The sequence below is a fragment of the Miscanthus floridulus genome, chromosome 9, assembly GCF_019320115.1.
Source record: "Miscanthus floridulus cultivar M001 chromosome 9, ASM1932011v1, whole genome shotgun sequence".
Classification (NCBI taxonomy): Eukaryota; Viridiplantae; Streptophyta; class Magnoliopsida; order Poales; family Poaceae; genus Miscanthus; species Miscanthus floridulus.
The window spans coordinates 45,237,160-45,309,248 of record NC_089588.1 but is presented as its reverse complement, the minus strand read 5'-3'; the positions used below and the strand labels follow the sequence as shown (position 1 = coordinate 45,309,248).

The 72,089-nt window shown below is 46.3% G+C and overlaps 1 protein-coding gene and 1 pseudogene across 1 annotated transcript; both read right to left on the bottom strand.

Annotated features, from left to right (window-relative positions):
- Nucleotides 1–23,745: 23,745 nt before the first annotated feature.
- LOC136479787 (putative serpin-Z6A) lies at nt 23,746–42,711 on the bottom strand. The gene is made up of 6 exons (XM_066477538.1): nt 42,301–42,711; nt 42,111–42,213; nt 34,855–35,261; nt 34,335–34,791; nt 23,980–24,203; nt 23,746–23,937 (listed from the first exon to the last, which is right to left on the bottom strand). The coding sequence occupies exons 1-6, from the start codon at nt 42,709–42,711 to the stop codon at nt 23,746–23,748; spliced, it is 1,794 nt and encodes a 597-aa protein (XP_066333635.1).
- Nucleotides 42,712–56,192: 13,481 nt separating this feature from the next.
- LOC136479786 (putative serpin-Z6A) lies at nt 56,193–67,265 on the bottom strand (annotated as a pseudogene).
- Nucleotides 67,266–72,089: the final 4,824 nt, after the last annotated feature.

Here is a 72,089-nt window from a genome sequence, read left to right as displayed (position 1 = left end):
CGCCTTGGTGGATTTCATGGAGTGACAAAAACCTAGGACGTCGGTACCACAGATGCTGCAGGGAAAATGTAACTCGATTTCTTTCTTGTTTATTCAGTTTTCCCAATGCAAAAGCTAAAATCGTGATGTACTTATAGTAAGTTGGTTTTTTTCGTAGTCCGACTTAGATTGCGAGTTCTATGAGCGGTATGATCCCCCATATGGAAAATTTCTAAAGACTTTGCTTTTGGATTTAAGTAACAAGATAAGGGATCTAAAGGAGGAGGCGAATGTTAGAACAAATGAAGACCTACAGGAGGTGGAACATATGCCATAGATTGAAGAAACGGCGAGGGTTCCAACGAAGATGAAGGAAGATTTGGTACCTTTGAGAAAGAAATGTGCTTGCTATTCTTATTTCACCTATTTTGTACTTACCTTAGTCGTGGGCATGTTCATTGGCAAGTTGCTTAGTTCATTGTAGTAGTTCCAAGTATCAATTGATGTGTCCGATAGAATTGTATCACTTTTGTAAAACTATTGTTGAACTAAATGCAACATGATTAACCTGGTGTTGAATTAAATGCATGAGAGAGGCATTCGAGTTCCCTGGACACTAGGTCCTGCTACAGGAGCGAACAATTTATTGAACTCTATATAGACTCCCATGGTCCTACCACACCTCCCTCCCATCCATTCCCCTCTCTGCTCCCTTTCTCTGCTTCACCCTGCTACCAGCGGATAGAAGGGAACCTCTCTCATGCTCTCTGCTACGTCACCTCCATCCTTGCCAACACACAAATCTTCAGTGCATGGTCAGCGCTTCTCTGCTTCTCCCGAATCTGTGGTAACTTCACTTGATTCCATCTTCCTTTGTATTGAATCGGACCTTTTTTGATGGACCCAAACTCAACTACAATACTGTTGTTCCCTCTATAGATGAAAATACATGTTCTTGTTTTGGAGTTTTTGGCCTTTTATTTTCGTGGAGTACAACTTGTGAGCCTTATTGTCCTAAGTATTGGTTCTTCAAATCAGTGCTTTGTGGACAAAGACGATGAGGTAGATGAAAGTGTACTAATGGATGTGGACATGGTAGTAGTAGTGAATGCTCATGATGACATGGAGGTTCACAACGATGCCATCGAGGTCGACCAGGATCTACAGGATCTTATGGAGATTGATTAATTATGGAACTAATTCTGGGCCTAATTATTATGTTTAGAACAAATTAGTAAGTGCATTATAGCTTTAGGCATGCTTGTTAGCTTTGTACTATCGCCCTACTTAGTAGCTATGAATGTTTGGAACTCAAGTTGGCTTCCTTTCAATCCGAGTAAAGGCATTGTGCTTTTCTAAGTGTGCAGATTGCCTTTCTTTCAATCCGAGTACATGCTAAACATTGAATCTGCTATCCAGCTGATACGTTCATCTTCCGGTGTTAACATCTTCGTAGGCCCTAATCTCCACCGACGGTATGTACTGCATTAGCCGCCACTTCTATCCGGCTATGATGGTACCATACATTCACCGCCGCTTCATTCCAAAATTTGCATTCCAGCGTGGGAGCCCTCTCACGCGGAATTAGGAAGTTTTGATGAAAATTTTCATTCCCATGGGTCATAAAAGTTACGCGGTGAGCCCATACCACCATCCTTTCTCGTCCTCATTGCTGCTGTTCCTCACCTCCGCACCTGGTCAACATTGCTCAACAGTGACACTAGCCATACTCACTGGCGTGCAAGCCACCAATCACCGGCAGGATAGCTCTTGCCTCGTGCCGGTGCACCTCACCGGCCTGCCCACACAGATCCACCAGCGACTGAGATGTTGTTGTCACTAGCATGGCCACTCATGCTCACCGTCGCTAGATCCAAAGGCAAGGGCAATAATTATTTACTTCCATCATTGACCGTTCTCCTCAAAACTCATCTACTTACTAATGTTGGTTGATACAATTGCATGGCAGGGCAGCCTCATCACTTCGGTGGGTGGTGTCTTGGCTCTTCTAGATGGAGGAGGCCCCCAATAGGAGGAACACAGTGGGAAGCCTCACAAACCATGTGCTTGTTGAGAACCTCCGCCGCCTCCCCGCTCGGTCCTTCTGCTACTACAAGTCTATCTATCGCTCCTGGAAGTGCGTCATCTCTGACCCCGACCACCGTAAGGAGCTTTCCTAGATTATTGCTGGCTTTCTCTTTGGTAGCTGGTGGAATGACAATCGCCACTTCACCAGCATCACCAGTGAATGACACTCCTTGTCCTTCTTGCCCTCCCCCCTTGACAAAGTCCTAGTCTCAGATTGCTACGGCGGCCTCATCCTCTGCTGGTGTCTTGGGCCTAATAGACTACGTTGCTATGTTCTCTGCAATTCGACGACCGAGAAGTGGCTTGTACTATAGCATACCATCTATTTTGCTTGTGAGGCTCGCTTGGGTTTCGATCCAATAGTGTACTCGCACTTCCATGTGATTGAATGTGTGCAGGTGGAGGGTGCGTGCATAGGTGTGGAGATCTACTCATCTAAAATTGTAGCTTGGATCTTTAAGGAATCTAAATGGGGTGAGGGTATTGTACTATGTTCAAAATTGAGAAGTGTTTTTCATGATGTCTTATGCACATGCTTGAGTACTCTGTGATAGTTGTTGTGGATATGAAGGGAAAGACATGGAGGACAATTCCTAAACCACGTGGTGCTGAAATCTCCATCCATCAAACTTAGGGGTCGACGAGCAGTGGCTGGTCAACCACCCTATGCTATCTCTGTTCGACTAACAAGTGGGGTCCGTTGACCTCTAGGTCCCACGCGTCAGCTGCTGTAGCTTTAGGTTTTGTTTTATTCTTTTCCATAATTTTGTGCTAACTTTGGAAAATCATATCTAGAGCTAGGAGTGTCCAAATTGAGTGAACCAAAATTTGTTGGATTCCTCATGAAGTGTAGTATTTGATAAAAATATAAAATGCACTGTTTATGGTATTTTTGTAGGAGAATAAAATAGAGCTAGATAAATGCTTTTTGAATGTTTCCAATCTTGTAAAATGTATAACTTGAGCTAGGAAAGTGATAAAAATGTGATTCCAATTTTGTTGGTCTTCTCTTGTCATGTACTGCCTGGGAAAAATATTGGTTGCATAGTGATCTTGCTGGAAATAGGAGTTTGCTATTTATCTTAAATAAATGCTAGATTCTTGTGCTATTTTTCATGGTAAAAACATGTATCCAATGAGCATGAAATTTATTGCACAGTGTTCTTGTGCTATGATGAAGCTAAGAAAAATGTGAATTCTGTTGTTTGACACTTTTCAATAGGATTTCCTATTTATGCTACTTTAAGCCCTGCTTGCTTGTCATTTTTGTGTAAAATGTTGTACATGCTCAAATGCTATGAACTTTATACAGTAGCCTACTGGGGGCATGTGTAAGCTACTGTAATTTTATCAGAATTTATGGTGTACTTTTGATATATTTTCCTTATTTCACCTTGGTGTCTAAATAAATTAATAAAGGCATGAAAAGAATTTATTTAGGAATGGCCACTATATTTTCTAGTACTAATTTGATGTATGTTAACTGTTGGTAACATTGGTAGTGCTCAAAGTACCATTTGTGTATCTAGTGAAATATTATTTTCCCTAAAATTCACTTTTAGTGACTTTTCTAGACAGATTCTAGAGTTAAGCAAATTACATGGTGAAGATGAAGTTTGCTATGAATATTGTCTATAACAAAGTTGTAGATAACTCACTTATCTAGCACGTGTTTAATTTTCATGGCATTTAGCCAAATTATTTGTGAGTTATGACTGTTCAAAGTTGGTCTTTAGAACTAGTTGCTCTCTGGAATTTCTGGACCAGATTTGAAAAATATGACTGTTTAACCTTATTAACTTGGGAATTATGTGGAGATGATTAAAGATGAATTGAAGCTAACTTCATAAGCTTTCCAGATTGTCTTGTTGCATGTCTTTTGGGTCAGTATAACTCTAGTTATGAATTAAACTAGCAACTGTTGTCTGCAGTCCTGAATCTGTTGAATGCAGTAAAGGACTTGATTGTTTTATATGAGTTGATGTGATGATTTAGATGCTTAGGCTGATTAAGATAAGTTGTTAGCTGCAGGTGCTAGACCTCTTACTGAAGATGAACAACTTTACTTTAGGTTATTAGAGCTTGGTGAGTGTGTAGTTCTTGTTTTCAAGAAAAGATATGCACCTACTCAGTAAAGTAAATATTAATCTTGTGTCATCATGTCATTCATGTGTCCATTTACACATGGTTGTACTTTTCATCATCACCTTCCATCTCTTATGCATTTATGACTCTTATGCTGTGCATCTGCATGCAATAGGTGTTCCGAAGGGAGTCACTCTTTCAGAATTCGAACAAGAATCTCAGGAGGAGCAGCAGGCAGCCCAGGAACAGGAAGTCCAAGCGGAAGGAGGAGTCAACGTAGAAGATCTCCCTGAGTGTCCTGACCACCAACCTTCCTCATTCTTGAAAGGCAAGCCCTAGAGCATTATAAGCCTCCTATGTTTTTACAAATATCACTTGCGTCCTGTTTGTTTGATGCATTAGGTTATAAGAGTTGATTGGAACCACTTGATGCACATATTATCCTTGTCCAGATAAATATATCTTGAATCCTTGGTAGGTCCAGGATCGAATTGGTGCTTAGCCTTGCTTAGTTCGATAGAACTCAGGTGATTTCCTATCACCTAAAACATATAGGTACATAACTGATCACGGTTGGCTATAACTGCTATCGTGGAAATAACCATGTGTTGATGAATAAAAAGGAGACCGGGTGGGATTATGATAGAGAAGCATAAGGCATGGAGGTCTTGGTGCCTATCCTCATCTGTGTCGGTTAAGGACCGATTCGCTGTATGTCCTCATGTCATGTTGAACGCATACCTAGCACATAGTTGGCTGGATAAGTCGTTCCGACAGTGAAGCCGAGTAGCTCAATTCAGGCCGGGCCCTAGTAAGTGAAAGTGTGCACACTAGAGGCAGTAAGGATGTGCGGAAAGCCAATGGCGTGAGTCCAAGGGTGGGTTCGAGTCTCAAGCTTCCTGGAAGATTGGTAGAATCTCTAAGGGTGCGGCGCTGATCGGACCCGTGAAGTTGGTTCCTAAGTTGTACCAAAGGTGACCCGATGCGACCCCCGACGGGGGAAGCATGGGTTTGTGTTAGGAATAATTCCCCAGCTGGGTAGGAATCGATTCGAATCGCCGTCTCTCTCGGATAGTGAGAACTTGACTGAGCAACGGCAACGTAGAGTAACTTAATGGAAACTTGTTGGTTATGATGATGCTCAAATTATTCTTATAACCGGATATGGTTACTAATGCTTGTTAGCTTAATCAAGTGATTGCTCTAGTACAGGTGCTAATCTAGAGATGCTTAATTGAATAGGTATTCATATTGATGCTAAGTACTAAATCTTCAAGTTATGTTACTTAAGCTTTTATGCAAAATGTTGTCAAGCTAACTCCACCAATAAAGCCTTGCATACTCCTTGGTGTCATATTATTTCTGATTTATGATGGGTAAGTCTAGCTGAGTACATTCTCGTACTCAGGGTTTATTCCCTCTTGTTGCAGATGACATGATGTACCATGGGTATTGTAAGAACTGCCTTCATCCTGCCGTGGATGAGGACTAAACCATGGGGCATGGTACTCTGGAGTTACCCCTTCTGTTCTGCTTTTGCTGGAATGACCGTAGCACTGGCTTGTATTTGAACTATGTGTGGTGTTGATGTTAAACTACTTTGCTTCCACTATTTAAACTTGGTTTGTAATAACTATGTGAACTCCGATGTATGTGAGATATTTGTGAACTATGATGTAACATGTGACTGGTTATGTTGAATCATGTACGATCTTGGTTTGTATGTTGGTTTGTTTGAGATCCCTCGTGATTTCACCGGACTACCGGGTTTATATGGGCTCAAGTATGACGGTTTGATCGCTTCGGCGATTGCTATTGTGCTTGTGCTCTTATAAATTGGACGGTTCTCTTACATCCATGGTGCATTGGCTACCTATCTGAAGGAAGCTTTGCCTTGCAGCAGGAGTGCCACATAGGAGTAGCACAGCTACCTCGTTTTCGTTATGTAAGTCTATAGAGAGTAGTACCTTTATTCTGCAATCTATGTACCGCTTGTGTTAGTACATCAGTTCACACAGTTGTTATGTTAGCATTGATTGTTATTGTAAAAAGTACTCTTGTTTGTGGACATGATGTATGAATGTAACGATTATATCTGCATGGTGTGTGTTCAGTAAGCTATTAAGGCCCAATTAGTAAATATATTGTGAAACCAAATGCAATTATGTCACCGTCGGATATGCATTTAAGCGCCGTTGATTGTTTTGTCATCACCATGAGGGCATGTTCAAAAGAAAATGAAAGACAAGGCGGGAGGTCAAAACAAAAGAGCACCCTCGCAACATTCCCATGTGAGGGACTCCTAACCAAACCTCACCTTGCCTTTCAAAAGAAAACAAAAGACAAGGGGGAGGTCAAAACAAAAGAGCACCCTCGCAACATTCCACGCGAGGGACTCCTAACCAAACCTCACCTTGCCTTTCGAAAGAAAACAAAAGACAAGGCACAAGGTCAAAACAAAAGAGCACCCTCGCAACACTTCACGCAAGGGGGTCTAAATCAAACCTCACCTCCCCTTCAAAAGAAAAAAGAAGGGATAGGCGCGAGGTCAAAACAAAAGAGCACCCTCGCAACACTTCACACAAGGGGCTCCGAATCAAACCTCACATCCCCTTCAAAAGAAAAAGAAGGGACAGGCGCGAGGTCTAAACAAAAGAGCACCCTCACAACACTTCATGTAAGGGACTCTGAATCAAACATCACCTCCCCTTCAAAAGAAAAAGAAGGGACAAGCACGAGGTCAAAACAAAAGAGCACCCTCACAACACTTCACGCAAGGGGCTCTGAGTCAAACCTCACCTCCCCTTCAAAAGAAAAAGAAGGGACAGGCGCGAGGCCAAAACAAAGGACCACCCTCGCAACCTTTCACGTGAGGGGCTATCAACTAAACCCCACCTTGTCTTCTCAAATAAGAAGGAAGATAAGGCGTGAGGTCTAACGAGGGACTTCGAAACAAACCTCACCCCTCCTACAGAAAGAATAAGAATGAGCAGGTGAAAGGTCAAAGCAAAGAGAGCACCCCCACAACAAAACCCGTGTGCTACCAAAACTACCCTAAAGTCACTCAACCGTCGTCCAATGCCAAAACCGCCAACAGTCTCCCCGCAAATCACAGCACCCTAATCAACGTCAACCCCATGACTGCACAAACATTAACGCCAGCAATCAAGGCATTAAATGCATCAAGCCAACTGTCAACCCCACCATCTCTGCATTAAAAGCACCATAGCTCCCCTACCCCTTCACCCACCCAATAAATAACCCCCAATCCCACGTCATCCATCCCACAACCACAGCGCTATCACAAACAACAACACCCAGAAACCCCCCTTTCAATCAGACCACTTAGCCAAAGCAAGAATGCTTTGCAAACACACCAACCCTCGACAAGACAAGTCTCTACGAAAAAGACCCCCACCACCAAAATACCACACATCATTGAGGGCACCATAAGAAGATATGTAAAGTGGGGGGCACACCGAGGGATCTTGCTCGCCCAACAGGGCGAAGCTTTCCCAAGGGCAAGGGCACTCAGGGGATACCATAAGAAGAAACATAACATCGTCCCCCCGAGTGCCACCACACCACTACCTTCAAGCAACCTAGGCGAGGGTCCGACGGTTGTTCCCACAAGGAACATGTCTGGCTTCACCAGACCCTCGACCAAACTAGGACGAGGCCCAAGCTCAAGCCTCCTCTCGACCAAATAAGAGCGGCATGCATGTCGCCCATCAAGGATCTGTCAGCGGTGCCTCGCTAATGAAGCTTTACGAACAGCAGGAACATGGCAAAGCTTGAGGAGAAACTCATGCTCCCCGTGTTCCGGCAGTTCTCGCTATGCGCATTCAAGCTCAAGGGATGGCATTACCTCCACAGCCGGGGCCTTCTTCTTCCTCAAGTAACCAAAACCTCCATCGAGCCAACAGCAAAGAGCTAAACGTGTGTAGGATCATCACCAATGCAACCTCTGCACCCACCAACAACACCAAAGGGCACGTATCAACATCGGCGAAGAGTACAACCCCCTGCATGTATCAATGTATCCTAGGGACAAAAGAAAGTGTAACCCTCGCATGTATCAATATACCCAACAAAAGTCTTATTTGAAAACTTATACTCTAGCATCAAATGACAAAACATAACCCTCGACTAAATAAAAAATCCAAACGGACCTCATGCAATGCCACATTCCAATCTCCTCTACCCTCGCCGACACATAATATGTCAACAAGATGCCAAGCCCCACTCATTTCAACACCCTCCATAGCAAACGATAAACATGTGAGCCCTGCAAAAGAAAAAAGTGGGTGTCGCTTCGACCAAGTCATTTCAAGCAATTGCGTGAGCCTCGCCAAAGAAAAAAAGGGGTCGTCGCTTCGACCAAGTCATTTCAAGCAATCATGCGAGCCTCGCCAAAGAAAAATGGGGATGTCACTTCGACTAAGTTGTTTCAAGCAATTGCGCGAGCCTCGCAAAAGAAAAGGGGGTGTCACTTCAACTATGCGTTAGCAAAAACAAGCGAGCCTCGCTAAAGAAAAAGGGAGCACCGCTTCGACCAAGTCGTAGAACAAATCGAGCGAACCTCACAGGAACAAAATAACATGGCGCAGAAGCCCAACCTCAGTCAAGCTCATGCAGTCTCATCAGTACAACAACAACCATCGCACTCCACGTCCACACCTTCTAAAAAAACACATAAGTAATTACATATTACAACACAATACAACAACAACCACAAACATTGCACCTCCTTCCCAACAGCCAACAAAAATACAACAGTCAAATAACATGGGCCTTACTACTCCACAACAAGAGGCCTCGCAAAGATACCAGAAGCAAGGTATTCGGCTAAGCAACCCTACGACGGTACTCCCAAATGCTAGGTGCATCTTCTTCAAAGCAGACATCGAAGCAAACCTCCTCGACCATCTCCGCCACCACCTCTTCAAGAAGACCTTCGGTAGCAGAGCCAACACCACCCTCACCCGCCCAGGAACCCCCGATGATATCCATAATGGAACCCGAACCACCCTCACCCGAGTCAAAGCCAACCAGCGGACCCTAGAGCAAGGGCCCCACCGTCACAATAGGCAATTCCCCAACAAGAACCCTCGCTCGATACATATACTGCCAATCCCTGTCGTCTATCTGAATCGGCTCTGGTTTAGGCACCCTCAACAAACCGTACTGCCCAAACGTTGTGTTCCCACGCCCGAGAACAAAACTTACCACATCATCCAAGCTCACCTAGTCAGATTCATATCCCAACCCCTTGTTACCAAAAATTTCTTGCCCCGCTCTATGCTCCGATAAGTCAGAGTTCTCCTAGAAAAGACGAGCGCACTGATTCTTAACATCATAAGAACGCACCTTCGCCCACCAAAAATTTTCAAAACCCAACCATGGCCGCCGAGCCCTCGCACGCTACCACAGTGCTCTAGAAACAAACACATCCTGATAATTCGTCATGAGCGAAACCATGTCCAAAACCTAGTGCGCAGGCCCTAGAGGAACCTACGCAACAAGGGCAACCGTCAGACCAACTATAACTTTTTACAACTACCAAGGTATCCAAGCCCAGCTCAACTGACCAAAATTCCCTACAGCCTACAACCTCCCTAATCCCACGCCTCAGACCTGATCCGATGGATTAGCAGAAGTATCTACGGGAGTAGTGCCAGCATCAACACCTTCGGCTGACTCTTGCCCACCATCGCCGGCACCCTCCAACGCATGAGCCTCTGCTGTACCCGATGCCTGCTGCGAGCCATGAGCACCCGAGGAATCCCCCAAGGCACTTGGTATAGACACCGCCTCAGTCTCGGAAGAACCACCACCAACGCTTGCATTAAGCTGCATAAAAAAATAACACAAAAAAAGAAGTCAACACAAACCAAATAACATGCACCCCCAACAAGCCTAAACACCCAGCAGACAAATACCTTCGCCCGAGTAGCAGCAGCCTTCTCAGTGGCAAGAACATGACCACCCTTCATCCAAAACCTAGAAACAAATCGCTTCGCGACGTTCTGGCAAGCTTCGTCAGACCGCCTGACCTCATCCACTGAGGGGAACCTATGCAGAGGACACCCCAAGGCAGGGATGTGGTTACAACCTGTGTGCTGGAAAGACCGAGCGCCACCAAGAGCCACGGCAAAAGCTCCAAAATCGCCAACATGCCTAATAATGGGAACCATCAAACCAACTTCGGCCCTGAGCCACTTAGCAAAAGCTCCCCGCATCTGCCTCTGGAAGAGCTCCGCTAGGGGCAGGCCCCGCCTCCGCCAAAACAGCGTCCAACGCCTCCTTCGTGGGCAACATGCAACCATAGAGATGCTCACTCATACGCTTCATACGCGCTTTCCCCTCAGCCACCTGCCCCTCAGCCTTTACCTTCGCCTCCTCCACTTCCCTCAGCTCCGACCGAAGGTAGAGATTACGGTTCATAATTTGCTACTACTCCTCCCAGCTCTTCTGCGAAGCCTCCTTCTCCTTTTCAGCCAATGCCTCTGCCTCCTCAAGCCTCTTTTTAAGCCACTGGTTCTCCTTGGTAATATGGACAACCGCAGCTTTCTCCGCCTTAATAACCTTCTCCTATCCAGCCAGCCGCTCACGCAACTCAGTCTCAATCGCATCACCCTTACGCTTCAGCACTCGAGGAGCAAGACGGACCGCAACGCGCTCACCTCAGCATCATCACCAAGATCCTCAAAATCCTCCCTCAGTCGTTTGGCCTCAGCCTCAGGAAGCCTCAGCATCATCACCAAGAACCACCGCTCCACCACATTAGACTCAAACCTACAGGAGCGGGGGTCGGGGCTAGTAAAAAGCTTCGTCCGCTTATCGTCCACGCCCAATTTGTTGTTCAAGTGGACTAGAGTCCCCCGACTAGCTTCGCCATATGGAGTGTTACCTCCGATCCAATCAATGTCCTCATCACTCCCCAACTCCTCTCCATCCACCAAAATATGAACACCTGGCCATCGGCGGCGTGAACTGCTGAAATTCCTGGCCGCCCCAGCAACCCCCTAACCTTTGATCCAAGTTGGACCCAACCTCCTCCTCAGCCGCATCCACCTCCACACCCAGAACCTCCGGAGAGTTAACTGTCGCATTATCATCAGCCTCCTCCTCCTTTGAGGACCCGCTTGTATCAGCAGAGCTCCCTTCGGCGCTGGAGCTCCCAGATAACTCATCACCATTATCAATGGAAGCCTCCCAAGTTGGAGCTTTCTCCCCTGCCTTAACATCGCCAACACTACCCTCATCCTCTTCCTCAGACTCCAACTAAATGAACATGGATCCAAGGCCAGCCATTTTCACGCTGCCATCTGCACCAACTTACCTGCAGGAACTTGCGGCGACACGAGCTACCTTCGCCGGTCGCTCTACCCCAACTTTAGAAGCAACAGAACTGCCGGCCTTGGCTCTCAACGCGTGTCTCTTCGCCGCAACTGCCCGGCCCCCACGAAGAACCTTCGACTTACCGCGGCCCCCTTCTCGGATCCATCTCCTTTCTTCCTTTTTTGGATGCGCCGACTTTACCAGCCCTAGCAGCAGCCGTGTCACCTTCCGAGTTTGGCCAATCCGGGTACACAACCCCGAGAAGGTCAAAAATCCGATTAACCCGACGACGGTCACCTAGCGAGGCACAAATCTGGCGGATCTCTGTGATGCCCAGATCACCAACTATATCCTGCACTGAGCGCTGGACATCCTCGTAAATCCACGCCACACCTTCATCACGGTTCACGACCTTGTTCATCACACAAGACCACCAGGACTCCACATCTATTATCGGGCATTTTAACCCTTTCCCCTCATATTTATCCCCGAGACGGCAAACCACGCTCCTCGCTAGCGCATAGCGGAACAACCCTCTCGCACATCATCTCTTCAAAAAGATCACGGGTACACAAATGGCAGCCCAACAAGCACAGCGCCTCAACAACCCCACAAGCAACCTCCGTCACCGCCCCGTCGGCAGCCTTGGTGACAAGCGAAGTCAACTCCCCACAAAACTCAGTACCAACACCCTTGCCAACTCCAAGTTTGCAATAAAACCAATACTTAAGCCAGGGCGAGGCCCACTTGTTCTTCTAAGCCTGCGCGGGCAAATTCGCGCCAGACCGGTAGCAGAATGTGTACACTCCAAACTGACAAACTGAAACCAAAGTTTCGCCCACTACCTTCCTCGGCTGATAATGAACTCTGTGTGTACGTAAGAAGGCATTAGCGTCAACCTTGACTGCCTAAGATCTGCACACGCCCATACAAACGCAGACAGCTTCGTAAACCAAGAGGGCGTCAACTGATGAAACTTCAACTCAAACCTCCGCATAACCTCCAATACAAAGTGAATAACAGGAATCCTCAAGCCAGCATAAAAAACTCCCGAAAAACAACAACCTCGTCATCACATGGCTGCGGTACTGTCTCACTTCCAGATGGCCTCGCTTCACCAGCCACAAACCACTTTCGCTTCGCATAAGTCTCCAGATCCTTCTTAGTGACAGGAGAGGCCCCAAAGTCAAAAGACTCAATCTCCGGTTTGGACACACTCTCCGAACCCTCGACCAACCTCGCAGTCTGCTTAGTACGAGCCATCACTGCAAAAAAGAGAGACAACAGCAAAAGCAAGATATCTACTCAGCCTCCGAAACAACGGAGCCCTCAAACAAATCTGCAACGAGCAGAACAACTCACCTGCAACCAATCCGAACCGAGCCCAACAAGCCTAATCAGCAAAGAAGACCTTCGCCAACTGCAACCCTCGTCAAGCACCAAACCTCTGCAGCAGCTGCAGCAATCAACAACAATCGAAACAGGAGAGAATGCACGCCACCTACAGCTCCTATTTATAGGCCCGAAATCCCCACCACGCGCCCGCCAAGGCCGGCGCCATCCCAAAAATTGAGGAACCAAACGCCGAAACATGTGAAAACGCGTCCCCACACACACCCAACGCGTAACTTAAAAATAAAAATACAAGCCGATCACCTCAGGCCCAACACCAGTGGCCAAAAGCAAACAGGCGTCGCTTCGGCTGAGAGGCCCACGAGCTCGAGCTCCACTCATCCCTCTCCAGATCTAATGCTGCTTCGTCCCCCTTGGTTGGACCAAACCCTCGAGGGGCTACTATTGGGGGGTCACCCTTGGCACGCCACCCCAGTCTGCTTTTGGCTAGAGGCGGAACCCTCGCCCACCCAGGCGGAGGTCCTCTCCGCCAAAGGAAATTCCCCATCAGGCTGTGATCGACTGACTCTTGCGGCGAAGGTATGTTCGATCATATATCCTTGCAGGGTATGGCGATGCTCGCGAGGCTGCCTCCGCGCCGCCCGATAGATGACGGAAGACAGAGCTCCCAAAGGACGGCGTCTGGCCGCGCTGTTTAAAGGGTGGTTGAAGCAGGGGCGTAGAATGACCAGCGTACCCCTGCATTCCTGCAGAGTAGTGCCTCGAGCGATAGGGGCAGGCTGTAATATTCGCCTTGCCTCCGGGTATGCCCTATAAATACCCGGTGGGTTGCGCTGTAATAGATGACGAATAATGACCATTTACTCCAAAATTTATTGCCTCATTTCTGTTACGTGACATGCTTTCACCTTCGCTCTCTCTTACCTGTGGGAAACCCTTGTCCTCCCCCGTGCTGGTCCCTAGCAAGGGTGGGAGGCCAGGTACAACCCCACATCCAACTAGCCAATGCATTTCACAAGTGTGAGAGAGCTTTGTCACTGTCCAATGTTAGACTTGCCACATTGTGGTCTTGTTCAATCATATTTTACGTATCTTACTGTTGGTAACATAAGAACCCCATTGATCAGACTTTGTAATGATATGAGGTAGTTTGAGATTGTGATAAGTATTTTGCAGTTTACAAATGCTTAACTATTTTGCGATTTCATAAGTTGCATGTTGAGTGAGTTTCCTTGGGTGGTATTTTTACTAGCTGTAGGTGGATGAGTATGGGCTTGCAGTAATAAAGTTAATTGTCTTCCAAGAGTCAAATGTGAAAATTGACTGATCTAGGGTTGTAGAAAATTAGTATCTATTCATTATTGTCACTTGGATAACTGGTTCTCTAAGTACTTTATTGTTTGTCTTCTTTGTCATGTTTGCTTCTAAACTACTTGATCTTTCATAGATCTTTGAGTGTAATCCTACCACAATCAAGAACTATGGCATTTGGCTCTATCGTTACCAGAGCAGGACATGTTACTGTTAGATTGATCTCCTGACCAATAAGCCCAACGGCCTATTGGGCCTTGGTCTCGCGCCCTGATCGGGGGCGCCCAACCCTACATGGTTGGTGGGCCCCCGTCGCACTGCGCTATATAAAGAGGTGGGGGCCGGCGGCTCAAAGTACGAGGTTCGCCGTGAGCCGCAAACCCCACCGACAAACCCTAATTCCGATCTCGAAGAGGGCGCGCAGCCAGCGACGGGAAGCCGCCACCGTCATCACCGTCATCCCATCGTCACTGCACTGCTACGTCCCGTCTACTCTGCATCGATGTCCGTGCAACCTCTACTCCAACCATCGCTGCCCGTGAGCAGACTTCACCGACGAAGCAGATGGAGGCCTCTGGATCCACTCCCTCTGGGATCTCAGGTTCGACACCTTCTCCTTCCTCTAGATAGCCTCCTAGGTCTACATCGTTACCGTTGTCTACTGCACTTTATCTCTACCCTCTAGACCGACTGCTAGACGATTCAAAGGTTCTTAACAATGGTACCAGAGCCTACTAGCACGTAGATCTAGATAGGGGTAGAGAAAGAATGAGATCACGATCTCGGATCGGATCTGAAAGAACCCTAACCCTAATCGACCGCTCGGTGACTGACTGAGAAAAAGAATGAACCGATTTCAAATCGGGGAAAAGTAAACAGTGGCCGTCTCAACCCTAACCCTAACTCTAATCGTCAAATCGGGCTAAAATCCGAACAAATGAATCAAAGAAAGGGGAAGAGGGTGGCTCGGTCACCTCGCCGTCGAGCACGCCGGCGCGCGGGGGGAAAAGGAAAGGAAAGGAACCGATTTCAAATCGGAAAACCAAACCCTAACCCTAAAAAGGAAGCCTACCTGGGCTTCTACCCACCGCCGGCAGCATCGCCACCGCGCGGATAGAAGACCGCGGCGTCGCTCCCGAACGGCGCGCGGGACAGGGCCGAGATCCACACTGCACCTCGCCAAGCGGTCACGGCAACAGGGCACCACCATGCGGCCCCTCGACGGCGGCGTGCTCAGCCTCGGGCGAGCACGCACGCCGGCGAGAGGGCGCTGGACGGTGCCGCCCTTCTTCTCCCTCGGCCACTGAGGACGGCTGCTGCTGCGGGTCTCTCCGAGCTGCGCTGCGGGGTGAGAGAGAAGGAGAGGAAGAGAATGAACCTAGGGTTCAGGGAGCGACGGCGTTCGCTGGTTTTGATCCAGCGACATTGAAGGCCAACCGTCCGATCGGAGCGAGCGGCTGAGATTAATTGGGCCAGCGCCGCAGCCCAGGCGGGAATGGGTGCGCGGCCGAATTCCCGGCCCAGGCCCAGGTTGCGGCCTGGGCGCGGGGGAGCGCTGGAGCGCGCGGCTGGGCCGCAAGCCGCTGGGCCGGGTGTGCTGGCTGGCGCGCGCGCGCGAGAAAAGGCCATGGGCCGAATTTTGGTGGGCCGCGCGTGTGCTGGCTGGGCCGAAATGGCCAAGTAAATAGTAAAGTAACAGTTTTTGTTTTTCTTATTTTCCAGAAAACAGTTTGATCAATTTGAATTGATTTTTATGATAATTTACTGTACAAAATTTATCTAACGATATTTTTTTGTTCAGTAAATAGTAAATTTGCTTCTGGAAAATAGGAAAAAAATTATTAAATGTTAAAGTTTCCGCTGCGTATTTAAAGATGTAATTTTCGTTATTAAATTCGAACCAACGGGAGAATTTAATTTTGAAAATGGATATGTTTTAAATTGATTATAATATTGTTGTTATTCTGACCAACGTTGATTAATGGCAATATTATAATGTTTTTGTTATACATTAATTCTATTTCTGCCCAACGGTGATGTAGAATTAGTGTAGAAAATAATTGTATGTTTTAATTTTGACCAACGTTAAACTAAGGCATGCAATTATTGTTGTAATTTCTGTTCTCACCCTATTTGAATTATGTTTTCAGGAGGATACAACTTGATGAGTTGTATCAAAGAGATCCCCACTCTAAAAGGTGATAACTATATTGAGTGGAAGAAAAAGATAGACCTGGCCTTTATCCTCGCTGAGGTGGACTGGGTTGTCACCACACCGTGCCCCAAAGAACCTGTGGCACCGGTGAGGGAGACAGATGAGACTGATACTGCATGGCAGAACAGAGAGCGGGATTTTGCTCCCGTAAAGATGTCCTATGACCTTGAGCATAGGAAATGGGTCACTGCCAACAAGAAGTGTCTGGCAGTGATAAAGAACACGATTGAGCCTGCTATTGTGGGCTCAATTCTAGACTGTGACACGGTCACAGAGTACCTAGACAGAATAAAGAGTCAGTTCACTGGCTCTTCAAAGACATATGCAACCCAGCTGATCAAGCAGCTGGTTACAGAAAGGTACTCTGGTGGCGGCAGTGGCATAAGAGAGCACATACTGAGAATGAGCAATCTGGCATCTAAGCTCAAACCAATGGATTTGGCACTCAAGGATGAGTTCCTTATTCATTTGATTTTTGCTTCTTTGCCCAAAGAATTTGACACATTTGTTGTTAATTACAACATACAGCCTGAAAAATGGGATTTAGAAAAGCTCATTGCCATGTGTGTGCAGGAGGAGGAAAGAATAAAAGTTTCACAAGGTGGTTCGGTCAACTACCTAAAAGATAAGAAAAAGAACTATAATAACAGTTCTTCCTCCAAATCATCTGGAAAAGGTCCCATGCAACAGTCTCAGAACCAGCAATTCCCAGTGGCTAAAGACCAGTGTCTCCACTGCAAGAAGACGGGACATTATAAAAAGAATTGTCCTGATTTCTTAAAGATGATAATGAAGAATAAAGGTGAGAACATTATTACGTTCGTAAATGAATCCTTGTATGTAAAGTTTTCAAAATCTACTTGGTGGATTGATTCAGGTGCAACTATTCATGTTGCTAATTCATTACAGGGATTCCATTCGATGAGAACTTTGCAAAGAAGCAAAAGTTTCATTAAAGTCGCAAATGGAGAACAAGCAGATGTTGAGGCCGTTGGTGATCTTCCGTTAGAGCTTGCTGATGGCTTCATAATTATTCTTAGAGATGTTCTTTATGTACCTTCTTTGCAAAGAAATTTGATTAGTGTATCAAAGTTGGACCATGATGGTTATGATTGCCATTTTGGAAATGGCAAATGTCAGATATTGTTTAATAATAAATGTATTGGTCTTGCCTTCCGACAAGACGAGCTTTATTTGTTATCACTTCGTGAAAATGTTAATTCCGTATGTGATGTGAATGAAAATGTATCCTCATCGAACAATGGAAACAGAAAACGAAAGAGAGCTCAAGATGCGTTGTCGAAATTATGGCACTGTCGTTTAGGCCATATTTCGAGGGGGAGAATAGAAAGACTAGTTAAGAATGATATTCTTCCTCCATTAGAGCTCTCAGAGTTAGAACAATGTAGAGATTGCATAAAAGGAAAGTATGTAAAGAAAATTAAGAAAGATGCCAAACGAAGCGCAGGAATTCTACAGATTATTCACACAGACATATGTGGTCCTTTTCCTGTGAAAAGTGTGGATGGTTATGATTCATTCATAACATTCACAGACGATTACTCTCGGTTTGGCTACATTTATCCAATTAAAGAAAGAACAGAAGCGTTGGATAAATTTAAAATATTTAAAGCAGAAGTTGAAAATCAGCATGATTTAAAGATTAAGATAGTCAGATCTGACCGTGGAGGAGAGTACTACGGTCGGCATACCCCATATGGACAAGTTCTTGGACCTTTTGCAAGGTTCTTACAGGAGAATGGTATAGTCGCCCAGTATTCAACACCGGGCGAACCTCAGCAGAATGGAGTAGCTGAAAGGCGTAACCGTACCCTGATGGATATGGTGCGTAGTATGATAAGTTACTCCACTTTACCCACGAGTCTGTGGATGGAGGCGTTAAAAACCGCCATTCATATTCTCAATAGAGTACCAAGTAAGTCGGTGCCCAAAACACCGTATGAGTTGTGGACAGGAAGAGTACCCTCACTTAACCACTTGCGTGTGTGGGGGAGCCCTGCTGAGGCTAAAGTTTTTAACCCAAACATTGGGAAGCTAGATCCCAAAACAGTGAGTTGCCATTTCATTGGCTATCCAGAAAAGTCAAAAGGTTTTCGTTTCTACTGTCCTAACAGACATACGAAGTTTGTGGAAACGAGACACGCTGTCTTCCTAGAGGATGAAATGATTAGGGGGAGCATGGTAGCTTGAGAAATTGACCTTGAAGAGAAGCGGGTGTATGCACCCACTCCGATCATTCATGAGCCATTTTTCTCACTACCTGCTGTTGCTGCACCTACAGTACAAGACACTGTGGTGCCAGCACCTGTTGTTATCCCGCCTGTGGCAACAATGAATGATGATGAGGAACCTGTGCCTCAGGATCCTATAGAACCTACTGCCACACATGAGGGGGAGCAACAACAGCCTCAAATAGAAAATGTGCCAATTGAGGAGGCTCCTAGAAGGTCTCAAAGAGTTAGAAAATCAGCTATTCCTACTGATTATGAAGTGTACAACACTGAAGAATTTCAAATGGAGGATGATCCCACCTCATTTGAAGAAGCAATGAAAAGTGATCATTCATCAAAGTGGCTTGAGGCCATGGAAGATGAGATGAGATCAATGAATGCAAATAAAGTTTGGGATTTGGAGATAATTCCTAAAGGAGCCAAAACAGTAGGCTGTAAATGGGTCTACAAAACAAAACTTGACTCTCAAGGGAATATAGAGAGATATAAAGCCCGACTTGTGGCAAAAGGCTTTACACAAAGAGAAGGGATTGATTACAATGAGACCTTTTCTCCAGTCTCATGTAAGGATTCTTTCAGAATCATAATGGCATTAGTGGCACATTACGATTTGGAATTACATCAGATGGATGTAAAGACGGCATTTCTCAACGGAGACTTAGAGGAAAATGTTTACATGGCACAACCGAAAGGTTTTGTCATGGAAGGAAAAGAACGTTTGGGATGCCGCCTAAAGAAATCTATTTATGGATTAAAACAAGCTTCAAGACAGTGGTACTTGAAGTTTGATCAGACAATAAAGAATTTTGGGTTTAAAGATAATGTTGAGGACAATTGTGTCTACGCAAAGTTTAAGAATGGGAAGTTCATCTTCCTTGTCCTGTATGTGGATGATATCTTACTTGCTAGTAGTGATGTCAGTCTACTGCTGGAAACAAAGAAGTTTTTGTCCTCAAAGTTTGATATGAAAGATCTTGGTGAAGCTTCGTTCGTTCTAGGGATCGAGATTCACCGAGATAGAAGTAAAGGGGTATTAGGACTGTCACAAAAGGCATACATAGAAAAAGTCTTAAAGAAATTCAGTATGCACAAATGTAGTCCCTCACCTGCTCCTATAGTCAAGGGCGACAGATATGGGGATTTTCAATGCCCCAGGAACCAATATGAGATCGATCAAATGAAAGTGGTTCCATATGCTTCAGCTGTCGGAAGCTTGCAATATGCTCAAGTGTGTACGCGCCCTGACTTGGCATTTGTTACCGGGTTACTTGGCAGATTCCAGAGCAATCCTGGAATAGAACACTGGAAATTGGTAAAGAAAGTCTTGCGTTATTTGCAAGGAACGAAAGGCCTCATGATGACGTATAGAAGATCTGATTCACTCCATATAGTGGGATATTCAGATTCTGACTATGCGGGAGATAATAGAAAATCCACGTCTGGATATGTGTTTACTCTCGCAGGGGGAGCTATTTCATGGAAAAGCTCAAAACAAACCGTCACTACATCGTCCACAATGTATGCCGAGTTTGTAGCATGTTATGAGGCAACGGGGCAGGTGAACTGGCTAAAGAAGTTCATACCCGGTTTGAAGGTGGTTGACGACATCAATAGACCACTGAAGTTATACTGCGATAATAATCCAGCAGTACAATATGCTCACAACAATAGGTCAAGTGGTGCTGCCAAACACATTGACATAAAGTATTATGTTGTGAAGGATAAAGTCCGGGATCAAATGATAAGTCTTGAGCATATAAGTACCGAAAAGATGCTCGCGGATCCGCTTACAAAAGGCTTACCACCCAACGTGTTCAGAGAACATGTAGCCGGCATGGGTTTAAGGGAAAGCCTATGATTCCTGGACTATAAAGGGCCCAAAAGTTAAAGTAACTATTTCAGATCAGAGACGTGCATTGTAGCTGTCAAATCTATCGGCGATTGACCGAGACGATGAAACATGCTCTATGCATCATCTGTGAAGAAATGAGTAAGGTTTAAAGGATTGAAGTTTAAAGTTTAAAGATAAAAGTAATAGTGAGATCAAGGGGGAGAATGTTAGATTGATCTCCTGACCAATAAGCCCAACGGCCTATTGGGCCTTGGTCTCACGCCCTGATCGGGGGCGCCCAACCCTACATGGTTGGTGGGCCCCCGTCGCACTGCGCTATATAAAGAGGTGGGGGCCGGCGGCTCAAAGTACGAGGTTCGCCGTGAGCCGCAAACCCCACCGACAAACCCTAATTCCGATCTCGAAGAGGGCGCGCAGCCAGCGACGGGAAGCCACCACCGTCATCACCGTCATCCCATCGTCACTGCACTGCTACGTCCCGTCTACTCTGCATCGACGTCCGTGCAACCTCTACTCCAACCATCGCTGCCCGTGAGCAGACTTCACCGACGAAGCAGATGGAGGCCTCTGGATCCACTCCCTCTGGGATCTCAGGTTCGACACCTTCTCCTTCCTCTAGATAGCCTCCTAGGTCTACATCGTTACCGTTGTCTACTGCACTTTATCTCTACCCTCTAGACCGACTGCTAGACGATTCAAAGGTTCTTAACAACCACTACATGTACAAGGAGCACTGTGATACCACCTTGAATGGTGACATGGAGCAGATGTTACGATGAGATGGCCTCTCGCCATCATTTGAGGTCTTGCGGCATCTAGCATCTAGATCACCAAGATGGCAACAATTCACTTTGAAGCTCTGCAAAATGAACAACACCAAGCAGTTCAATAATGCGAAGGTCAAATTTCCTTTGGTTTACCGCAATGTCAGGCCACCAATAAGGAAGCTTAAGACCACCTTCAAAGCTTTCAACATCAACAATTGAAAAACAAATTGCAATACCACCCACTCTTTGGTACAACCTTGACTCTTCATACAAAAGTTCCTTCACTGCTTTCTTCAAGGCCTCCATATCTTCCGCGAGTAACATTGAGGGCTCCGAACAATTGCAGCACTAGAGATGACTATTAAGCCCCGTTTGGATCCTTGAAATTGAATTCATTCTCATAATTATAATTTAGACATAGATTAATTAAGATATATGGCTGTATATAGAATATATTTGTATATTATTATTAGCCATACAAGGGAGATACTTATATGTTGCATTTCTACTATAGGGAAGCGAGTTGAATAGCGTGCTATAAGTTGGAGAGTAGAAACATAGCATGGCGTGATCTATAGAATCAATTTCCATCTCTTACCCTATGAATTTGAGATAGGCTTATATGTGAACTTGGGAAAGTTGTGGAATGTCAAATTCCTAAGCCAAATAGCCTAATCCATTAAGTAGATTCCAATTCCTCCAAAATGAAAGGATCCAAACGGCCCCTTAGTGAATTTCGAGACTTGATATGCAACATATGAGTTCAAACTTTCGATGTATATGTGATCTCTTTGATGTGTATGTATATATGATCAATGGTCTATGGTACATGGAATTTGTATTAGTGTTTGTGGATACATGAAACTGTGATTGCCTATGATTTTTTATTTGAAACTGCTGTTATAATTGCCTGTGGTGTCTACTTGAATTCGAATAAGATAAGATTTATACTAATACGGTGGAAACATTTGAATTTTAAAATTACTTTTACAGATGGTTTATGTTAAACAACCGCCTATGGAAATCAGTTAACAAAGATGGATATATTACACAAACTGCACGTGTAAATTAAACTGCAGTTTGTTTAAGCATACAACTAGAGTAAATCGATTTGCTCTGGTGACAACCTTAAGGCAACTGCCAATGTATGTATTATTTACACTGGTGGTTCTCAAATTTAAGTCCAATGGAACGTCACCATTTCCACTGTGGCCTTTCACACTGTCAATTTAGAAAACCACCAATGGAAATCGAAAAAGTGCCGCCGCCAGTATAAACATTTTATGTACTAGTGGTATTGATTTGTACACCCATGTCCCCATGCAAGCAGGACTATATAATAAGAGGTACAACAAAAACCACGGTACCACTAAACATGCAGGAAAAAATAGGGTTGAAGATGGAAAGTGACAAATAGATTCTTTGGTTCGCGACAATAGTGCTGCAAGAAGAGTTGACTTAGTTCAAACCAATGTCTGAGCTATTCAACTGTCGAACACACCTCAAAGGGGTGACCCTAAGGTAAAAAAACTACGAATAGTGAAGAAAAATCATATGGAGTAATTGGTAACCGCAGTCTGTCACAAATGGATAAAACATGCATACTATGTATACCTTAGGTTAGTGGCTAGGATTTAACAATTTATGAAATATTATAGTATTTTTAATATTTTATTACATAGTGTTAAGGGGTTTGTTTGGATCACATTTTGCATTATTACAATCAAGATTATGAATCAGATTGTTATAGTCAGGATTATGGATTATACTATTCTAGGTTGCTTAGATTTCTAGGTTATAGGCGCTGGATTATTGTCTATTCACCTATAATCTCCTATTAGTAGGTTTAAGATAGGTCATAGGATTACAATACTATTGGTTGGAATATTGTAATCCAACGGATTATTTTATCTGATTACTATGGTCCAAAAAAATGACCCAATCAGATCCTATGTTTATCCCCAATCAAAAATTGTTTTGTGAAAAATTGTGTGGCCTTGGCATGGTTTACGTGATGTTTGGGTGTTCCTTTGTCCAATTTACGTCCAAACAAGTGCTTACCGAGGTTTCAGTAACAAGAATGCAAAGAAAAAGAAATTCCCCTCTGTCGATGATTTCAGAAGCGATATCACACAAGAAAATTATACAAATAAAAAGAAAAATATGGGCAACGTGATCTGAACCCGAGAGAGAGAGAGAGAGAGAGAGAGAGAGAGCAAGAAATAGGTTTGATAGCTCTCACCACAGGATGAATTCAATCAGAAAAACCACAAACGAAACCTTGGATACTTTAGCAGGTGCGCTTCTCTTGTTATATATGCCATATATTGTCATCTTCTCGATCGTTTCATGTCACTATGTATATGCGTCAGATATTGGTCAGTAAGAAATTCTAATTTCTACGGAGGCAACTCGATCGAACTCTAGCTTACAATTAGCTAGGCCACATTTTAGTGTACTTATATTAATATGAAGTATCAGAAGTTTACTAACAGGCCATCACGCTGAAATCGAAGGGTCGAGGACGCGGCCAACAAAGATGATAGCACGAGACACCTCCTGGATCAGAAAGAACACAAATGGGTGGTCAGCAACGAAATCCACCTTCACCGGCTGATCCATTATCGCACTTGCCCCACAGAGCATGTAGCTGGCAGTGGCACCAATGGCAACGGTGCCACCCTCGTTCACCTCGAGCACCACCTTATGGCAGACGTCGGCAACCTCGTTCACCTCAAGCACCGCCTTATGGCAGACGTCGGCAACGTACAGCGGCCTGCCAGCAGCGTCCTCGTCATGCTTGGCCGCCATGTCGTCCAGGTCAGCTTCGCCAGCAACGAAAACGGAATTGATCCCCATGCCGTTTCTCAGCACCTGCCTCACGCTGCCGGAGGCGGACAGCTTGAACTTGGGCAGCCGGAAGTCCCCGACGGGGACATGCAAGGTCAGCAGGCGCACTACCAGAAACACTAGCATTGCTGTGCGTTCATGGCACACAGCGAAGCCCCAAAAACACTCGGCAAAGGCTTTGCCGAGTGTTACACTCGGCAAACAGTACACGGCGTACACAGTGCCGACAAAAGTTTCTTTGCCAAGTGTTTTTTATCAAGCACTCGACAAAGACTTTGCCGAGTGCTCAAACCGACGCTCGGCCGAGTGCTCAAACCGACGCTCGGCAAAAAAAAAAAGCAATAGGACGCCACGGAGACGGTCATGGCGCGTTTGCCGAGTGTCTAACCGCCTGGGAACTCGGCAAACTGGCCCTTGTTTGCCGAGTGCTCCGGCCCTGACACTCGGCAAACGTGCCTTTGTTTGACGAGTGTCCCAGCCCAGACACTCGGCAAACATGGCTTCCTTGCCGAGTGTCACCGTGACACTCGGCAAAGATGACCATTTTAGGCCCAGAATGCATAAATTTTTGCCACGTGGCCTCTTTGCCGAGTGTATTTCGCATGGCACTCGGCAAATAGCCCTTTTTCAAGTGTAACACTCGCCAAAGTTACCATATATATCCAGTTTATTTGGTTCGGTCACATATAACATAGCACACTAAAATAAATATTACATCCATCACAGATAGTTCACAATAAGCACCACACACAGTTCATATGGATATATCGACAATACGTAAATGCAAATAGACTTCAGAGTCACAAGTAGGTTCATCCACAATCACAAATGCAAATAAAATTCAGATTCACAAGTAAGTTTGTTCGCAGTCGCTCTCCAGGCTCATCAGAAATGCAAATAAATGTAGTCATTGTGACCACGGTCGGTCATAAGGCTCATTCGATGCCGCAGATTGATTCTGCATAAAGGAGAAGAGATAAATCATTCACAGTGATTGAGAACGAAATATACAAGTATTAGAAATAAACTAGCAACTAGAAACGGTGATTATAAGATTGTGAAGTGACTCACAGTGCCAAAAATAGTATTTGGAGCAGGTTGAGGAGGAAGGACTGGCATCGGTGGCGGAGGTTGACCGATTGCAGCGTAAACACCCCTCATCATTTCAGACATCTGGGCTCGCTCAGCATCCATCTTCTGCCGCTCTGCCTCCATCCTCTGCCGCTCTACCTCCATCCTCGCCTCTAGCTCCTCCCAGTGCCTGGTTTCTTGTTCCAGCTGAGCCTACAATATTTCATGCCAATGTTACAATGCAATGCAAAAGTATGTAAAAATCAATGAATGATGAATAAAACAGAAATAACCTGGGGGTGTGTCCATCTGGAACTGTGTAGAGATTGAAGGGGTTGTTGTGCTGTAGACAACATATTGTAATACGCTTTTGTGGTTGGCTCTAGCTCCTCATCCCTACATCCTTCATCGAAGTGTGCTTCATGAAAGTCATTTAACATGTATCCTACCCCGACATTATAATCCTCGATGCGTTGTCTCACGACCTCATCTCTCACATGATCGGATTCACCATGGTAGATCTACCGGGTATAGTCTGCCATAAATCCATTCTTGCAAAGATGTTGACCCATGACCTTCTTTGTTTGTCGACGCGAGTTTGCACAAATACTACAGGGACACCAAGTGACACGCACTCCTTTAACCCCTGCAAACGCTAGTTCCAAGAAAGCATCGGTCTTCTGAATGCATTCATCGGTCAATGAACCCTGACTAGAGCGGCCCGTGTACATCCATTCACGGGCACCCATCCTCTAACATATCAGCAAGTAATATAAAAATCAATTGCATCTACAAGTTCCTATACTGTCTAATAGGTGAAGATAGGTCCTAATCCCACCCGATGATGTGTAGATAGGGTTAGTTTCCATGCTCTACTCCTATCCGAGATAGCATTTTGGCAGCACCTCCCCGCTATTCTCTAAATACACGGCAGGGAGATTGTGTATCTGGAGAACAGCAGGGAGATGCTGCCGAAACTCTGTCTCGGATCAGAGTAGAGCATGGAAACTAACCCCATCTACACATCCTCGGGCTATCCAAAAAACATGGACAATTCGAAACAGACACGATTATAGATATGCAAAGATCTACATATTTCCAATTGTGTCTCTTTTGAATGGGAGACGCCTAGCTAGGTTATGTGATATACGAACATCCTATGTTTCACATCATACGGAAAGAGGGGTGTAGGATGCCTCACCTTGCTGTCCTACAAAGTGACGAGTCAAGGACAGTGGGGAATGATCTTTGCAATAGCCTCTCCTGCAACAAAGGAACATAATAGTGTCAATTATAAATTTTGGCAGCATCTCCCCTACACGGTGAGGTAACCACGACTTGCAACAAACCAACGGCATGATGGCCGGCAACCACATACACAACAAACCAATGGCACGATGGCCAACAACCACATACATAGCTTATACCGTGCAAAACCACGAAAGGTAGAAGGTGGGGGGCGGTTGGAGGGTGATGCACGGAGCGGCGTACGACGGCGGTAGGGGAGTCCACTACTATGTAAGTACCTAAATTTAACTATGTAAGTACCTAAATTAACAAAGTAGTGCATTACTTGAAGCTAATTATCTAATTATAATCAATATTATAAAATTTTACCTGTCAAACGCTGGCACACACGAACCCGATCGCTCGGTGGCGAGCACTACAGGGAGGGCCTACAAGGGAGGAGAGGCACGTAGTCCTAGGCTGGGCGACCTATGGGGAGGGTCCTAGGAGGCGAGGCCCCTAGCCCCCGGCCATGCTGCCCCTGGTTGGGTGGCTGGTGGGGAGGGTCCTAGGAGGCGAGACCCCCGGCCAAGATGACCCTTGGGAGGCGAGGACTGCGGGGAGGTCATGCTAGAGGGGAAGGCGGGAAGGAGCAAGCAAGCGGGGGATGCGGGGTGGAGGCGAGGAGGAGTGGGCGGGTGGGGGAGGTGGCGCGAAGGCAAGAAGGATCGGGCGCTCGGGGAGGAGGGGGCTGGTGAAGACGCTGACGGCGTTGAGGTGCCGGCGTGGGGGACGGTGAGCCCGGACGGGCCAGGGAGCGGCGTAGGGGGTGGCCCGGCTAGGGCTAGGGGCGGTGCAGGGGTTGGTGGTGGCGGCATAGGGGCGCAGGTGCGGGAGGTGCCGGCAGGGCCACCGCTTGGCTGGATCTCACCGGCTGTAGCCTGGCCGTGGGGCTTAGCTCGCCCACGCGCCAGCAGACTCGGAGCTCGCCCTTACAGCTGCGCCTCCAGAGCTCGCCAGTTGGCCGCGGAGCTCGCCGGACGCCTCCCCATCTCCTCCTCTTCCTTTGACCTAGCAACGCTCGCCGGTGGCGGGTGTGGGTGAGGGAGCGTCGTGCCGGTGCCGTTGAGTGTGTGTGTGAGGGTGCATGTGAGTGGTGGCGGTTGACTCCATATTAGGATGCTTTGCCGAATGTTCGAGATCTGACACTCGGCAAAGCTGGAGTTTGCTGAGTGTCAGATCAGGGCACTCGGCAAATCCCAGCTTTGCCGAGTGTCAGATTAGGGCACTCAGCAAATCCCAGCTTTGCCGAGTGTCAGATCGAAGCACTCGTCAAAGCCCATCTTTGCCGAGTGTCGGATGGGGCAATCGACAAACCCAGTTTGTTTTCACTTTCCTTCTCTTCCTTCTTTTCTAGAACGTGTTTTTCTAAATTTGTTCTGATGTACTTTGAAAATACCTTGTCAAATTCACTCAACAATATATATTTGATTTTTCTACAAATATTATTCCATTATTTCATGCACTTATAGCTCAAATTCAATTTATATCTTTTAAAATTCTATAATTGCACTTAATAAATTAAAATTATCTAACAGATCCAAAAAATTACCAAAATTTCATATGAAACAATCTATGTTCTCTATTGCCTATACAAAAAGTTTTGAAGCCAAACCCCAATTCGACCGTCACTTTGACCCCAAATTATCTAACAGATCCAAAAATCTTACCAAATCCTTTTCAACGCAATGATTCTTCTTCTGAGATGCTTCGGTTTGTAAACATCGTACGTGACAAAATTGTGTGAAACCATCTCAATTTTTTACCATAGCCTCCACAAATGATATCATCACATCATGACAAATCTCATAAATTTCAGACTTCGTTTGCTTTTTTAGAATTTTTAAACCATTCGGCCACACATCTGTGGTCATGTTTCATGAACCAGATGTTCAAAATTTCTTTTCATTTCCCGGATAAGGCCTCACACCGGTGTCAATAACATGAATATCATTTTTCTACTCATTTTATTCTATTATTTGAATCACTTGCATTTCAAATTTGACTTATACCAAAAAATTCCTTGAAATGCAATAAATTAATTAAATATAACAAACAGATCCAGAAATATACCTAATCTTAACATTGAGTACCATATGTTGTATGTGGAGAGTAGAAAAAGTTTCAAGGTTAGAAGAGAAACAAACTTATTTCTTTGTCGGGTGCTAGAAAAAAAACACTCGACAAACTTATTTCTTTGCGGAGTGTAAAGAAAAAATCACTCGGCAAACCTATTTCTTTGCCGAGTGCCACTAAGGGACACTCGTCAAAGTACTAACGACCGGCACACTAACTGATGGATGTCCATGTGGCGGTTTTTTACCGAGTGCCTAGATTTTGTCACCCTCGTTCACCTCGAGCAACACCTTATGGCAAATGTCGGCAACCTCGTTCACCTCGAGCACCGCCTTATGGCAAACATTGGCAACGTATAGCGGCGTGCCAACAACATCCTCATCGCGCTTGGCCGCCAGTCGGCCAGGTCAGCTTCGCCAGCAACGAAATCGGAATTGATCCCCATGCATTTTCTCAGCACCTGCCTCACGCTGCCGGAGGCGGACAGCTTGAACTTGGGCAGCTGGAAGTCCCCAACGGGGATATGCAAGGTAGGAAGGCGCACTACCAGAAACACTAGCTTTGACATGTTTCCACGGCACACGGCGAAGCCCAAAAAATACTCGGCAAAGGCTTTGCCGAGTGTTACACTCCGCAAACAGCACACGGCGTACACAGTGTCGGCAAAAGTTTCTTTGCCGAGTGTTTTTTATTGGGCACTCGGCAAAGACTTTGCCGAGTGCTCAAACCGATGCTCGGCAAAAAAAAGCTATGGGATGCCGTGGAGACGGTCATGGCGTGTTTGCAGAGTGTCTAACCGCCTAGGAACTCAGCAAATTGGCCCTTGTTTGCCAAGTGCTCCGGCCCTGACACTCGGCAAACGTGCCTTTGTTTGACGAGTGTCCCAGCCCTAACACTCGGCAAACATGGCTTCTTTGCTGAGTGTCACATCCTGGACACACGGCAAAGACTAGCCATTCTAGGCCTAGATTTTGGCCTCTTTGCTGAGTGTCACCGTGATACTCGGCAAAGATGGCCATTTTAGGCCCTGAATGCACAAATTTTTGCCACGAGGCCTCTTTGCCGAGTGTATTTCGCATGGCACTCAGCAAATAGCCCTTTTGGCGAGTGTAACACTCGGCAAAGTTACCATATATATCCGTTTTATTTGGTTCGGTCACATATAACGTACAACACTCAAATAAACATTGCATCCATCACAGATAGTTCACAAGCAGTTCATATGGATATATCGACAACACATAAATGCAAATAAACTTCAGAATCAAAAGTTGGTTTATTCACAATCACAAATGCAAATAAAATTCAGATTCACAAGTAAGTTTGTTCATAGTCACTTTCCAGTCTCATCAGAAATGCAAATAAGCATAGTCACTGTGGCCACGGTCGGTCATAAGGCACATTCGATGTCGCAGATTGATTCTGCACAAAGGAGAAGAGATAAATCATTCACAGTGATTGAGAACAAAACATACAAGTATTAGAAATAAACTAGCAACAAGAAATAGTGATTAATTCTGTGGAAACTAAAAGTAGCTAAGTTACAGTTATTGACAATGAAACAGTGATTACAACATTAACTACAAACCAGAAATAAACTAGAAATTAGAAACTAGAAACATACGAACATCACAAAGGAGAAAAGATTGATTCTGCATAAACTACAAATGACGATTATAAGGTTGTGAAGTGACTCATAGTGCCAGAAATAGTATTTGGAGCAGGTTGAGGAGGAGGGACTGGCATCGGTGGCGAAGGTTGACCAATTACAGCGTAAACACCCCTCATCATTTTAGACATCTGGGCTCGGTTAGCATCCATCCTCTGCCGCTCTACCTCCATCCTCGCCTCTAGCTCCTCCCGGTGCCTCGTTTCTTGTTCCAGCTGAGCCTACAATATTTCATCCCAATGTTACAATGCAATGCAAAAGTATGTAAAAATCAATGAATGATGAATAAAATAGAAATAACCTAGAGTGCGTCCATCTGGAACCGTGTAGAGATTGAAGGGGATAACGAACATGGGCCAACAAGTGTATGAGGTAGCCACCATTCCATAAGGATTGAACCCATCTATTGCCAGCGCAACACGTACATTATGAGCCTCTAGAGCTTTCTCAGGATGAATCATATCAAACCTTGTCCATACTTCACCATCGGATGGATGCACCAGCTTCTTAGGTTTGTATCGACATCTGTATTTGTGCCATGTCATCTATTTCGCGGATTCCACATTCATTTAAAGGCATTGGATCCTTGGTATGAATGGAAGGTACCAAAGGATCTTCATGGGGATTGCGAGCTGCCTCTTATGACCATCACCAATCTACCTCTAGGAACCTAGAGGCTTTACACTTCACACAGTACTTTGATTCTGCATGTTCTTTCCTAAATAAGATGCATCCCTTCGGACAAGCATGTATTTGCTCATATGGCATCTTAAATGCATGAAGGAGTTTCTTTGCCTCATACACGCTCTTTGGCAGAATGTGACCATCCGGGAGCAGGCTACCAAAAACCATCAGCATAACATCAAAGGCTTCTTGACTCCAGCTAAATTGGGACTTTACGGTCATTAGGCGTGCAATGGCATCCAGTTGAGAAACCTTGGTATGCCCGTCAAGGGTTGCTATGCTGCAGACAACATATCGTAATCGCTTTTGTGGTTGGCTCTGGCTCCTCATCCCTATGTCCTTCATCGAAGTGTGCTTCATGAAAGTCATTTAACAAGTATCCTACCCCGGCATCATAATCCTCGATGCGTTGTCTCACGACCTCGTCTCTGACACGATCGGATTCACCATGATAGATCCACCGGGTATAGTCTGCCATAAATCCATTCTTGCAAAGATGTTGACCCATGACCTCCTTTGTTTATTGACGCGAGTTTGCACAAATACAGCAGGGACACCAAGTGACACGCGCTCCTTTAACCCTTGCAAATGGCAGTTCCAAGAAAGCATCGGTCTTCTGAATCCATTCATCGGTCAACGAACCTTGACAAGAGCAGCCCATGTGCATCCACTCAAGGTCATCCATCCTCTAACATATCAGCAAGTAATATAAAAATCAATTGCATCTACAAGTTTCTATATTGTCTAATAGGTGAAGATAGGTCCTAATCTCACCCGAGGATGTGTAGATGGGGTTAGTTTCCATGCTCTACTCCTACCCAGATAGAATTTCAGCAGCACCTCCCCGCTGTTCTCCAAATACACGGCAGGGAGATTGTGTATCTGGAGAACAATAGGGAGATGCTGTCGAAACTCTATCTCAGATCAGAGTAGAGCATGGAAACTAACCTCATCTACACATCCTCGGGCTATCCAAAAAATGTGGACAATTCGAAATAGATACGATTATAGATATGCAAAGATCTGCATATTTCCAACCGTGTCTCTTTCGAACGGGAGACACCTAGGTAGGTTACATGATATATGAACATCCTATGTTTCACATCATATAGAAAGAGGGGTGTAGGATGACTCACCTTGCTGTCCTGCAAAGTGACGAGTCAAGGATAGTGGGGAATGATCTTTGCAATAGCCTCTCCTGCAACAAAGGAACATAATAGTGTCAATTATAAATTTTGACAGCACCTCCCCTGCACGGTGAGGTAACCACAACCTACAACAAACCAACGGCACGATGGCCGACAACCACATACACAGCAAACCAACGGCACGATGGCCGACAACCACATACACAGCTTATACCTTGCAAAACCACGATAGGTAGAAGGTGGGGGCGGCGGAAGGGTTAGGCACGGAGCGGCGTACGGTGGCGGAAGGGGAGTCCACTACTATGTAAGCACCTAAATTTAACTATGTAAGTACCAAAATTAACAAAGTAGTCCACTACTTGAAGCTAATTATCTAATTAAATTCAATCTTACAAAAATTTACCTGTCAAACGCTGGCACACGCGAACCCAGGCAGCTCGATGGCGAGCACTACTGGAAGGGCTTGTAAGGGAGGCGAGGCAGGGAGGAGCGGGCGAGCTGGGGATGCGAGACGGAGGCAGGGAGGAGTGGGCGGGTGGGGGCAGGCGGCGTGGAGGTGGGAAGGAGCGGGCGGGCGAAGACGCCGGCGTGGGCGACCGCGAGCCCAGCCGGGGCAGGCTGCGGCACAGGGGCTGGCGGCGTCGGCGTGACGTGGGCACGGGAGGTGTCGGTGGGGCCACTGCTAAGCTAGATCTCACTGGCTGCAGCTCAGCCGCAGGGCTTAGCTCGCCGGGGGGGCCAAAGCTCGCCCACGCGCCGACAGACCCGGAGCTCGCCCTCGCGGCTGCGCCTCCAGAGCTCGCCGGTTGGCCACGCAGCTCGCCGGACGCCTCCCCTTCTCCTCCTCTTCTTCCAACCTAGCAACACTCGCCGGCGGTGGGTGCGGGTGAGGGAGCGTCATGCTGGTGTGGTTGAGTTTGTGTGTGAGGGTGCATGTGAGTGGTGGCGGTTGACTCCATATTAGGACGCTTTGCCGAGTGTCCGAGATCTGACACTCGGCAAAGCTGGGGTTTGCCGAGTGTCAGATCGGGGCACTCGGCAAATCCCAGCTTTGCCGAGTGTTGGATTGGGGAACTCAGCAAAGCCCATCTTTGCCGAGTGTCGTATGGGGCACTCGGCAAACCCGGTTTTTTTTTTCATTTTCCTTCTTTTCCTCCTTTTCCATAACGTGTTTTTCTAAACTTGTTCCGCTGTACTTTGAAAATACATTGTCAAATTCACTCAACAATATATACTTGATTTTTCTACCAATATTATTCCATTATTTCATGCAGTTATATCTGAAATTCAATTTATATGAATTAAAATTATATAATTGCACTTAATAAATTAAAATTATCAAGCGCATCCAAAAAATTACCAAAATTTCACATGAAACAATCTATGTTCTCTTTGCCTATACAGAAAGTTTTGAAGCCAAGCCCCAATTCGACCTGTCACTTTTACTCCAAATCTTACCGAATCCTTCTCAACGCTACTATTCTTCTTCTGAGATGCATTGGTTTGTAAACATCGTACGTGACAAATTATGCGAAACCATCTCAATTTTTTACCATAGCCTCCACATATGATATCATCACATCGTGACAAATCTCATGAATTTGAGACTTCGTTTGCTTTTTTTAGAATTTAAAAACTATACGGCCACAAATTTGTTGTCGTGTTTTTTGAACAAGATGTTTGAAATTTCTTTTCATTTCCTGGGTAAGGCCTCGCACTGGACTCAATAACATGAATATCATTTTTCTACTCATTTTATTCTATTATTTGAATCACTTGCAGTTCAAATTTGACTTATACCAAAAAATTCCTTGAAATGCAATAAATTAATTAAATATAGCAAACAGATCCAGAAATATACAAAATCTTAACATGGAGTACCACATGTTGTATGTGGAGAGTATAAAAAGTTTCAAGGTCAGAAAAGAAAAAAAACTTATTTTTTTTGCCGAGTGCCAAAAAAACACTCGACAAACTTATTTATTTGCCGAGTGTAAAAAAACAACACTCGACAAACTTATTTCTTTGCCGAGTGCTACTAACGGATACTCGACAAAGTACTAACAGTCGGCACACTAACTGACGGATGTCCACATGGCGGTTTTTTACCGAGTGCCTAGATTGTACCGAGTGTTTTTACTAGTTTGCCGAGTGTTTTTTTTCAGCACTCGGCAAAAATTTTGTTTGCTGAGGGTAATTATTTTGCTGAGTGTTTTTTTTTGCAGCACTCGGAACGAAGGATTGCACTCGACAAGCACCCTTGCACTCGGCAAATCTTCTGCTTCCGGTAGTAGCGGACTAGCGGTAGTGCGAGAACCCGGGGCCAGAGGACATCTCAATGAGACCTGGGAGCCCGTCCCGCTCGTTAGGCTGGAAGATGCACATGGAGTATTTCGGGGCGGGGTCATCGCCAACATTGCTCTGTGATGATGATCCCTTACGTGGTGCTGGTGCCCGTGCTGGTGCCGGTGATCTGTATGGGAGCTTGAGCACCTTGTACCCGTTCCGGATGGCGATGTACTGGCTGTGCACTGAGTACATGAAGGGCACGTCGGCATTGCTGCCGTCGAGGCGGTGGAACTTGTCCACCACCGTGTGCGCCTTGGCGAACGGCGCCTCCCATCTGCCCCTGAAGCAGATGGCGCTGGAGAGCACGAGGCTTGTCAGTGTGTTCACTGAACTGGGATCAAGGATCGAGTCAATGTGCTTGTTAGTCGCCGCCGCCAAACAGCCGTTGATCTCGCCAACTGCCTTCTCCGGCTTCACGAAAAGAGAAAATTAAATTTTGTTTCAGTGCAATCTATTAATTAATTAAGACCTCACCTCGTTACTGAAGTCGACGGCGTGCGCCTCGGCGTTGTAGGACGCGGCGGCGGCGTCGCGGAAGGCCGGCAGGAGCGCCCACGCCGGGTCGTGCGACGCGCCGCACGCGAACGCGACGGCCGGCCCGCCCGACCGCGACCGGTCTGCGTGCGCGCGCTCTGTGGCGCGGCGGGCGAACGCGGCGAGGTCATCGCGGGAGTCTCCGCCGAGCGCGTCAAGGAGCTCCTGGAGCGTGCCGCCGCGGGCGCCGGCGGCCAGCAGCGCTAGCGCGGCGTAGACGGGCACCGGCGAGAAGACGAGGTTGACGGCGGCGGTGGGGCCGCCCGGCTCCCCCGTGACGTCGGGCGGCGCTTGTAGTTGCCTGGTGAAGCAGAGCGCAAGCGCCGTTAGGCTGGCGGCGTTGGATACTTGATCTCCGTTGCTTTGGCGTCATGGCTAAGTTGAATACTTGATCGGCGATGTTTTTTTTTTTTGTGTGTGTGTGTGTCAGGATCGAATCGCAGTCGGAGCTCGGGATCAATAATATAAGGAACTTTTGTCTAGTTCTCATACAAATCCAATATCCGCGATTAATATTAGTACCATATTAAAACTCGTATTCCATTCCAATTTCTATGGCATCGGCGAAAAAAATCTGTGTGGGCGTGGAGCCGGCGGAAGGCTCCAGATCATGCGGTTGCAACCCTGATGCCGTCATGTCGATGCACGGCACGTGGAGTTGTGGACACGCACCAAAGAAGATATCCAGACGCCGCGCGCTCCCGGCTCGGCTCCAGATCAACTTCAACTCGGGTTGGCTGTTACCGGTACCGGTCGGCTCGCCTTCCAGAAAAAGCGCTGTACCGGTACCGGTACTGGTGGCACATAGTCCTCGACGGAAAATCGCCATCGGCAACGGCTATGGCGTTGTGGACGGGACGGGACGGGCTGGCCGCCGGCTGCGGCGAGGAGCGGGTCCATGCATGGTCTGCCCCGGCGAGATGACCAGCGTCCGTGAATGTGTGATTGTCACTGCAAAGAACAATGTTAGCCTATGGTTGGGCCTTTCGTCTTCTCCATTCCTCCTCCACTGTGTTCACCTTCTTCCTGGAGACTCCATGTACTCCCTCCATATTGTTAATTCAAGTCATTTTGACAACGACACGGTCTCCGAAGCATAACTTTGACTTCTTATTTTTGTAAAAATATTCTTTAGAAAGTGATATATGTATATTTTTATGAAAGTACTTTTGAATACAAATCTATTCATATGTTTTTCATATTTTCAAACTCAACAACTTAAAAGTTATTCATAATTTATATTCCAATGTTTGACACAAGCCTCGTCCAAAACGACTTGAATTACCGGTACGAAGGGAGTATTTTTTATTCATCTCAGTGCTTTCTTCTCTACTATCCTCAAACCCTTCGCTGTGCTTCCCTTCTTGAATTCCACCTCAATTGTATCAGATTATATTATCATCAGAATTCATGTGCTTGTAATGGAGTTGTGAGGTTGTGTTAATATAATTGGTATAAAAGAGAGACGATTCCTTGGGGCTTTTGGCATGGTCATGGAGATGCCATTGGAAACGCAAAGGAGTAGTGGGTTTGATTTGAGGATGAATTGTTGCATGTGTATTGACTATAAAAGTAGTGCCTACAAGGTGTTTGATAAAATGTTCACAGGTGGATTTGAGGACTGCAAGGCCCCATCACTAAAGGTTTGCTACCCTATCACTCAAGGTGTGCTTAATTAAGTCTTTTGTCCATTTGGAGATGTGGAACGAGTGCTTGTGTTTTTGGATTAGACCGTGTGTTTGCTTCGGTCATTTTTCAATCTTTTTTTTTGTGTGTAAAGGGTCATTTTTCAATCTAAGCATGCTGCTGCTGAAGCATTTGGAGCCTTGCACGGTCGACACATTTATGATGGCTGCTATCAGCTCGACATAATGTGGGCATCATCTCAAGGTCACGACAACACCAACTTGGCCATGAGCTGTTGTCACACTACGAATTCATCTTTGACTATCGCCATGGGCACATATCTGAAACCAGCCTTGTCGTTGCATTTGTAGCAGACACTGAACTTGTATCTAGCATCACCAACATCGAGTTTCCCACCACATGTTTGATGCTTGGCCTCGATGTCAATACCGGGCTTAGCCTTGCAAAAGTGGCATAGCCACTCGTGGAGCCCTATAGGATCGAGATGGCTGATTAGAGGGGGTAAATAGTCATTTCTAAAAATTAATCACAAGAGCTAGCCAATTTAGATACGGAAGTGAACTAAGAGTCTAGCCTCAACTACACTCCTCTAGCTATAGTTTGCTAGCAACCTAGAAAAGGATATGAACTAGAGAGCAACTAGGGTACCGGGATAGAGGGAGCTCACCTAAACAACTCTAGTTTGCAAGATCAAACAATCTAAGCAACTAGAGTACAAGCAAGCGCATGGGAGCTCTTACACATACTAGTGAGAAAAACAGTAAACACTAACTAAAGTCTACACTATTAAGCTACTACACAAGGCACGAGCTCAACAACACAAGCACAATATATTGCAATTAAGTAAACTTGTGTTGAGATATGCAAACCACGGATGACACACAATGTTTTTCGCATGGTTCAGTAACTTGCCAGTCACTTAGTCCATGTTGAGGCGAGTTCTAGGATTGCCGCTCCTCTTGTTAGCTCCAAAGCCCGCAAGCTTCGGACTGCCCCGCAAGGTAGGCTCCGACATGAGCATTAAACCTTGAGCCAGACGAATCAATTAGACACCCACACAAACCTTGATTCTACTAGACATGCTCTTTGCCTTCCTCCGGTGGGGATGAGCTCAATAGCCCCTCACAAATCCTTCTCCGGAGCACCGCACAATCTTCTTGCGTGCTTCACGGAGATATAATCACAAAGCCGTCTAGGAACCGGCAAGTCTCAAGAGTAACAAGAATCCACACTTGCAAATCACCACCCAGTGCCACTCGATTAGTCAATTAATTGCACTAGGATCAATATCTAAGTCACTAAACTTGTCTCACATGAAGTATATGAGTAGGAGAGGTGAGGAGAGGCTCTCTTGATGTATGTCAACTTTCCAAAGTGCCAAGATGTAAAACTTCCGTTCATTTGGAATCTTTTGGCATCATATAAACTTGCCTTTGCATTGCATCCTAGCAAGTAGATAGGTTTTTCATTTAGTATTCATTATTATTTGCTTGCTTTGGTCATGTTGTCATCAAGCACAAAAAAGGGGGAGATTGTAAGGAAAATGGACCCTTGGCCCATTTAGTTTGGATTTTGGTGTTTGATGATCAATATGACCAAGTTGGACTAATATGTTTGCAAGTGTTTATTTTGTAGCCCAATAGGTTGCATGGCGGACTTAGATTTATTTGGAGCGATAAGAGTTTGATCAACATAAAAAACGGAACCTTAGAAGATGTGTTTATAACTTAGAAGAGAAAAGAAGAATCCAAGATGCAAGAAGGAAGATGCCCGAAGAAATGAAGACGAAGATACACAAAGAATGGAGCAATGGGCTGCTGCATCAGCAGCAGCAGACATGTCCGGTGTTGCACCGGACACCCCACCAGATGGGGCATCCAGAGAGCGTGCAGCACGGGCTTCCGCAACCAGAGGGCACCGGTGTGACTGGTGTGCACCGGTTATGGTGCTCCGGACACGGCGTCCATAGAGGTTGCAATCGGGTTGGAGCAGTCCATAGGGCACTGGTCATCACCGGTGTCGCACCGGACACCAGGCACCGGACAGGTCCGGTGCACCGGTCATACACTGTGCTCCAATGGTCGGCTGTCAGAAGCCTAATGGCTAGTTTTTGAAAGGGCACTGAACATGTCCGATGTGCCGCACCGGACATGTCTGGTGACTGCGCAAAAAGTTGTCCGGTGCACCGGTCATACACCGCGCTCCAATGGTCGGCTGTCAGATGCCTAATGGCTAGTTTTGGAAAGGGCACCGGACATGTCCGGTGTGCCTCACCGGACATGTCCGATGACTGTGCAAAAAGCTGTTGCAGTTTCCAATGGCTAGTTTTGGCATGGGGGCTATAAATACTTGCTCCAATTGGCCATTTGAGGGGTGGAAGAGCTGAGGGAAGGTGCTAAGGTATTCATAAACCACATTGGAGCTCCCCATATGCATAGGGCTTAATAGATCACTTTGTCATTAGCATAGGTGCTTTGCGAAGTGCTTAGGTTGGTTAGACCACGCTCATATGCGCTCGCTCTAGGTTTAGGCCTAGTGTTTATTGAGGTTTGCACAACTCTTGCCACTCGGTGCTTGTGTGCACCATTGTTGTACTCGGTGGGGCTTGTAGTCTTGCGAGACCACAACAACCGCGTTTGTGTTGTGGCTGCCACTGTGTACCAGAGGGAACACGGCCCGCGACTTTTCAATCGGAAGCTTGATAGTGAAGACGGCTAGGAGCGGTCCGGGAGAGGCTTGCCAGAAGGCACACACCAGAGACCCACTTGCGTGTGGGGAAGGCCCGGGCTATCCACAGAGATACCCAACCAGGAGCTTGGCCCTTGCGTGGGGCTCCAACAAGGACTAGGGGGGAGCTTGCGCACTTCTCGATACCTCGATAAAAATACCAGAGTCATGGACGGGAGTTTGCATCTCTACCTCACTTAAGCTTCCACGTTTACATTGTGTACCTTGGTTGTGTGCTTTACCTTTCATAGCTTTGTTGATAGGCTAGTTGATAGGATTGGAACCTAGGTTGCATAACTCTTTTGTGGTAGAGATATCAACACACCTAGCAAAATCGTAGTTGCACATTTAGATAACTTACTTTATTGCATAGGTTTTAGTGAGGCTGAAAATAGAGGCCATAGTTAGAAAATAGATTTTAAGTTGCCTAATTCACCCCCCTCTTTGGCGCCATGATCCTTACAAGTGGCATCAGAGCCAGGTTGGCTCATATTAGACCCTTGGTTTTACCGTCGTTGAGCCAACGTCGTTTAGAGAGGGAAGGATGGATATCTCTAGACCTCCACACTTTGACAGCACTAATTTCCTCTACTATAGTGATAGAATGGCTTGCTACCTTGAAGCGGTAGATCTTGGTGTTTGGAGAGTCACCCGCGATGGGATGAAACACCTTAAGAATCCCAAGAAACCAACTACGGGTGATGAAAAAGAAATTCACCTTAATGCTAGAGCTAAAAATTGGTTGTTTGAATCTTTGAGCATGAAAATTTTTAACCAAGTGTTCACCTTAAAAAGTGCAAATGAAATTTGGTTAAAATTGCATGAGCTCCATGTCGGCACAAGTAATGTCCATGAGCAAAAATATTGCCTAGCTAAACAAAGTTTTGACTCTTTTAAAATGAATGAAAATGAGCTTGTTCGTGATATGTATTCTCGTTTGAATCTAATTATCAATGAACTCAATTCTATAGGATTGACAAATCTAGGTGATGCGAACATTGTGAGGAAGATCATCACCATGGTACCACATGAAAAGTATGCAAGCATCATCACCATCCTTCACAACATGGAGGACTTGAGCAACATGACCCCGGCCATTGTCATTGGCAAGCTAGTGGCATATGAAATGTCACGCAAAATAGGTCAAGAAGAAGCCTTCTCATCAAGCAAAGGCATTGCTCTCTTATGTGGTAAGTAAAAGAAGATGAAGGGCAAGCAAGTTGAGTCAAGCTCAAGCTCAAGCTCCTCAAGTGATGAAGAAGAAGATGAGGATGATGATGATGATGAAGAATCAAGTGATGATGATCAAGCCTCCACCTCATTTCAACACCCTCCATAGAAAACGATAAACATGCGAGCCTTGCAAAAGAAAAAAAGTGAGTGTTGCTTCGACCAAGTCATTTCAAGTAATTGCGCGAGCCTCGCCAAAGAAAAAAGGGGTCGTCGCTTCGACCAAGTCATTTCAAGCAATCGTGCCAGCCTCGCCAAAGAAAAATGGGGACATCACTTCGACTAAGTTGTTTCAAGCAATCGCGCGAGCCTCACAAAAGAAAAGGGGGCGTCACTTCAACTATGCGTTAGGAAAAATGAGCGAGCCTCGCTAAAGAAAAAGGGAGCGCCGCTTCGACCAAGTCATAGAACAAATTGAGCGAACCTCACAGGAACAAAATAACATGGCGCAGAAGCCCAACCTCAGTCAAGCTCATGCAGTCTCATCAGTACAACAACAACCATCGCACTCCACCTCCACACCTTCTAAAAAAACACATAAGTGATTACATATTACAAAACAATACAACAACAACCACAAACACTGCACCGCCTCCCCAACAACCAACAAGAATACAACAGTCGAATAACATGGGCCTTACTACTCCACAACAAAAGACCTTGCAAACATACTAGAAGCAAGGTATTCGGCTAAGCAACCCTACGACGGTACTCCCAAACGCTAGGTGCATCTTCTTGAAAGCAGACATCAAAGCAAACCTCCTCGACCATCTCCTCCTCCACCTCTTCAAGAAGACCTTCGGCAGCAGAGCCAACACCACACTCACCCACCCAAGAACCCCCGTTGGTATCCACAATGGAACCCGAACCACCCTCACCCGAGTCAAAGCCAACTAGTGGCCCCTAGAGCAAGGGCCGCACCGTCACAATAAGCAAGTCCCCGACAAGAACCCTTGCTCGATACATATACCGTCGATCCCTGTCGTCTATCTCAATCGGCTCAGGTTTAGGCACCCTCTACAAACTGTCCTGCCCAAACGTTGCGTTCCCACACCCGAGCACAAAACTTACCGCATCATCCAAGCTCACCTGGTCAGATTCATATCCCAACCCCTTCTTACCAAAAATTTCTTGCCCCGCTCTACGCTCCGATAAGTCAGAGTTCTCCTAGAAAAGACGAGCGCATCTATTCTTAACATCATAAGACCGCACCTTTGCCCACCAAAAATTTTCAAAACCGAACCTTGGCCGCCGAGCCCTCGCATGCTACCACGATTCTCTAGAAACAAACATGTCCTAATAGTTCGTCATGAGCCAAACCATGTCCAAAGCCTAGTGCGCACGCCCTAGAGGAACCTGCGCAACAAGGGCCACCGTCAGACCAACTGTAACTTTTTACAACTGCCAAGGCATTCAAGCCCAGCTCAAATGACCAAAATTCCCTACGGCCAACAACCTCCCTAATACCACGCCTCAGACCAGATCCGATGGATTAGCAGAAGTATCTGCGGGAGCAGTGCCAGCGTCAACACCTTCGGCTGACTCTCGCCCACCATCGCCAGCACCCTCCAACGCATGAGCCTCTGCTGTACCCAATGCCTCCCATGAGCCATGAGCACCCAAGGAATCCCCCAAGGCACTTGGTACAGACACCGCCTTAGTCTCGGAAGAACCACCACCAGCACTTGCATTAAGCTGCATAAAAAAATAACACAAAAAAGAGGTCAACAAAAACCAAATAACATGCACCCCAACAAGCCTAAACACCCAGCACACAAATACCTCCGCCCAACTAGCAGCAGCCTTCTCAGCAGCAAGAACACGACCACCCTTCATCCAAAACTTAGAAACAAATTGCTTCACAATGTTCTGGCAAGCTTCGTCAGACCACCTGACCTCATCCACTGAGGAGAACCTATGCGGAGGACGCCCCAAGGCAGGGGCGTGGTTATAGCCTGTGTGTTGGAATGACCGAGTGACACCAAGAGCCACCACAAAAGCTCCAAAATCACCAACATGGCTAATAATGGGAACCATCAAACCAACTTTGGCCCTGAGCCACTCAGTAAAAGCTCCCGCATCTGCCTCTGGAAGAGCTCCGCTAGGGATAGGCCCCGCCTCTGCCAAAACAGTGTCCAACGCCTCCTTCGTGGACAACATGCAACCACGAAGATCCTCACTCATACGCTTCATACGCGCTTTCCCCTCAGCCACTTGCCCCTCAGCCTTTACCTTAGCCTCCTCCACATCCCTCAGCTCCAACCGAAGGTCGAGATTATGGTTCATAATTTGCTACTCCTCCTCCTGGCTCTTCTGCGAAGCCTCCTTCTCCTTTTTAGCCAATGCCTCAGCCTCCTCAAGCCTCTTTTTAAGCCGCTGGTTCTCCTCGGTAATACAGACAACCGTAGCTTTCTCTGCCTTAATAACCTTCTCCTATCCAGCCAGCCGCTCACGCAACACAGTCTCAATCGCATCACGCTTACGCTTCAGCGCTCGAGGAGCAAGATGGACTGCAACGCGCTCACCTTAGCATCATCAGCAATATCATCAAAATCCTCCCTTAGTCGTTTGGCCTCAGCCTTAGGAAGGCACGTTCACCGGAACACACTGTTAGATTGATCTTTAATCCTAACTGGACCCAACGGCCTAGTTGGGCCTTTGATTCGTGCCCTGATTGGGGGCACCCAACCCACCATGGCTAGAGGGCCCCTGTCACCCTACGCTATAAAAAGAGGTAGGGGCTAGTGGCTCTAATCACAAGGTTGACCTGAGCCGAGCTCCCCACCGACAAACCCTAAACCCGATCTAAGTGAGGGGCGTAGCCAGTGACGGGAAGTACCTCCACCACTGCACTACGCCGCCGTCGATCTTCACCGCCGGCACCACATCTCTGACCTGTCTTCCCTGACCATCACTGCCCATGCGCAGACTTCACCAACGAACCTGATGACGGCCTCTGGATCATCCCCCTCCGTGGTGTCTGGATTGTCAGCCCTCATCCACCCCTCTCTGTTTCTCTCTTGTTGCATTAGAACGTGTTCTAGGTCTTTGATTCATCAAGCACCCCGGCTAGATCTACTCCTAGACGATCCGAATATATTAACAATGGTATCGGAGCCATCGGTTTCTAGGGTTTTAGATCTAGAACGGGAAAACCGATTAGAAAAGGAAGTAGAAGGTTAGATCCAGTGTGGATCTAACAAGAACATAGGGTTTGGTTGAACCCTAACCCTAACTGGGTTAAGGAAATGAGAAAAGAAGAGGGTTTATCCTAACCCAAACCCTAACTGGGTAAAAGAAAGACAAGGAGGGCTCAACACGCGATGCCGAACCCTAAAACCGTAGAGTCCCTCTGGGGAAGATAAACAGTGCCCATTCCAAAACCCTAACCCTAACACAGTTAACCCTAATTCCCATCCCCAATCAGTTGAATCCAAGAACAGAAAAAAGAACCAAATCCGAAGGGGAAGAAGGGGAAGGGGAGTCCTACCTCACCGCTGTGCAGCGCTGCAGTCACGCTGGCGCGTGGGGAAAAGAAGACCGAGCCGGGGGCACTACTCGCTGGGCTCTGGCCAAAGGGGCGCCGCAGCCAGGCCGCTCGATGACGGCGCACTCACCTGCGTGGGGAGCGCGTGCTCTGGCGAGGGGGCCGGCGACGGTGCCAAGTCGTCTGCTCGCTTACACATGCTCTCACTCGGTGGTTGCTGTTGCTGTGCTGAGGAGAGAAAGGAGAGTGGCGAAGAGAGAGAGAGCAAAGAAGCGAATGAGCTAGGGTCACGGGTCAGACGGCCGCGGCCACGGTTTTGTTAGCGCGATATCGCCGCTCGGCTGTTGGATCGGCGTAGACGGCTCAGATCGAGCGGACCACCGATTGGCCTAGGTGGGCATGCGCGACAGTGCGACTTTGCCGGCCCAGGCCTAGGTTGCGGCATGGGTGCGGGCAGCGCGTGGGCAAAGGAGGTGGGCCGGTCTGTTTTGCCGGCTGGGCCGAAGCAACAGTGTTGAAATGAATGAGTTTTTCTTTTCTTTTTCCAGTAAATGTTTATTTCCTGGAAATTGATTAAATGGCTTAAAGAAAATAGAAAAGAGAATTTTCCTGTGGGTAAAATTCACTAAATTGAATTATTTTTCGCTGCGTATTTAAAGATGTTATTTTCATTATTAAATTCGAACCAACGGGAAAATTTAATTTTGAAAAATGGATATGTTTTAATTGATTATAATATTGTAATTATTCTAACCAACATTGATTAATGGCAATATTATGATGTTTTGTCTTGCATTAATTCTATTTCTGCCCAATGGTGATGCAGAATTAATGTAGAGGACAATTGTATGTTTTAATTTTGACCAACGTTGGAACTAAGGCATGCAATTGTTATTGTTATTATTTATGTTCTCACTCTATTTGAATTGTGTTTTGAGGCAGATACAACTAGATGAGTTGTATCAAAGAGATCCCCACTCTCAAAGGTGATAACTACATTGAGTGGAAGAAAAAGATCAACCTGGCCTTCATCTTGGCTGAGGTGGACTAGGTAGTCACCACACCGTGTCCCACAGAGCCTGTGGCACCGGTGAAGGAGACAAACGAGGCTGATGCCGCTTGGGCAACCAGAGAGAGGGATTTTGCATCCCAAAGAATGTCCTATGACCTTGAGCATAGGAAGTAGGGTCACTGCCAACAAGAAGTGTTTAGCTGTGATAAAGAACACGATTGAGCCTGCAATTGTGGGCTCAATCCTAGAGTGTGACACCATCACCGAGTACCTCGATAGAATAAAGAGTCAGTTCACTGGATCTTCAAAGACATATGCTACCCAGCTGATAAAGCAGTTGGTAACAGAGAGGTACTCTGGTAATGGTGGCATAAGAGAGCACATGCTAAGGATGAGCAATCTGGCATCCAAGCTAAAACCAATGGATCTGGCTCTCAAAGATGAGTTCCTTATCCATCTGATTTTTGTTTCCTTGCCAAAAGAGTTTGACACCTTTGTTGTCAACTATAATATTTAGCCCGAGAAGTGGGACTTAGAGAGGCTCATGGCTATGTGTGTGCAAGAGGAGGAGAGAATGAAAGCTGCCAATGGTGGCACTATCAATTATCTGAAAGACAACAAGAAACATAATAATAATGTTAACTTCTCCTCAAAGTCAAAGGGAAAGGGTCCCATGCTACATAAGCCTCAGCAGAACTAGTTCACAGTAGAGAAAGACCAATGTCTCCATTGCAAGAAGACGGGACATTATCAGAAAAATTGTCCCGATTACTTAAAGATGATCATGGCAAAGAAAGGTGAGAACATTATTACGTTCATAAATGAATCTCTGTATGTATAGTATTCAAAATCTACTTAGTGGATTGACTCAGGTGCAACTGTTCATGTTGCTAATTCTTTACAGGGATTCCATTCGATGAGGACTACAGAAAGAAGCAAAAGACACGTTAAAGTTGCAAATGGAGTCCGAACAGATGTCGAAGCCGTTGGCGATCTTTCTCTAGATCTTGCTGATGGCTTCACACTTTTACTTAGAGATGTTCTTTATGTTCCCTCTTTATAGAGAAACTTGATTAGTGTTTCATGCTTGGACAATGATGGATATGATTGCCATTTTAGAAATGGCAGATATAAGATAACATTTAATAATGCATGTGTTGGTCTTGCTATCTTACAAAATGAGCTTTATTTGTTATCACTACGTGATGATGTGAATGTTGTATGCGATGATGGGAATGTTGCGTGCAACAATGTGAATGTATCTTGGTCTACGAATGTAAACAGAAAACGAAAGAGAGCTCACGATGCATTGTCGAAATTATGGCACTATCGTTTAGGCCATATTTCGAGGGGGAGAATAGAAAGACTAGTTAAGAATGATATTCTTCCTCCATTAGAGCTCTCAGATTTAGAACAATGCAGAGAATGCATTAAAGGAAAGTATGTAAAGAAAATTAAGAAAGATGCCAAACGAAGCGCATGAATTCTACAGATTATTCACATAGATATCTGTGGTCCGTTTCCTGTAAAGAGTGTGGATGGTTATGATTCATTCATAACATTCATAGATGATTACTCCCATTATGGCTACATTTATCCAATTAAAGAAAGAACAGAAGCATTGGATAAATTTAAGATATTTAAGGCAAAAGTTGAAAACCAACACAATTTAAAGATTAAGATAGCCAGGTTCGACCATGGGGGGGAGTACTACGGTCGGCATACCCCATATGGCCAAGTTCCTAGACCTTTTGCAAGGTTCTTACAGGAGAATGGCATAGTAGCCCAGTATTCTACATCGGGCAAACCTCAGTAGAATGGAGTAGCTGAAAGGCGCAATCGTACCCTGATGGATATGGTGCACAGTATGATAAGTTACTCCACCTTACCGATGAGCCTATGGATGGAGGCGTTAAAAACTGCCATTCATATTCTCAATAGAGTACCAAGTAAGTCAGTGCCAAAACACCGTATGAGTTGTGGACAGGAAGAGTACCCTCACTAAACCACTTACGTGTGTGGGGGAGTCCTGCTGAGGCTAAAGTATTTAAACCAAACATTGGGAAGCCAGATCCCAAAACAGTGAGTTGCCATTTTATTGGTTACCTAGAAAAGTCAAAAGATTTTCGTTTCTACTGTCCAGACAGACATACAAAGTTTGTGGAAATGAGACACACAGTCTTCCTAGAGGATGAAATGATGAAGGGGAGCATGGTAGCTCGAGAAATGGACCTTGAAGAGAAGAGGGTGTATGCGCCCACTCCGATGATTCATGAGCCATTTTTCTCACTACCTGCTATCGCTGTACCGACAGTGCAAGATACTGCGGTGCCAGCACCTGTTGTTATCCCACCTATGGCAATAATGAATGCTAATGATGAACCTGTTCTTCAATATCCTATAGAACCTATTGCCACAAATGAGGGGGGCAACAACAGCCTCAAACAGAAGATGTGCCAAATGTGGAGGCCCCTAGAAGGTCTCAAAGAGTTAGAAAATCAGCTATTCCTGCTGATTATGAAGTGTACAATACTGAGGAATTTCAAATGGAGGATGATCCCACCTCATTTGAAGAAGCCATGAGAAGTGATCATTCATCAAAGTGGCTTGAGGCCATGGAAGATGAAATGAAATCTATGAATGCCAATAAAGTTTGGGATTTGGAGATAATTCCTAAAGGAGCCAAAACAGTAGGCTGTAAATGGGTCTACAAAACAAAACTTGACTCTCAAGGAAATATAGAGAGAGATAAAGCGTGACTTGTGCAAAAGGCTTTACACAAAGAGAAGGGATTGATTACAATGAGACCTTTTCTCCAGTCTCATGTAAAGATTCCTTCAGAATCATAATGGCATTAGTGGCATATTACGATTTAGAATTACATCAGATGGATGTAAAGACGGCATTTCTCAACGGGGACTTGGAGGAAAATGTTTAGATGGCACAAACGAAAGGTTTTGTCATGGAAGGAAAAGAACGAATGGGATGCTGCCTAAAGAAATCCATTTATGGATTAAAACAAGCTTCAAGACAGTGGCACTTGAAGTTTGATCAAACAATAAGGAATTTTGGGTTTAAAGAGAATGTAGAGGACAATTGTGTCTATACAAAGTTTAAGAATGGAAAGTTTGTCTTCCTTGTCCTGTATGTGGATGATATCTTACTTGCTAGTAGTGATGTCAGTCTACTACTGGAGACAAAGAAGTTTTTGTCCTCAAAATTTGATATGAAAGATCTTGGTGAAGTTTCGTTCGTTCTAGGGATCGAGATTCACCTAGATAGAAGTAAAGGGGTATTAGGACTATCACAAAAGGCATACATAGAAAAAATCTTAAAGAAATTCAGTATGCACAAATATATTCCCTCACCTGCTCCTATAGTCAAGGGCGATAGATATGGGGATTTTCAATATCCCAGGAACCAATATGAGATCGATCAAATGAAAGCGGTTCCATATGCTTCAGCTATCGGAAGCTTGCAATATGCTCAAGTATGCACGCGCCCTGACTTGGCATTTGTTACCGGGTTACTTGGCAGATTCAAGAGCAATCCTGGAATAGAACACTGGAAATTAGTAAAGAAAGTCTTGCGTTATTGGCAAGGAACGAAAGGCCTCATGATGACATATAGAAGATCTTATTCACTCCATATAGTGGGATATTCAGATTCTGATTATGCGGGAGATGATAGAAAATCCACATCTGGATATGTATTCATTCTCGCATGGGGAGCTATTTCATGGAAAAGCTCAAAGCAAATCGTCACTACATCGTCCACAATGTATGCCGAGTTTGTAGCGTGTTATGAGGCAACAGGGCAGGTGAACTGGCTAAACAAGTTTATACCCGGTTTGAAGGTGGTTGACGACATCTATAGACCACTTAAGTTATACTATGATAATAATCCGGCAGTACAGTATGCTTACAACAATAAGTCAAGTGGTGCTGCCAAACATATTGACATAAAGGATTATGTTGTGAAAGATAAAGTCCGGGATCAAGTCATAAGTCTTGAGCATATAAGTACCGAAAAGATGCTCGTGGATCCTTTTACAAAAGGCTTACCACCCAACGTGTTTAGAGAACATGTAGCTGGCATGGGTTTAAGGGAAAGCCTATAATTCCTGGACAAAAGAAGGCCCAAAGATAAGTATCTATTTTAGAACAGAGTGGTGTGTTGTAGCTGTTAAATCTATCGGCAATGGACCGTGACGATGAGACATGCTCTATGCGCTAATCAGTAATGGAATGAACAAAAGTAAATGATATGAAAGTAAAAGATGGAAAGAGATCAAGGGGGAGATTGTTAGATTGATCTCTAATCCTAACTGGACCCAACGGCCCAGTTGGGCCTTTGATTCGCGCCCTGATCGGGGGCGCCCAGCCCACCATGGCTGGAGGGGCCCTATCACCCTGCGCTATAAAAAGAGGTGGGGCCAGCAGCTCTAATCACGAGGTTGATCCGAGCCGAGCTCCCCACCGATAAACCCTAAACCCGATCTAAGTGAGGGGCACAGCCAGTGATGGGAAGTACCTCCAACACTGCACTGCGCCGCCATCAATCTTCACCGCCGGCACCGCATATCCGACCCGTCTTCCCCGACCGTCGCTGCCCGTGCGCAGACTTCACCAACGAACCCGATGGCGGCCTCTGGATCATCCCCCTCCGTGGTGTCTGGTTCGGCAGCCCTCATCCACCCCTCTCTGTTTCTCTCTTGTTGCATTAGAACGTGTTCTAGGTCTTTGATTCATCAAACACCCCGACTAGATCTACTCCTAGACGATCCGAATATATTAATACACACTAGCTAAGAACCTCCGCTCCTCCACATTAGACTCAAACCTACAGGAGCGGGGGTCGGGGCTAGTAAAAAGCTCCATCCGCTCGTCGTCCGCGCCCAATTTGTTGCTCAAGTGGACTAGAGTCCATCGACTAGCTTCACCATATGGAGTGTTACCTCCGATCCAATCAATGTCCTCATCACTCCCCAACTCTTCTCCATCCACCAAAATATGAACACTCGGCCACCTGCGGCGCGAACTACCAAAATTCCCGACCGCCCCAGCAACCCCTAACCCTTGATCCAAGTTGGACCCAGCCTCCTCCTCAGCCACATCTGCCTCCACACCCGGAACCTCTAGAGAGACAACTGTCACATTATCATCAGCCTCCTCCTCCTCTGAGGACCCGCTTGTATGAGCAGAGCTCCCTTCGGCGCTGGAGCTCCTAGCTAACTCATCACCCTTATCAATGGAAGCCTCCCAAGTTGGAGCTTTCTCCCCCGCCTTACCAACGCCAACACTACCCTCATCCTCTTCCTTAGACTCCAACTGAATGAACATGGATCCAAGGCCAGCCAATTTCACGCTGCCATCTGCACCCGTGATCCCGCAGGAACTTGCAGCGACATGAGCTACCTTCGTCAGTCGCTCTACCCCAACTTTAGAAGCAACAGAACTGCCGGCCTTGGCTCTCAACGCGGGTCTCTTCGCCGCAACTGTTTACACTCCAAACTGACAAACTAAAACCGAAGTTTCGCCCACTACCTTCCTCGGCTGGTAATGAACTCTGTGTGTACATAAGAAGGCATTAGCGTCAACCTCGACCGCCTAAGATCTGCACGCCCATACAAACATAGACAGCCTCGTAAAGCAAGAGGGCGTCAACTGATGAAACTTCAACTCAAACCTCCGCATGACCTCCAATACAAAGTGAATAACAGGAAGCCTGAAGCCAGCATAAAAAACTCTCGAAAAACAACAACCTTGTCATCACGCGGCTGTGGCACTGTCTCACTTCCATATGGCCTCGCTTCACCAGCCACAAACCACTTTCACTTCGCATAAGTCTCCAGATCCTTCTTAGTGACACGATAGGCCCCAAAATCAAAAGACTCAACCTCCGGTTTGAACACACTCTCCGAACCCTCGACCAACCTCGTGATCTGCTTAGTACGAGCCATCACTGCAAAAAAGAGAGACAACAGCAAAAGCAAGATTTCCACAAACCCTCTGAAACAACGGACACGCCCTCAAACAAATCCGCAACGATCAGAACAACTCACCTACAACCAATCCGAACCAAGCCCAACAAGCCTAATCAGTAAAGAAGACCTTCGCCAACTGCAACCCTCGTCAAGCACCAAACCTCCGCAGCGGCTGCAGCAATCAACAACAATCGAAACAGGAGAGAATGCATGCCACCTACCGCTCCTATTTATAGGCCCGAACTCCTCACCACGCGCCCGCCAAGGCCGGCGCCATCCCAAAAATTGAGGAACCAAACGCCGAAACACATGAAATGCGTCGCCACACACACCCGACGTGTAACTTAAAAATAAAAATACAAGCCGATCACCTCAGGTCCAACACCAGCGGCCAAAAGCAAATGGGGCGTCGCTTAGGCCGAGAGGCCCACGAGCTCGAGCTCCACTCATCCCTCTCCAGATCTAATGCTGCTTCGGCTCCCTTGGTTGGACCAAACCCTCGAGGGGCTACTATTGGGGGGTCACCCTCGGCGCGCCACCCCAGTCTGCTTTCAGCTAGAGGTGGAACCCTCGCCCGCCCAGGGGAGGTCCTCGCCAAAGGAAATTCCCCATCAGGCTGTGATCGACTGACTCTTGCGGCGAAGGTATGTTCGATCCTATATCCTTGCAGGGTATGGCGATGCTCGCGAGGCCACCTCCGCGCCGCCCGATGGATGACGGGAGACGGAGCTCCTAGAGGACGGCGTCTGGCCGCGTTGTTTAAAGGGTGGTTGAAGCAGGGGTGTAGAATGACCAGCGTACCCCTGCATTCCTGCAGAGTAGTGCCCTGAGCGATAGGAGCAGGCTGTAATATTCGCCTTGCCTCCGGGTATGCCCTATAAATACCTGGTGGGTTGCGCTGTAATAGATGACGAATAATGGCCATTTACTCCAGAATTTATTGCCTCATTTCTGTTCCACGACGTGCTTTCACCTTCGCTCTCTCTTAGAGCAAGTATAATAGCAGGCTGTAAGCTGACTAAATGCTGAGGTGGAGGAGAGAGGGGAGGAGAGAGAGGAGAAGCGGGCTGTAAGCTTACAGCCGGCTTGGGCACAAGAACCAAGAAAGTCTGTGAGAGAGACAAGTGGGCCATGTATTAACTGTAAAGAGCCAACTACTATATGAGTGGGCTGAGAGAAGGCTGCAAGGAACCTTACAGCCAGTAAGCCGACTGTATTATTAGCCTTGCTCTTACCCGTGGGAAACCCTTGTCCTCCCCCACGCTAGTCCCTAGCGAGGGTGTGGGAGGCCAGGTAAAACCCCACATCCAACTAGCCAATGCATTTCACAAGTATCAGAGAGCTATGTCACTGTCCAATGTTAGACTTGCCACATTGTGGCCTTGTTCAATCATATTTTACGTATCTTATGTTGGTAACATAAGAACCCCATTGATCAGACTTTGTAATGAAATGAGGTAGTTATTGTGACCACGGTCGGTCATAAGGCTCATTCGATGCCGCAGATTGATTCTGCACAAAGGAGAAGAGATAAATCATTCACAGTGATTGAGAACGAAATATACAAGTATTAGAAATAAACTAGCAACTAGAAACGGTGATTATAAGATTGTGAAGTGACTCACAGTGCCGAAAATAGTATTTGGAGCAGGTTGAGGAGGAAGGACTGGCATCGGTGGCGGAGGTTGACCGATTGCAGCGTAAACACCCCTCATCATTTCAGACATCTGGGCTCGCTCAGCATCCATCTTCTGCCGCTCTGCCTCCATCCTCTGCCGCTCTACCTCCATCCTCGCCTCTAGCTCCTCCCAGTGCCTGGTTTCTTGTTCCAGCTGAGCCTACAATATTTCATGCCAATATTACAATGCAATGCAAAAGTATGTAAAAATCAATGAATGATGAATAAAACAGAAATAACCTGGGGGTGTGTCCATCTGGAACTGTGTAGAGATTGAAGGGGTTGTTGTGCTGTAGACAACATATTGTAATACGCTTTTGTGGTTGGCTCTAGCTCCTCATCCCTACATCCTTCATCGAAGTGTGCTTCATGAAAGTCATTTAACATGTATCCTACCCCGACATTATAATCCTCGATGCGTTGTCTCACGACCTCATCTCTCACATGATCGGATTCACCATGGTAGATCTACCGGGTATAGTCTGCCATAAATCCATTCTTGCAAAGATGTTGACCCATGACCTTCTTTGTTTGTCGACGCGAGTTTGCACAAATACTACAGGGACACCAAGTGACACGCACTCCTTTAACCCCTGCAAATGCTAGTTCCAAGAAAGCATCGGTCTTCTGAATGCATTCATCGGTCAATGAACCCTGACTAGAGCGGCCCGTGTACATCCACTCACGGGCACCCATCCTCTAACATATCAGCAAGTAATATAAAAATCAATTGCATCTACAAGTTCCTATACTGTCTAATAGGTGAGGATAGGTCCTAATCCCACCCGATGATGTGTAGATAGGGTTAGTTTCCATGCTCTACTCCTATCCGAGATAGCATTTTGGCAGCACCTCCCCGCGATTCTCTAAATACACGGCAGGGAGATTGTGTATCTGGAGAACAGCAGGGAGATGCTGCCGAAACTCTGTCTCGGATCAGAGTAGAGCATGGAAACTAACCCCATCTACACATCCTCGGGCTATCCAAAAAACATGGACAATTCGAAACAGACACGATTATAGATATGCAAAGATCTGCATATTTCCAATTGTGTCTCTTTTGAATGGGAGACGCCTAGCTAGGTTATGTGATATACGAACATCCTATGTTTCACATCATATGGAAAGAGGGGTGTAGGATGCCTCACCTTGCTGTCCTACAAAGTGACGAGTCAAGGATAGTAGGGAATGATCTTTGCAATAGCCTCTCCTGCAACAAAGGAACATAATAGTGTCAATTATAAATTTTGGCAGCATCTCCCCTACACGGTGAGGTAACCACGACTTGCAACAAACCAACGGCATGATGGCCGGCAACCACATACACAACAAACCAATGGCACGATGGCCAACAACCACATACATAGCTTATATCGTGCAAAACCACGAAAGGTAGAAGGTGGGGGGCGGTTGGAGGGTGATGCACGGAGCGGCGTACGACGGCGGTAGGGGAGTCCACTACTATGTAAGTACCTAAATTTAACTATGTAAGTACCTAAATTAACAAAGTAGTGCATTACTTGAAGCTAATTATCTAATTATAATCAATATTATAAAATTTTACCTGTCAAACGCTGGCACACACGAACCCGATCGCTCGGTGGCAAGCACTACAGGGAGGGCCTACAAGGGAGGAGAGGCACGCAGCCCTAGGCTAGGCAACCTACGGGGAGGGTCCTAGGAGGCGAGGCCCCTAGCCCCCGGCCATGCTGCCCCCGGTTGGGTGGCTGGTGGGGAGGGTCCTAGGAGGCGAGACCCCCGGCCAAGATGACCCTTGGGAGGCGAGGACTGCGGGGAGGTCATGCTAGAGGGGAAGGCAGGAAGGAGCAAGCAAGCGGGGGATGCGGGGCGGAGGCGAGGAGGAGTGGGTGGGTGGGGGAGGTGGCGCGAAGGCAGGAAGGATCGGGCGGTCGGGGAGGAGGGGGCTGGTGAAGACGCTGACAGCGTTGAGGTGCCGGCGTGGGGGACGGTGAGCCCGGACGGGCCAGGGAGCGGCGTAGGGGGTGGCCCGGCTAGGGCTAGGGGTGGTGCAGGGGCTGGTGGTGGCGGCATAGGGGCGCAGGTGCGGGAGGTGCCGGCAGGGCCACCGCTTGGCTGGATCTCACCGGCTGCAGCCCGACCGTGGGGCTTAGCCCTTGCAGCTGCGCCTCTAGAGCTCGCCAGTTGGCCGCGGAGCTCGCTGGATGCCTCCCCATCTCCTCCTCTTCCTCCGACCTAGCAACGCTCGCCGGCGGCGGGTGTGGGTGAGGGAGCGTCGTGCCGGTGCCGTTGAGTGTGTGTGAGGGTGCGTGTGAGTGGTGGCGGTTGACTCCATATTAGGATGCTTTGCCGAGTGTTCGAGATCTGACACTCGGCAAAGCTGGAGTTTGCCGAGTGTCAGATCAGGGCACTCGGCAAATCCCAGCTTTGCCGAGTGTCAGATTAGGGCACTCAGCAAATCCCAGCTTTGCCGAGTGTCAGATCGAAGCACTCGTCAAAGCCCATCTTTGCTGAGTGTCGGATGGGGCAATCGGCAAACCCAGTTTGTTTTCAATTTCCTTCTCTTCCTTCTTTTCCAGAACGTGTTTTTCTAAATTTGTTCTGATGTACTTTGAAAATACCTTGTCAAATTCACTCAACAATATATATTTGATTTTTCTCCAAATATTATTCCATTATTTCATGCACTTATAGCTCAAATTCAATTTATATCAATTAAAATTCTATAATTGCACTTAATAAATTAAAATTATCTAATAGATCCAAAAAATTACCAAAATTTCATATGAAACAATCTATGTTCTCTATTGCCTATACAAAAAGTTTTGAAGCCAAACCCCAATTCGACCGTCACTTTGACCCCAAATCTTACCAAATCCTTCTCAACGCAATGATTCTTCTTCTGAGATGCTTCGGTTTGTAAACATCGTACGTGACAAAATTGTGTGAAACCTTCTCAATTTTTTACCATAGCCTCCACATATGATATCATCACATCATGACAAATCTCATAAATTTCAGACTTCGTTTGCTTTTTTAGAATTTTTAAACCATTCGGCCACACGTTTGTGGTCATGTTTCATGAACCAGATGTTCAAAATTTCTTTTCATTTCCCGGATAAGGCCTCACACCGGAGTCAATAACATGAATATCATTTTTCTACTCATTTTATTCTACTATTTGAATCACTTGCATTTCAAATTTGACTTATACCAAAAAATTCCTTGAAATGCAATAAATTAATTAAATATAACAAACAGATCCAGAAATATACCTAATCTTAACATTGAGTACCATATGTTGTATGTGGAGAGTAGAAAAAGTTTCAAGGTTAGAAGAGAAACAAACTTATTTCTTTGTCGGGTGCTAGAAAAAAAACACTCGACAAACTTATTTCTTTGCGGAGTGTAAAGAAAAAATCACTCGGCAAACCTATTTCTTTGCCGAGTGCCACTAAGGGACACTCGGCAAAGTACTAACGACCGGCACACTAACTGATGGATGTCCATGTGGCGGTTTTTTGCCGAGTGCCTAGATTTTGTCACCCTCGTTCACCTCGAGCAACGCCTTATGGCAAATGTCGGCAACCTCGTTCACCTCGAGCACCGCCTTATGGCAAACATTGGCAACGTATAGCGGCGTGCCAACAACATCCTCATCGCGCTTGGCCGCCATGTCGGCCAGGTCAGCTTCGCCAGCAACGAAATCGAAATTGATCCCCATGCCTTTTCTCAGCACCTGCCTCACGCTGCCGGAGGCGGACAGCTTGAACTTGGGCAGCTAGAAGTCCCCAACGGGGATATGCAAGGAAGGAAGGCGCACTACCAGAAACACTAGCTTTGTCGTGTTTCCACGGAACACAGCGAAGCCCAAAAAATACTCGGCAAAGGCTTTGCCGAGTGTTACACTCGGCAAACAGCACACGGCGTACACAGTGTCGGCAAAAGTTTCTTTGCTGAGTGTTTTTTATCGGGCACTCGGCAAAGACTTTGCCGAGTGCTCAAACTGATGCTCGGCAAAAAAAAGCTATGGGATGCCGCGGAGACGGTCATGGCGTGTTTGCCGAGTGTCTAACCGCCTAGGAACTCGGCAAACTGGCCCTTGTTTGCCAAGTGCTCTGGCCCTAACACTCGGCAAACGTGCCTTTGTTTGACGAGTGTCCCAGCCCTGACACTCGGCAAACATGGCTTCTTTGCTGAGTGTCACATCCTAGACACACGGCAAAGACTAGCCATTCTAGGCCTAGATTTTGGCCTCTTTGCCGAGTGTCACCGTGATACTCGGCAAAGATGGCCATTTTAGGCCCTGAATGCACAAATTTTTGCCACGAGGCCTCTTTGCCGAGTGTATTTCGCATGGCACTCAGCAAATAGCCCTTTTGCCGAGTGTAACACTTGGCAAAGTTACCATATATATCCGTTTTATTTGGTTCGGTCACATATAACGTACCACACTCAAATAAACATTGCATCCATCACAGATAGTTCACAAGCAGTTCATATGGATATATCGACAACACATAAATGCAAATAAACTTCAGAATCAAAAGTAGGTTTATTCACAATCACAAATGCAAATAAAATTTAGATTCACAAGTAAGTTTGTTCATAGTCACTCTCCAGTCTCATCAGAAATGCAAATAAACATAGTCACTGTGGCCACGGTCGGTCATAAGGCACATTCGATGTCGCAGATTGATTCTGCACAAAGGAGAAGAGATAAATCATTCACAGTGATTGAGAACAAAACATACAAGTATTAGAAATAAACTAGCAACAAGAAATAGTGATTAATTCTGTGGAAACTAAAAGTAGCTAAGTTACAGTTATTGATAATGAAACAGTGATTACAACGTTAACTACGAACCAGAAATAAACTAGAAATTAGAAACTAGAAACATACGAACATCACAAAGGAGAAAAGATTGATTCTGCATAAACTACAAACGGCGATTATAAGGTTGTGAAGTGACTCACAGTGCCAGAAATAGTATTTGGAGCAGGTTGAGGAGGAGGGACTGGCATCGGTGGCGAAGGTTGACCGATTACAGCGTAAACACCCCTCATCATTTTAGACATCTGGGCTCGGTTAGCATCCATCCTCTGCCGTTCTGCCTCCATCCTCGCCTCTAGCTCCTCCCGGTGCCTCGTTTCTTGTTCCAGCTGAGCCTACAATATTTCATCCCAATGTTACAATGCAATGCAAAAGTATGTAAAAATCAATGAATGATGAATAAAATAGAAATAACCTAGAGTGCGTCCATCTGGAACCGTGTAGAGATTGAAGGGGATAACGAACATGGGCCAACAAGTGTATGAGGTAGCCACCATTCCATAAGGATTGAACCCATCTATTGCCAGCGTAACACGTACATTACGAGCCTCTAGAGCTTTCTCACGATGAATCATATCAAACCTTGTCCATACTTCACCATCGGATGGATGCACCAGCTTCTTAGGATTGTATCGACATCTGTATTTGTGCCATGTCATCTATTTCGCGGATTCCACATTCATTTTAAGGCATTGGATCCTTGGTATGAATGGAAGGTACCAAAGGATCTTCATGGGGATTGTGAGCTGCCTCTTATGACCATCACCAATCTACCTCTAGGAACCTAGAGGCTTTACACTTCACACAGTACTTTGATTCTGCATGTTCTTTCCTAAATAAGATGCATCCCTTCGGACAAGCATGTATTTGCTCATATGGCATCTTAAATGCACGAAGGAGTTTCTTTGCCTCATACATGCTCTTTGGCAGAATGTGACCATCTGGGAGCAGGCTACCAAAAACCATCAGCATAACATCGAAGGCTTCTTGACTCCAGCTAAATTGGGACTTTACGGTCATTAGGCGTGCAATGGCATCCAGTTGAGAAACCTTGGTATGCCCATGAAGGGTTGCTATGCCGCAGACAACATATCGTAATACGCTTTTGTGGTTGGCTCTGGCTCCTCATCCCTATGTCCTTCATCGAAGTGTGCTTCATGAAAGTCATTTAACAAGTATCCTACCCCGGCATCATAATCCTCGATGCGTTGTCTCACAACCTCGTCTCTGACACGATCGGATTCACCATGGTAGATCCACCGGGTATAGTCTGCCATAAATCCATTCTTGCAAAGATGTTGACCCATGACCTCCTTTGTTTATTAACGCGAGTTTGCACAAATACAGCAGGGACACCAAGTGACACGCGCTCCTTTAACCCTTGCAAATGGCAGTTCCAAGAAAGCATCGGTCTTCTGAATCCATTCATCGGTCAACGAACCTTGACAAGAGCAGCCCATGTGCATCCACTCAAGGTCATCCATCCTCTAACATATCAGCAAGTAATATAAAAATCAATTGCATCTACAAGTTTCTATACTGTCTAATAGGTGAAGATAGGTCCTAATCTCACCCGAGGATGTGTAGATGGGGTTAGTTTCCATGCTCTACTCCTACCCAGATAGAATTTCGGCAGCACCTCCCCGCTGTTCTCCAAATACACGGCAGGGAGATTGTGTATCTGGAGAACAATAGGGAGATGCTGCCGAAACTCTATCTCAGATCAGAGTAGAGCATGGAAACTAACCCCATCTACACATCCTCGGGCCATCCAAAAATGTGGACAATTCGAAATAGATACGATTATAGATATGCAAAGATCTGCATAATTCCAACCGTGTCTCTTTCGAACGGGAGACACCTAGGTAGGTTACATGATATATGAACATCCTATGTTTCACATCATATAGAAAGAGGGGTGTAGGATGACTCACCTTGCTGTCCTGCAAAGTGACGAGTCAAGGATAGTGGGGAATGATCTTTGCAATAGCCTCTCCTGCAACAAAGGAACATAATAGTGTCAATTATAAATTTTGGCAGCACCTCCCCTGCACGGTGAGGTAACCACAACCTACAACAAACCAACGGCACGATGGCTGACAACCACATACACAGCAAACCAACGGCACGATGGCCGACAACCACATACACAGCTTATACCTTGCAAAACCACGATAGGTAGAAGGTGGGGGGCGGCGGGAGGGTTAGGCACGGAGTGGCGTACGGTGGCGGAAGGGGAGTCCACTACTATGTAAGCACCTAAATTTAACTATGTAAGTACCAAAATTAACAAAGTAGTCCACTACTTGAAGCTAATTATCTAATTAAATTCAATCTTACAAAAATTTACCTGTCAAACGCTGGCACACGCGAACCCAGGCAGCTCGATGGAGAGCACTACAGGAAGGGCTTGTAAGGGAGGCGAGGCACGCATCCCCAGGCTAGGTGACCGATGGGTAGGGTCCTAGGAGGTATGGCCCCTGGCCCCCGACCCCCGGCCATGCTGCTCCCGGTTGGGTGGTCGGTGGGGAGGGTCCTGGGAGGCGAGGCACCCGGCCAAGATGACCCTTGGGATGCGAGGACCGCGGGGAGGTAGCGCTAGAGGAGAAGGTAGGGAGGAGTGGGCGAGCTGGGGATGCGAGACGGAGGTAGGGAGGAGTGGGCGGGCGGGGGCAGGCGGCGTGGAGGTGGGAAGGAGTGGGCGGGCGAAGACGCCGGCGTGGGCGACCGCGAGCCCAGCCGGGGCAGGCGGCGGCACAGGGGCTGGCGGCGTTGGCATGACGTGGGCACGGGAGGTGTTGGCGGGGCCACTGCTAAGCTAGATCTCACTGGCTGCAGCTCTGCCGCAGGGCTTAGCTCGCTAGGGGGGCCAAAGCTCGCCCAGGCGCCGATAGACCCGGAGCTCGCCCTCGCGGCTGCGCCTCTAGAGCTCGCCGGTTGGCCACGCAGCTCGCCGGATGCCTCCCCTTCTCCTCCTCTTCTTCCAACCTAGCAACACTCGCCGGCGGTGGGTGCGGGTGAGGGAGCGTCATGTTGGTGTGGTTGAGTTTGTGTGTGAGGGTGCATGTGAGTGGTGGCGGTTGACTCCATATTAGGACGCTTTGCCGAGTGTCCGAGATCTGACACTCGGCAAAGCTGGGGTTTGCCGAGTGTCAGATCGGGGCACTCGGCAAATCCCAGCTTTGCCGAGTGTCGGATTGGGGAACTCAGCAAAGCCCATCTTTGCCGAGTGTCGTATGGGGCACTCGGCAAACCCGGTTTTTTTTTCATTTTCCTTCTTTTCCTCCTTTTCCATAACGTGTTTTTCTAAACTTGTTCCGCTGTACTTTGAAAATACATTGTCAAATTCACTCAACAATATATACTTGATTTTTCTACCAATATTATTCCATTATTTCATGCAGTTATATCTGAAATTCAATTTATATGAATTAAAATTATATAATTGCACTTAATAAATTAAAATTATCAAACGCATCCAAAAAATTACCAAAATTTCACATGAAACAATCTATGTTCTCTTTGCCTGTACAGAAAGTTTTGAAGCCAAGCCCCAATTCGACCTGTCACTTTTACTCCAAATCTTACCGAATCCTTCTCAACGCTACTATTCTTCTTCTGAGATGCATTGGTTTGTAAACATCGTACGTGACAAATTATGCGAAACCATCTCAATTTTTTTACCATAGCCTCCACATATGATATCATCACATCATGACAAATCTCATGAATTTGAGACTTCGTTTGCTTTTTTTAGAATTTAAAAACTATACGGCCACAAATTTGTTGTCGTGTTTTTTGAACAAGATGTTTGAAATTTCTTTTCATTTCCTGGGTAAGGCCTCGCACTGGACTCAATAACATGAATATCATTTTTCTACTCATTTTATTCTATTATTTGAATCACTTGCAGTTCAAATTTGACTTATACCAAAAAATTCCTTGAAATGCAATAAATTAATTAAATATAGCAAACAGATCCAGAAATATACAAAATCTTAACATGGAGTAACACATGTTGTATGTGGAGAGTATAAAAAGTTTCAAGGTCAGAAGAGCAAAAAACTTATTTTTTTGCCGAGTGCCAAAAAAACACTCGACAAACTTATTTATTTGCCGAGTGTAAAAAAACAACACTCGACAAACTTATTTCTTTGCCGAGTGCTACTAACGGATACTCGACAAAGTACTAACAGTCGGCACACTAACTGACGGATGTCCACATGACGGTTTTTACCGAGTGCCTAGATTGTACCGAGTGTTTTTACTAGTTTGCCGAGTGTTTTTTTTCAGCACTCGGCAAAAATTTTGTTTGCTGAGTGTAATTATTTTGCTGAGTGTTTTTTTTGCAGCACTCGGAACGAAGGATTGCACTCGACAAGCACCCTTGCACTCGGCAAATCTTCTGCTTCCGGTAGTAGCGGTAGTGCGAGAACCCGGGGCCAGAGGACATCTCAATGAGACCTGGGAGCCCGTCCCGCTCGTTAGGCTGGAAGATGCACATGGAGTATTTCGGGGCGGGGTCATCGCCAACATTGCTCTGTGATGATGATCCCTTACGTGGTGCTGGTGCCCGTGCTGGTGCCGGTGATCTGTATGGGAGCTTGAGCACCTTGTACCCGTTCCGGATGGCGATGTACTGGCTGTGCACTGAGTACATGAAGGGCACGTCGGCAGTGCTGCCGTCGAGGCGGTGGAACTTGTCCACCACCGTGTGCGCCTTGGCGAACGGCGCCTCCCATCTGCCCCTGAAGCAGATGGCGCTGGAGAGCACGAGGCTTGTCAGTGTGTTCACTGAACTGGGATCAAGGATCGAGTCAATGTGCTTGTTAGTCGCCGCCGCCAAACAGCCGTTGATCTCACCAACTGCCTTCTCCGGCTTCACGAAAAGAGAAAATTAAATTTTGTTTCAGTGCAATCTATTAATTAATTAAGACCTCACCTCGTTACTGAAGTCGACGGCGTGCGCCTCGGCGTTGTAGGACCCGGCGGCGGCGTCGCGGAAGGCCGGCAGGAGCGCCCACGCCGGGTCGTGCGACGCGCCGCACGCGAACGCGACGGCCGGCCCGCCCGACCGCGACCGGTCTGCGTGCGCGCGCTCTGCGGCGCGGCAGGCGAACGCGGCGAGGTCATCGCGGGAGTCTCCGCCGAGCGCGTCAAGGAGCTCCTGGAGCGTGCCGCCGCGGGCGCCGGCGGCCAGCAGCGCTAGCGTGGCGTAGACGGGCACCGGCGAGAAGACGAGGTTGACGGCGGCGGTGGGGCCGCCCGGCTCCCCCGTGACGTTCGGCGGCGCTTGTAGTTGCCTGGTGAAGCAGAGCGCAAGCGCCGTTAGGCTGGCGGCGTTGGATACTTGATCTCCGTTGCTTTGGCGTCATGGCTAAGTTGAATACTTGATCGGCGATGTTTTTTTTTTTTGTGTGTGTGTGTGTCAGGATCGAATCGCAGTCGGAGCTCGGGATCAATAATATAAGGAACTTTTGTCTAGTTCTCATACAAATCCAATATCCGCGATTAATATTAGTACCATATTAAAACTCGTATTCCATTCCAATTTCTATGGCATCGGCGAAAAAAATCTGTGTGGGCGTGGAGCCGGCGGAAGGCTCCAGATCATGCGGTTGCAACCCTGATGCCGTCATGTCGATGCACGGCACGTGGAGTTGTGGACACGCACCAAAGAAGATATCCAGACGCCGCGCGCTCCCGGCTCGGCTCCAGATCAACTTCAACTCGGGTTGGCTGTTACCGGTACCGGTCGGCTCGCCTTCCAGAAAAAGCGCTGTACCGGTACCGGTACTGGTGGCACATAGTCCTCGACGGAAAATCGCCATCGGCAACGGCTATGGCGTTGTGGACGGGACGGGACGGGCTGGCCGCCGGCTGCGGCGAGGAGCAGGTCCATGCATGGTCTGCCCCGGCGAGATGACCAGCGTCAGTGAATGTGTGATTGTCACTGCAAAGAACAATGTTAGAGATTACCTATGGTTGGGCCTTTCGTCTTCTCCACTCGTCCTCCACTGTGTTCACCTTCTTCCTCGAGAATTCATGTGGTTGTAATGGAGTTGTGAGGTTGTGTTACTATAATTGGTATAAAAGAGAGACGATTCCTTGGGTTTTTTGGCATGGTCATGGAGATGCCATTGGAAACGCACAAGAGTAGTGGGTTTGATTTGAGGCTGAATTGTTGCATGTGTATTGACTATAAAAGTAGTGCCTACAAGTTGTTTGATAAAATGTTCACAGGTGGATTGGAGGACTGGAGGGCCCCATCACTAAAGGTTTGCTACCCTATCACTCAAGGTGTGCTTAATTAAGTCTTTTGTCCATTTGGAGATGTGGAACGAGTGCTTGTGTTTTTGGATTAGACCGTGTGTTTGCTTGGTTCATTTTTCAATCTTTTTTTGTGTGTAAAGGGTCATTTTTCAATCTAAGCATGCTGCTGCTGAAGCATTTGGAGCCTTGCACGGTCGACACATTTATGATGGCTGCTATCAGCTCGACATAATGTGGGCATCATCTCAAGGTCACGACAACACCAACTTGGCCATGAGCTGTTGTCACACTACGAATTCATCTTTGACTATCGCCATGGGCACATATCTGAAACCAGCCTTGTCGTTGCATTTGTAGCAGACACTGAACTTGTATCTAGCATCACCAACATCGAGTTCCCCACCACATGTTTGATGCTTGGCCTCCATGTCAATACCGGGCTTAGCCTTGCAAAAGTGGCATAGCTGCTCATGGAGCCCTATAGGATCAAGATGGCTGAATAGAGGGGGGTAAATAGTCATTTCTAAAAATTAATCACAAGAGCTAGCCAATTTTGATACGAAAGTGAACTAATAGTCTAGCCTCGACTACACTCCTCTAGCTATAGTTTGCTAGCAACCTAGAAAAGGATATGAACTAGAGAGCAACTAGGGTACCGGGATAGTGGGAGCTCACCTAAACAACTCTAGTTTGCAAGATCAAACAATCTAAGCAACTAGAGTACAAGCAAGCGCACGGGAGCTCCTACACATACTAGTGAGAAAAACGGTAAACACTAACTAAAGTCTACACTATTAATCTACTACACAAGGCACGAGCTCAACAACACAAGCACAATATATTGCAATTAAGTAAACTTGTTTTGAGATATGCAAACCACAGATGACACACAATGTTTTTCCCATGGTTCAGTAACTTGCCGGTCACTTAGTCCATGTTGAGGCGAGTTCTAGGATTGCCGCTCCTCTTGTTAGCTCCAAAGCCCGCAAGCTTCGGACTACCCCGCAAGGTAGGCTCCGACATGAGCATTAAACCTTGAGCCAGATGAATCAATTAGACACCCACACAAACCTCGATTCTACTAGACATGCTCTTTGCCTTCCTCTGGTGGGGATGAGCTCAATAGCCCCTCACAAATCCTTCTCCGGAGCACCACACAATCTTCTTGCGTGCTTCACGGAGATACAATCACCAAGCCGTCTAGGAACCGGCAAGTTCCAAGAGTAACAAGAAACCACACATGCAAATCACCACCCAGTGCCACTCGATTAGTCACTCAATTAATTGCACTAGGATCAATATCCAAGTCACTAAACTTGTCTCACATGAAGTATATGAGTAGGAGAGGTGAGGAGAGGCTCTCTTGATGTATGTCAACTTTCCAAAGTGCCAAGATGTAAAACTTCCTTTCATTTGGAATCTTTTGGCAACATATAAACTTGCCTTTGCATTGCATCCTAGCAAGTAGATAGGTTTTTCATTTAGTATTCATTATTATTTGCTTGCTTTGGTCGTGTTGTCATCAAGCACAAAAAAGGGGGAGATTGTAAGGAAAATGGACCCTTGGCCCATTTAGTTTGGATTTTGGTGTTTGATGATCAATATGACCAAGTTGGACTAATATGTTTGCAAGTGTTTATTTTGTATCCCAATAGGTTGCATGGCGGACTTGGATTTATTTGGAGCGATAAGAGTTTGATCAACATCAAAAATAGAACCTTAGAAGATGTGTTGATAACTTAGAAGAGAAAAGAAGAATCCAAGACGCAAGAAGGAAGAAGCCCGAAGAAATGAAGACGAAGATACGCGAAGAATGGAGCAATGGGCTGCTGCATCAGCAGCACCAGACATGTCCGGTGTTGCACCGGACACCCCACCGGACGGGGCATCCAGAGAACGTGCAGCACGGGCTTCAGCAACTAGAGGGCACCGGTGTGACCGGTGTGCACCGGCTATGGTGCACCGGACATGGCGTCTAGAGAGGTTGCAATCGGGTTGGAGCAGTCCATAGGGCACCGGTCATCACCGGTGTCGCACCAGACACCAGGCACCGGACATTTCCGGTGCACCGGTCATACACTATGCTCCAATGGTCGGCTGTCAGAAGCCTAATGGCTAGTTTTGGAAAGGGCACAGAACATGTCCGGTAACTATGCAAAAAGTTGTCTGGTGCACCGGTCATACACTGTGCTCCAATGGTCGGCTGTCAGAAGCCTAATGGCTAGTTTTGGAAAGGGCACCGGACATGTCCGGTGTGCCGCACCGGACATGTCCGGTGACTGTGCAAAAAGCTGTTGCAGTTTCCAACGGCTAGTTTTGGCATGGGGGCTATAAATACTTGTTCCAATCAGCCATTTGAGGGGTGGAAGAGCTGAGGGAAGGTGCTAAGGTATTCATAAACCACATTGGAGCTCTCCATATGCATAGGGCTTAATAGATCACTTGGTGATTAGCGTAGGTGCTTTGCGAAGTGCTTAGGTTAGTTAGACCACGCTCATATGCGCTCACTCTAGGTTTAGGCCTAGTGTTTATTGAGGTTTGTACACCTCTTGCCACTCGGTGCTTGTGTGCACCATTGTTGTACTCAGTGGGGCTTGTAGTCTTACGAGACCACACCAACCGCGTTTGTGTTGTGGCTGCCACTGTGTACCAGAGGGAACAAGGCCCGTGGCTTTTCAATCGGAAAGCACACACCGAAGACCCACTTGTGCGTGGGGAAGGCCCGGGGCTATCCACAGAGATACCCAACCGGGAGCTTGGCCCTTGCGAGGGGCTCCAACAAGGACTAGGGGGAGCCTACACGCTTTTTGATACCTCGGTAAAAATACCGGAGTCGTCGATGGGAGTTTGCATCTCTACCTCACTTAAACTTCCGCATTTACATTGTGTACCTTGGTTGTGTGCTTTACCTTTCCTAGCTTAGTTGAAGGCTAGTTGATAGGATTGGAACCTAGGTTGCATAACTCTTTTATGGTAGAGATATCAACACATCTAGCAAACCCGTAGTTGCACATTTAAATAACTTCCTTTGTTGCATAGGTTTTGCTGAGGCTCAAAATAGAGGCCATAGTTAGAAAATAGATTTTACGTTGCCTAATTCACCCCCCTCTTCGGCATCATGATCCTTACAAGTGGCATCAGAGCCAGGTTAGCTCATATTGGACCCTTGGTTTTACGGCCGTTGAGCCGACGCCGTTTAGAGAGGGAAGGATGGATACCTCTAGACCTCTGCACTTTGACGACACTAATTTCCCCTACTATAGTGATAGAATGGCTTGCTATCTTGAAGCGGTAGATCTTGGTGTTTGGTGAGTCACCCACGATGGGATGAAACACCTTAGGAATCTCAAGAAACCAACTGCGGGTGATGAAAAAGAAATTCACCTTAATGTTAGAGCTAAAAATTGCTTGTTTGAATCTTTGAGCATGGAAAATTTTAACCAAGTGTTCACCTTAAAAAGTGCAAATGAAATTTGGTTAAAATTGCATGAGCTCCATGTCGGCACAAGTAATGTCTGTGAGTAAAAACATTGCCTAGCTAAACAAAGTTTTGACTCTTTTAAAATGAATGAAAATGAGCTTGTTCGTGATATGTATTCTTGTTTGAATGTAATTATCAATGAACTCAATTCTATAGGATTAACAAATCTAGGTGATGCGAACATTGTGAGGAAGATCATCTCCATGCTACCACATGACAAGTATGGAAGTGTCATCACCATTCTTCACAACATGGAGGACTTGAGCAACATGACCCCGGCCATTGTCATTGGCAAGCTTGTGGCATATGAAATTTCACACAAAATAGGTGAAGAAGAAGCCTTCTCATCAAGCAAAGTCATTGCTCTCACATGTGGTAAGCAAAAGAAGATGAAGGGCAAGCAAGTTGAGTCAAGCTCAAGCTCAAGCTCCTCAAGTGATGAAGAAGAAGATGAGGATGAGGATGATAATGAAGAATCAAGTGATGATGATCAAGGCTCCACCTCCTCCTCGGACATTGATGAAGATACAATCAAGCTAATCGTGAAGGTGGTGAAGAATATTCACAAGTTGAATATCAAGGGTGTGCCCATCCAAATTGAAGATTGCCTCTTCACAAACCAAAGAAGAGAGCAAAGAAAGAAATAATGCTATCGATGCGGCAAGAGAGGGCACTTTATGGAAGATTGTCCAAACAAGCCCACACCCAAGGCAAAGAAGAAGGCATGCAAGGAAAAAGCCCTCACAACAATCAAGACATGGGATGATTCTTCAAGTGAAGAAGAAGTCCATCACAAGAGGTGCGACTGCAAGCACTCATCATCAAGCTCTTCTCATGTGTGCCTTACGACATGAGGTAATGAAAGCTCATCCTCTAGTGACAGTGATAGTGATGATGACATGCCTTCTTATGATAAAATTGTGCAAGATAATCTTGATTATGCTAAGCTTTGAACTAGCCAACAAAAGAAACTAAAAGAATTAAAAGCAAAGGTAGATAGCTCACAACAAGCTTATAATGTGTTGCTTGAACAATATGAAACTTTTGCCAATCTTAATGTGGAGCTATCTACTAAAATTGAGCAATTTGAAGCTAGTGCAAGCATAAATGAAAGCACAACTAATGATGAGCAACTTATGAAGAAAAATGAGAAACTAAAGGCAAAGTTAGCTAGCTCACAAGAAGCTTATAAAAGTTTGATTACTAAAATGGAAACCCTTTACAAACATTGTGATGAGCTAACTAACAAAGTTGCTAATCTTGAGGCCGTCAATACAACCCCCACCGAGGCACCTAAAAAGAAAAGATCAATCTTTGAAATGCCTAAAAAGGATGCCTCTACTTCTTGTGATGATTTATTTAAATTGGACTCACCTCTTTGCGACCAAGTTTGCTTTAAAAATGTGATTGTAGAAACATGTACACAAGAGGTCGCAATGGAGAATGAGCAACTCAAACAAGAAGTAGCTCACCTCACCAAGGACTTGATCCAAAAGAAAGGCAAGACGGAGCAAGCTCAACCTCATCAAGATAACACCATCAAGGGAGTGAAGAAACTTGATGAGGGAGCAACCGTGGTTTGTTACGTATGCCACAAGGAAGGCCACAAGTCCTATGAGTGTAAGGTGAAGAATGGGGGAGAAAAGAAGAAAGAGAAAAACAAAAAACAAAAAGCAAACAAGCAAGCTCTCCAACACCTACACTAACAAGGTGAATAAGAAGGCCTTCACACCTTATCTTTTGAAGAAGAAGAAGAATGACAAGGTGGTGGCCATCAAGGTGAACAGGCAAGCCAACACAAGTGGGGCCAAACTAATTTGGGTGCCAAAGGAAATTATTTCAACCATGAACAGCACCAAGAAGGTTTGGATCTCGAAGGGGAAATGAGAAGTCTAATGGACTTCGGGGAATTTGGAGACTTGACTAAGTTTAGGTGCATATCATGGAATGCATCACATTGGATCATGTCATTGCCAATTGGGTTAGTGAATACTATGGACCCAAATTCCCCTTCACATGTTAAGTAACTAGATTTAAACTCTTGCAATTTCAATTAGCATCTAGTTCTTTTTCATGCCTAGGTTTGCATTTGCACGTTTAAATTCTTGTCATGCATACACTAGGTAAATCATATGGTAGGGTTTCTCGGTTTCACTCTTACCCTTGGAGAAAACCTACATGGTTTAAATTGTTTAGGAGCATGTGAAAGGTCCTTGTTTGGTTTTGGTAATTGAGTGACAACCTAGGTGGACTAATATGTGTTTATGCGAGATACATAGGTAATTAGTCCACAGGTACACTAGTGTGAGCAACACATGCCATGAAGGCGGAAATGGCTTGGATTTGTTGTGATGCTCACACATGTAATGAAGGAGCTTATTGCATATGAGACATGACATGGAGTCATGTGGCTAGGTGGAGAAGATCAAGACAAGGCTTGGCTTGATGGACTGGTTGCAAGTGTGAAGGGCAAGTCAGAGGCTTTGGATCAATGGACCGCACGTGGCGGTGAAGCATGAGCAAAGACTTGGTGCTGATGGACAAGGGCGATGGTGAAGAGCAAGTGATGTCAACATCAATGAACCAAAAAGGTCACATGATGATATGAAGTGGATCATATCATTTGTGATAGGTTGGTGCTTGTGTAGCATCAACATTGGAGGAGACAAAATGGAATGCGCAAGGCAAAGGTACAACTTGTAGGGCATTTCATTTCACCGGTCATAAGTGTGTAGAGAAGTGCATGACCGGGTCTAGGATAGATGGCTATACTATCGAGAGGGGCAAACTTGTTTGCATATCGGTCATCTAGTGCCACTCGAGTGATCTAACTTTGCATGCGTGCTAGGTTCAAGTGGCATGGTGAAAAGAGTGATAATCCTTTGAAAAATGATTGTGAAAATAATAACACACTTGCACATGATGGTGTACACTTGGTGGTAGCACATTTGCAAAGGAGAAGAAGTTGGAGTTGAAAAGGAGAAGGACAGGTGCTCCAAACCCAAGGGTTTAGGTGGTTTGGACCATCGTGGATGGGTCTGGAACCTAACCCTAGCCTGGCATTGTGGCCAGGTGAGCCCTTGACCCTGGTGGCATGCACAGTCCGAACCAAGGCATGATGGTCTAGCCAAAGGGTAGCAGCAGTGCACTGGCTCTGGACCCTACTATAGCAGGGGTCCAGACCATGGGTTGTGCATCTGGTTGGCCATGTGGCAGGCGAAGAAAGCACGTGGAGCGTCCGGACTCAAGGACATTGGTCCGGACGATGCGTTCGGACTTGGTTCGGAGCGTTTGGCGCTCTCAGCATTGCGTTCCAACGGCTAGTTTCAAATGGCTAGCAACACATGGCGTGATCTGGTGGTCCGAACCCAGGGTTGATGGTCCGGTCCCCCGGTCCGGACCCTCGGTCTAGAGCCCTCATGGCTGGTTTTCCAAGCAATGGCTCTTTCAGCCCTTAGAGGTATAAAAGGAGCCCTTGGCTGGCTTTGGCCGGCTACTGAGCACCCTTGGACCTTTGTGGCTTTGTGTAGGTGTCCATGGGAGCCCTCTAACTCACTTGTAATTGCAAAAGTGTGATCCGATTTTTAGTGAGTGATTCTAGTACGTTGCATTGAGAGATTGCAAGTGTTGGCACTAGGTGATCGAGTTGCAAGCTAGTGGTGCTTGTTACTCTTGGAGGTTGCCACCTCCTAGACGGCTTGGTGGCTATGATCTCCGTCGAATCACGTAAGAAGCTTGTGCGTGGCTCCGAAGAAGACCTTTGTGAGGTGTATTGTGCTCGCCCCGTGGGGATCGCGAAGAGCAACTCTAGTTGAGCGAGACGTGAAGAGCGTCAAGTGGTTCAGCTGGGTCAAGTGCTAGAGCTTGTGGTAAGCACTCCACATGGGAGAGTGTGACTTGTGGGTCACCACTAGCAAGAGGACCAGCAGCAACCTTGAGCTTGTCTCAACGGGGATTAAGTGGTTGGCAAACCACCGAACCTCAGTGAAAAATTGATCATGTCAACTTGTCTACATCTTCCCGTTGGTTTGCAATATCCATACACAAGCTTGTATTTATTCATTCATATATTGTGCTTGTGTAGTTGCTCTTGTGTAGCTAGCTTGCTTGTGTAGCATAGTTGTAGCTCCCTTGCATAACTAGTTGGCTTGTGTAGCCTTACTAGTTACATTGCTTAGTTTGTGTAGCTAGGTAATTTGAGCTCTGTAGTTTGGCTTGTGTAGCCTTGCTATTGAGCATTGCTAGTGAGATTAGGCTTTATGCACTTTGCATCACTAGTTTTTGTAGGAGCTCCCCGGTTTGCTTGAAGTACTAGCTACATAGGTTTGTGTGACCCTGCAAGCTAGAATTGTTTAGGCGAGCTCTACCTAGCCCGACTCCTTATTTGCTTAATTAGGATCTTTGTAAGGTGCTTGTGAACTTAGATACAAGGGTGTAGTCTTGGCTAGACTGATAGTTTTAATTCCACATTTGTTTCGGTTAGCCGGCGCGATTAGTTTTTAAAAAGGACTATTCAGGAGATGAACTTGCCACTATAATATCATCAACATAGATGAGAATATACATAATCAAGCCTCCTTTTCTGTAGAAGAAGAGGGAGGTGTCACCCTTAGATGGTTTAAACCCAAGAGCTTGCAACTTCATGCTTAACCGATAATACCATGCACAAGGTGCTTGTTTTAGATCGTAGAGTGCTTTATCAAGCTTACAAAGATAGTTAGGATGCAACTTATCTTGATACCCAGGAGGTTGTCTCATATACACTTCTTCCTCTAGAATGCCATGAAGAAACACAATATGTACATCCAATTGACGAAGACTCCATCCATTTGACACCACAA

Coding starts and splice junctions, on each gene's coding strand:
- LOC136479787 (XM_066477538.1), bottom strand. CDS start 42,711: ATGAAGCGTATGAGTGAGGATCTTCGTGGTTGCATGTTGTCCACGAAG. Junction 24,204..34,334: donor CCCCGGGTTCTCGCACTACC/GCTAGTCCGCTA, acceptor TGTTTCTGGTAG/TGCGCCTGCTGACCTTGCAT. Junction 23,938..23,979: donor GCCATAAGGCGGTGCTTGAG/GTGAACGAGGTT, acceptor GTGGTGCTCGAG/GTGAACGAGGGTGGCACCGT.